Here is a 70,612-nt window from a genome sequence, read left to right as displayed (position 1 = left end):
CTAAAATCCAATACAGGTGCTGCACATTGATCTCTTGTTTTATTGTTAACTAAGCATGACAGAGCAGCATTTGCAGTATCTACAGCCTATATAATAAGTTGATTTCAAGCAGTGCAATGAAGGAATTCAGCAATTCAAACATTTCTGTACTGAAGCAAAACATAAATAGACGATAACTATGTAGCATGGAAACGGAAACACTGAATTAGAAAACGTCAAAACAGAAAACTACGAAATGATATTTTTTACAGGAATATGTATTATGTATACAGTTTTGGAGTTTCAGCAACATTTACGCAACAAAAATTAAATGTTCAAAAGTAGAACTTGAGAAATTTCAGTGCAACAAAGGATGATACATAAGCCAAAATTCCCCTGTATTACCTTAGATGCTCCAATAGATAGGCGCTTTGCATAGTCATTTGTAGTATGTTGTTTGGCAGTTCCAGTAACAGCATCATGATGCTGTGCTGTTCCTAAAGCATCTCCAAGACGATAAGTGTTTGGACCGGCAGATTTTCTTCCAACAAAATACTCAAGTTGCCTTGCAGCCTGTTGTTATAGACATGAACATAATCCTTGTGCTAGAAATATACTCAAGAAAAAATTGTTTCTGCCAGAGCTTTCATGATAACAAGTTTTCTTATCATCTGTTCTAAAGCTTATATGACAACAAGGTATATTAGTTTTGATGTTATACCAAATAATATCCACTTAGTTCTCGAACATATCGCTTTAAGCCTGGGCGACTAGTAAAAAATCCAGTCCAGTAGGCATGCGAGCTATCTGCATACCTGCCATTAAACAAGCGACAAGCATATATATATTAACCAGTTCATTCTAAGACTTTGTTTTACCAAGAGGATCGATGAACAATAAATGCAAGAGAAGAAACGAGCAAGGCTTACGGAAAATAATCATCGGTTTTTAGTGGCCAAGATACACTTGCTGCATTCTTGATGTCAGTGTAGATAGAAGGTGTAGAATACAAGGCATTTACTCGACCGTCCTGGAAGTTGCACAACAATTGTTTGTTTAAAGAAAGTATGTTGAAAATTGATTGAGTACAGATGTATAATGCAGCATGATAACGGAAATGTTGAAACATAAAAAGAAAAATGGAGAGTGATATTTTTTATAAGATAGCTTATAAATATAGGGTTTTGGAGTCTCAAAAATGTTTTTAGGAATAGAAAGGGAACGGCAGAATAGAGACTCGAGAAGTTTTCATGCGACTTAGATACAATGCCTACCTTGTTAACATAATGGATCAATTTGTCCATTTGCTTGAACCAAGACTCGGCATATTGATACTGAAAATCATCACCCATAGTCCACATAATGTGGTTTGTCCTCGTCACATTTGCCTGCCAAAAATGATACTGTGATATTGGAAAATCTTACAAAAAGTTCATCTAAAATCGAAGCAATTCAGAGATCTTACTTGGGTCATAGCAGCATTTACGAAATCATTAACCCGCTGCTCAACATTGTAGTCGAACAAAAGAGGATTATCCTGTAATGTCAATTGCAGTACATCAAGAGAAAGCTCAATGAACAAAATTCATAGAAAATTCAGAAAAGTAACTCTTAGATATATTAGAACCTGAACGGGTACAAAGTCTTCAGACATTTCAAAATGGAAGCCCGGCGGAGGACTATAATGAACAGGAAATGTATTGGCAAAAATCTGAAGTGGGAACCAAAATAAAAATAGAAACTGTAAACATGACTAAACAAACCAAGTATTGACAAAATATGAGTAGGAATTTTTTAAAAACCTGAGAGGAAGAACCAAAAGTTTTGGAACCATGCCATATAACTTCGAGAGATTTATCTGCTTTGCGCTTTGCTCTGTCTTGGTAATCAATCCTTGCAAAATGAACAGAATCGAAACCAAGCTGCAATAAAACCATTCAAAACGTATTAAACTCTAAGCTGGATAAGCCAACAGAATACACTAACAAATCTGTAGAACATTAAAGAGTTAAAATCTTCTTATCGTTATAAAGGCTACTATGTTGCACCGAAACTTGTTGAACTCTACGTTTTCGTTTCCAAAAACACTTCTGACACATATTCTTATAAAAAATGCCATGTTTCAGGATTTCTCATTTCAACGTTTCTGTTTCCGTGCAACATAGGAGGCTACTGATAACAGCATTCAAAATGAAGCGAGTGAACCATCATGTTGGCTGATTGAGCATTCATAAGGTCAAATACCTCAGCTCCAAGCAGGTAAGCTTGCACAGCAGAGTGCCCAAACGGATCAATTTGCCAACCAGCACGAGGAGTCTTGTTAAATTGCGCCTTTATCGCTTGATGACCGAGAGTTGTTTGGTCAATCATATCTATATAATGAGTAGTTGCTTCATCATGCATACACCAGCCTCCATTTCTGCAAATGAAAATTCAAATGCTTATCATACATAGCAAAAAAACTATCCAAGCAAGCCTATATCTTTCGGTTTCTTTAGCACTCTTATATGATTAAGATTTTCGTACGCGAATTCCAATTGGCCAGCATCTACAAGTTTCCTCACTTGATCTTGTATTCCCTCACTTTGTTCTAGCCACCATCTTTGGAAAAAAGCCTATAATTCATTTAATAAGCTTCTTTAGATAGCAATATTTGACCCTTCACATAACTACAATAAATAAATTTCCGACATGCATTACCAAAAAAACTCGCAAACCACAAAATAATCTTGTTTATCAAAATGAGCTCGAGATGTCCAAATAATAGTAAATCATAAGTTGATTAATTATACAATGAAATCTGCAGATTACATTTGAACTAATAAACAAACTGAATTCAATACCAGTCATCATCATATTAATTCTTTTATATTCCAACTGCTACGAAATGTAAAAATCAAACTCTCAAAAATTCAACATTTACTCAACGGAAATTCAAACTAACAGAAAATCTGATTCGCTTACCATTTCAACAAAAATAAACTTCCTATTCGGATCTCTAAGTAGTGATACCACAACTGAATCCAGCACATTCTCAACACAAGCACCCTGCCACAAGAACAAGTCACAAAACTAACACTAACTATACTACACAATCATAACACTATATTGCACGGAAACAGAAATGCTGAAACCCGAAACACTAAAATAAAATACGAAAAAACATCTTTCACATTAAAAATTTAAAGATTCCGAGTTTATAAGCATTTCCGAAAACAAAAACCAAATGAAATGCTCAAAACGTAGAATTCCATAAGTTTCCGTGCAACATAGATCAATTTAACACATGCAAACTCAAGAAAAGAAAAACCTGAATACTGTTATTTGATCCAACATAGTACTGATCAACAGTTTTTAACCAACCAACATCATCATGAGAATGAGCTACCAAATGAACATTAATTTTTCCAGGTACAACTCCACTGCCAGTATTATACTTCACATAACTACCATCAACTGTCACAAACAAATCAAAACCACAAGAAACAACAAAAAAACAGATCAAAATCCATTTCAAATCAGTCCTAAACTTGCCCATATCAGTATCAGATTAGCAGTTTCTAAGCATGAAAAAAGGGTCAATTTGTAAACTTTTTTTCTTTTAACTGATAGAAATACAAAATATATAAAATTGGCATTGGTTAAATAGTGACAAATGGACTTTGATTTCATCTTTGGCGTTTGAAAGCCGGCAAAAAGAATAAAGATTTTGATTTTATGAGTGGAAACTTGAAAAGTATGCAAATTTTTGTTTTTTACAGTCACAAATGACAATCTTTTCATAACATATTGTTTTTGTAATAATTATAGATTGTTTTTCTAATACTCCATAAAGTTGAAAACTTTCTAAAAAACAATGTGCTAAGATCCATTACACTGAAAGAAATCCACTTCAAGATTAAGAAGTGATTTGATTGACTTAGAAAATTCAACGCCACTTTGAAGGGTAACCGAGCCGAGTCGATTCAAATCACTGCTAAGTTCGAGCTCGACTCCGCTCCTATATCTAAAGCTCTAGTCTCGGCTCAACTCGACTCACTTATAAATATAAATTTTAATATTATTATAAATATATATAATTATAAAAGATAAAAATATTAATTAAATCTCGATTAGGCTGACGTACTTATCGAGCTGACTATTCTGAAGCTAGAAATCAATTCAATAATTAATTGGCAAAAGGTCTGAAAAACTACCGACCTTTCAATTTTTTTTCAATAACTCCCTCACCTTATAATTTTTTCAATAGCATCCTATTTCATATTTTTCGATTTCAATAGCACCCTAAATTTAAAAAAAAAAGATGATTTTATTATTATAAGGATTAAACTTTTTAAAATAATTAAATTTAAGGGTGATTTTATACTTTTTTTCTATTTGGACAAATTCAAATAAGTCCATTAACTTAAAAACCTTTCAAATAAATCCAAAAAAAATAAATAAATATATATTAATAATTTAATTTTAAATAAAAAAAATTGAACCCGCTCCGGAGGAAGACGACCAGCTCGTCTTTCTCGGAAGACTGGTCTTCCTCCATGGAAGACCAGCAGATCTGGTCTTCCATGGGGAAGACCAGATCTGCTAGTCTTCCATGTGGGAAGACCAGCAGCTCGCTGGTCTTCCTCAAACGGGTTCGTTTTTTTTTTTAAATTTAAAATTAAATATTTAGTTTTATTTTTTTTTATTTGTGAAGAAGATGACGTTTATGCATAATTTAAAACATTATAGAATATTTAGAACTTATGATATATATGAAGACTTTTTTTGAATATTAACCAAATGAAAAAAGTTCAATTTGATGTTTTAGGTGCTATTGAAACCGAAAAATACGAAATAGGGTGCTATTGAAAAAATTATAAGGTTATGGTGCTATTGAAAAAAAAATAAAAGGTGGATAGTTTTTCAGCCTTTTTATCTAATTAATTTGAGTTTAAGTTTAACTTGATATTAATCGAGTTGATTTTGAATGATTTTTATGTCAATTTCGAATAGCTCAAAGTTGGTTCGGGTTCATTACATCTCTATCAATGGATGCCAACAACTTTGTCTAACATTAATTGCTTAGACAATTATAGATTTATTTTTTCTTGCTGTTTGAATACAATATGTTTAATATTAATAATGACCCATCCTTTTCCGAGTATTCTATTTTTTACCTTATCTTTTTTGGATATTGATATTTCAAGAGCATAATTAATTACTATATTACAGCTTGATTATTCCTTTTTAGAGAAGGGCAGGTTTGAACACCACTCTCTTAGATTTGAATGGTAATATAAAAAAATTCTCATCTACCAAGTATATTATAAATCCAACAAAATTGTGGTATGATATTGTATCATAAATCTTGGCGTGATATTACAGCTTTTGGCGCTTCTTATGAAGTTTATAAATTTTGGCGACTATATTTTTTTTTGTATTATCCAAACATTTTCAAGATGATATTTATTTTGAATATTAATTAAAAAGTGATTGGTTAATAACTTTCGACTGATAGTGTTGAGATTAATGTGTTCGACTTTTATTGATAATTTGAAAATATTTTCCTGACATATTTAATGTTGCTAATATGATAAAAAAAATTGTTGTTGATGCCTTTGTTAATAGAGATAGTGAAACCGTTTGTTGATCTTTTTGTTAACGGACATAATCGATAACAGTAAAAATGAGTTACTAATGTTGATGTTGTTCCAAAAGTCCCTCTACATACACCTGTTGACCAGCGGATTAAGGACTTTTTGAACAAAAATGATATAGTACAAGGGTCTCTTGAGCAGCGGGTTAATGCTAGATGTGGTTTAATGTTGTTTATGTCAAGTATGATAAATTTCATACACCTGGACGAATAATATTGCGTCATGTCTGCTCTAAATGAGTTGTGAGTATATTTATTGAAGATCGAAGATTGATGGATCAAACTGAATAAAGTTTCAAAATTATAATATTGACAAATGAGGTATAATTGTGGATAGATAAATACATTTTGTGTTAATTTATTATTATTTTATATTTATGTTATAAAGAAATATTTTAAATTTTAAATTTCAAATTTTAACATTTTATTTTTGATTTTGAAAATATTTATAAAACCTCAAACTCGGTATTTATAATGTGTTATTGATTGTAAAATAATTTATTTTATCTTTTTTCAGTGTTTCCCATTTCAGCCTTTACATTTTCCTGCTCTAGAGTTTTATGGAGTATATTTTAATTTAAAAGAAGGTATTCCCAAATTTATCAATATATAAATATGAAGATATACCCAAATTTATCAGTATAAATATATTATACATTAATACGAGATATCCCAAATTAATTAGTATGAATATATTATACATATTCATCAAAAGAAGTATATTATACATTAATATGAAGATATTTCCAAATTAATTAGTTTAAGTGAATCATACATTAATATCTCATAAAACTAATCATGTATATAGCATATAAAACAGGTGAGTTGTTAAGACGCGTTCCTGATTAAAATGAGGTCGCGGGTTCGAACTATATTCATGTATGCAGCCGTTTAAAACGTGAAATTAGAGCTTTTCCTCCTGTAAAGGATCTATTCACTTCGAATGGAATTAGTTTGAATTTAAAAAATTTAAAGCTACCTTTTCATAGTTGGAATTCGTTCAAAACATCTCATAAAATTAATAAAAAAAAAGTAAAATGTCACCTTCTATTGTTTCTAAATTTTGATTTCTAGTATACATGATTATTAACAAAACCTCCAAAGATATTTCCATACACATAAGTCATAATGTAGCATTGAAATTAAATCAACAATGTCACCTTCTTCTATTGTACAACTATAGTTGACACTATTTAATGGATATTTTACCTTATCTCTAATTTATTTCCTCCCATCTAACCAAACTAAATTTTACACCTCAGTGGGGAATCTACATATTAAAAGAATAAATAGAAATAAAAAAAATAATTAATAAGAAAACCCATGCTCTGACCCATAACTATTACTATAATTAGTTTAAATATCGTTCACTCTCGACTTTTAGCATAATAAAATCATCTAAAATATTGATATTGCAAATACCAAAAAAAATAATTCTCTGTGAAAAAAATGTCCAGCTATAATAAAAAGATGTGTCATATTTGCACTTTGAAAAATATCAAAGACCAAAATACACTCATGATAAATTATTAGGATCATATTTTTTTTTTTCATTTGCTTATGGTCACATCACTGTCTTAAGGGCCTTCTTAATTAGGCGAATCCCCTTAAAAACCTCTTTAATCCCAATTCGAATGCATCCTCACGTTGTAAAACCACCAATTTTACCTAAATTACGACATTTCGGTTTCAATTACACCCTCAAACTTAAAAATCCACAACTTTTGATTTCAATTACACCCTCAAACATCAAATTGACTTTTTTTTCCAATACTTTAAAATTTAACAAATATTCTAAATAGTTCTCAATTTTATCGTTAAAACAAAGATACTATCTTTTCTAAAAAAATAAATTAATAATAATTTACTTAATATGTATTGATATTATATTGAATTTTTTTTACCTCCACTCTCGTTAAACTTCACTGTCTTTTTTTCTTAAAACTAATTTAAATTTAATTTAAATCAAATTTTCAAAAAAAAAATAATCCCGATTTAGTTCGTCTTTTCGAGACGAATCCAGATTTGTTCGTCTTCTCCATAGAGAAGACGACTTGAAGAAGGTCGTCTTCTCCAGATCTGGAGAAGACGACCTTCGTCTTGTCATCTTCTCCAATGAAAAAATTCGCCTTCTCTGAAACAAACTCATATCTGAGTTCGTCTCGAAGAAGACGAGTGACATTGTTTTTTAGGTTGATGGTCGGAGTACGAAGAGGCGACTGTGGAAATAAAAGTTATGGAATTATTTATTTTGGGGTAAAACCAATTTAATATATTGAAATTTATAATTAATAAAAAAAATTAATATTTTTTAACATAATATTAGTTAAAATTAAATAGAAAATTAGTATTAAGTTTTACAATTTTTGAAAGAAGTATTTTTTATTTTTATTATAACATTAAGCACTACTTATAATACATGTTAAAATATAAAGTTTTAAATTTGAATATTTTTTTCAATAAAAAGAGGCCAGTTTGATGATTGAGGGTGCAATTCTAACCAAAAGGTCGTAATTTGGTTAAAATTGGTAGTTTTGCAATGTGAGTGTACAATCGAATTGGGGCTAAAAGGTGTGAGGTTTTTAAGGGGATAGACCTTTTAATTACATGTAAGCAAATTTTTTTAAGAGTTCTTATGTTCAATTTAAAAACCACAAGAGCTTATTTATGTCCCAAAAAAAATTATGGACTGATCAGTACTTTTGAAGAAATTACAATTTTTTTTTTATATTTTTTGCCAATTTTTTTCTAAAAAGCCCAGTGAAAAACAGTAAAAAATAATAAAACCCGACAAACATGGCCAGAACCCGGTCCACGAAATGTCTATTTGAAAACATTTTTGTTTTTAAATTATCCTATTTTCAATCATCAATGTCCTAAAAATGGAAGGTTTAATCGTTGAAAATAATTTTTTCGTTTATGACAAATTTTTTTAATGTTGGCTCATTTTTTATTTTTCAGTTTCAATTATGCCATTTGTTCAAATTAAAATGAAAAAAAGTTCAAAATATGCCCTTCATATTGCTTCATATCATTCTAATTTATGATTTATTATTAAAAAGTTTAAATATAAAGTAATATAAAGCGTATATTAAATTTTTATCCACTCAAATTTGAATAAATAGTTATAATTGAAACTCAAAAATAAAAAATAGATTAAAATTAAAAATTTTGAAAGTTTTGGTCATAAATGAAAAAATAAAAAAGATGAGATATTTTTGGATGGTTAAGTCAAAATAGATGATCTACTTGGAACAATTTTGTTGACAGACTCTTTTTTTTTTAAACAATCAAATTCAAATTGGTTATTTTTTTGTTCAGCTTCTATTGAGCTAAAGCAGCAAAGTAGGGTTTATAAAGTTTATTGCTTCCCTTGTTTCCAGTAACTTGCTTTGGCTCAAGAATGTATAATTTTCCCGAGAAACAAACACAAGAAAAAGAAAAAGAAGCAGAAGAAGAGGAAATTGTTTGCTTAGATGAATCTTTCTTTATCAATGATGAGTAATTACTCTAACCTAGTATTGTTTTCATTTTCTGATTGTTCTGTAGTTTCATAAAATAAGATTTAAGTGAAGTTTGTTCATATTTTTTGTGATTTGCAGTTACAAGTTGACAACTTTTACATTTGGGTCTCATGTTCTTCAGCTCCTCTGTCTCCAATCTGCCTCTAGTGAGTTTATGTGATTATTTACTTAATTTATTCTCATTTGTTAGATGTTTTGAAGTACACAGAATTGAGTAGATTTGAATTCTTGCATTTGTATTATAGTAGTAACTTCTAAACAAGGGAAAATGTTATGCCAAACCCTTTTTTGTTTACAGTTGTTTTTGTTGGATATACTCAAATTGAGTGAAAATTGCATGTTGTTTTAGCTATTTGATAAACCTGTAAGAAAAATTAAGGTTAAGGTTATGACTTATGGGAGAATATACTCACAATTACTGAGAATGCAGTAAGAATCGCCTTTTTTTTTATCAGTAGTAGGTGGATATGAAAGGCAAGAAAATTTAATAGTGCGAAAGAATTTTTTCTATTACATTTACGAAAAATATATAATGTTTTTCAGCATAGATGCAATAGGATTCGATTTCATTCAATCTTAAATAGACATGCTGAAATTTTGAAAGTTACTATCCCACTTTCTTCGCTTTGCTCATTGTGTATTTTTGAGTTGTAACACAGAATCCGAATGCTAGACAGCTTGAAAAGCTATCATTTCCTTGATGGTACTCGTCATAGTTTTTTTCTATGCATATGTTTTAAATATGTATCAGTAGTAATATTTTTCTAATTAATAAGAAGTGATAGTTCAAATAGTGTACTAACTATTTGTGAGACAGCCGATTTTGATTTGACAGGGCAACTGGTGTGGCCTGGTGCTATGCTTTTGAATGACTATCTCTCAAAAAATGCTGAGATGCTACAAGGATGTTCTGTTATTGAGTTAGGGTCTGGTGTAGGTGAGTAATGGCGTAAGCCTATTCTATTTCTTGTTCTCTGTCTCTATTTTATAACCAAAAGTTGGGCAGGGTTATTTCTTGTCCGAGTAACAATTTTGAAAGACAAATGAACTAAAATGTGCTTCGCTTTCGATGAATTTTTTTCCAGAAACGCTTTTTAAATTCAATATATTTAGCTGATATAGTTAGATAGCATGCCGATGAACTACCTTTTTCTCCCTTTAGTTTCTCATTCTTTTTATATTTCATTTTATGCACATGTTACATGGGGTCGGTTTCAGTTTGACTGACTCTCAAGTTAGCTTGAGACTGTAGGTGTTGGACTGCTGGCAGTCGATTGTCAGTTACTCTTGCACCAGATCCTTGTGAAATCAATGGCTTGACATAACACCTTTTCTTCGGTTGCATGCTCCCATAAAGTAGTTTTTGTTGGGAGGTTGTACTACTGTAAGTGAAATGATCTCTTTCTATATCTGTATAGTTTATTTCTACTTATGGTCATATGTATAGATGATCAAAATATGTATTCTGGTGTCTTACATGGATAATTTAGAAGTGAAAGAGACTTAAAATATAGAGGAGTGTGAAAGTAGTTCATCGAATCAGAGGATGATTTATATTTAGGTGATGCTGTTCCAGACTTACATTTTAAGCCCTATCAATTTCCCTTTTTCTTTTCAAAAGTTTCATCGGTTCTTTTATGAATTTTAAAATTCAATATATGTAGCCTTATGACAATCCTGTGTCTAATTAAATTGGAGGTGTATCCTGAAATGCAGGAGTTACCGGAATACTCTGCGGCAGATTTTGCCGTCAGGTTGTGTTAACTGACCACAATGACGAAGTCCTGAAGGCAAGGTTGCAAAATTGCTTTCGATCTTATATATAAAAAGGTCACGTTTTGTATTTGCATATTCTGATGATTTACACTGTTGATTCTTTTTCAGATCCTGAAGAAAAACATTGAGCTCCATGAACCTGGTGCGAACGCCAACTGTTGCGCTGGTGAGGGAAACAGATACTAAGCATGAATTTATAATTTTATATTCATGCTTAGGTCATAACTTTTTGCTGACATCATACATGCAGAACTAGCAGCTGAGAAGCTTGATTGGGGAAATTCCATTCACATAAACCAAATTTTGGAGAAACACTCGGGAGGATTTGATCTGATACTCGGAGCTGACATTTATATCCTGATTAATTCCTCGTTATCATCTTTTTAACTTTTCTTATGGTTTTCTATAAATATATTCTTATGACTGAGAAAATGAAAATCCCTTGACAGTATGCAAGCTTTCAGCAGTCAAGCGTTCCGTTGCTTTTTGATACCGCAGAACAACTTCTTCGCATTCGAGGAGGAAATTGTAAATTCATACTAGGTTACGTATCCCGAGCAAAGATGTGAGTTCCCCGATTTACATTGCTATCGTCTTTTATGATTTCCTGCCTTTTAGAGCATAGTTTTTTGAGTGCCTTTGTTAAGATAACGGCAAATTTATGCAAGAGAAATCATGCACCAAATGGGGTAAACCAGTTCTTTTTCTTCTTTTTAGCTATTGTATTTCCCTACGAGACACGAATACGGTCTCGGGATACGATACAATTCCCAGTCCTTTCGTACTAGGGAAAGGTCCTCCCAATGCTCGAACGCCCACACGTATTAAAAGAGAAAATCTATGATTGTTTATTTAGAACTGTATTTTTGAAGTAATGTAAGTTCAAAAAAAAGTTAAATAGTTCTGTTAAATTTTAAAATTTATTTGTTCTTGCTATGCAGCATGGATTTATTAGTTATTGAAGAAGCTGCTCGGCATGGAATGAAGATCAATGAAGTAACCGGAACCCGAACTGTGGTTGGAAATCTTGAAGGGGTGATCTTCGAGGTGTCCCTTTGAATAATCAAACATGTTTTCAGCAGAAAACTTCAGCGCTGAAGAAAAAAGTGAGTCTGTAAGCACTCGAAGAACCTCAAGCAAGTCGTCGAAAATCAAAATCGTCACTATTCATCACAAATGTTTTTCAAAAGTTTGTTTAAGAATTGAATATATGGAAAGAAATTTACAGTTTATAGACTGTCAATTTAATTTTACAGAATGATAATTAGATGAAAATGAGCATTCACAAATTGCATAAATGTACAAGTTCCCTGAACTTTGTACTGGATAGATTGTGCTTTTGCAATTTGCTTGTTAATGATCAGTAGGAGTAGACATTCGGTGCAAATTAAATCATTCGAAATTTTAAATTTTGTTTACAACTAAATTAACTTTATAAGAATTTTATACATTTTAAATTGAATTAAGCTTGTAAATTTGGTTTAATTTTTGGTTCGGGTTGATCATGTTGTTCAATTTGCATCAAGAGTAAACTGAAATTTATTTACAATCTCTTTAAAATGGATGTCTTAACATAAATTCTAGTGCAATCAAATGAATCCAATAAATATTGATTCTAGTACTCTTATATAGATTTTTTTGATAAATATGAACTTCTGCGAATAATTCTAACTTAAATTGTAATTTTACTTTCGTATCATGTTGGAGTTAATTGTGCAAAAAGAAAAGGAGATTAAAGATTGATGAAAGCAAAAATGCCTGCCTTATAATCCAAGTTATTCTGTTTACTTTTAAATATTCCCAGGCCATCATAATCTCTTGTTAAATTGCAATACCGAATACCCAACTTCTTTCATTCGGCAAGCATGCTTCCTGAAACAGCAAAATCTGATGGAGCCAAGGGCCAAAATCCATTTGATCGTGAAGTCCGACACATGGTCAACACAATTACATCTCGAGTTGGGGATTTTCACAAGCCTGGGGACGACGAAGCCGGCATAAGAATGGTCACCCTAGCTGGAACAAACATGGGAGCAACAATGCGGACCGAGTTGGATGATCAGATTGGCACTGACAACCAACAACGGGCAGCTTCGGAATCAGAACCGTTGGCTACCTACGTCAATAGCAACTTCCAAGCAGTGAACAACTCTATGATGCTTGGTAGCAGCTACAGCACCCATGACCCTGGTGTTCATTTGGACATCTCTCATCTTCACCATGCCCATCAACCTGCAGATAAGCATGGAAAGGCCAACACCAAGAAAAAACAAAAGGATGCCAACACCAAGAAAACACAAAAGGATGCTTTCCCGCAAACTCAACACTCCGAATAAGAGCCATCAATCGGTCTTTTACTTACTATTACCTTAATTTAGTACTCCATGTTGTCATATCAACATGACTGTTTTATCATGTTGATTGTTTACCACCAAAACTATATTTGGTGATTATATTGTATTGTATGAATTTGATCGTTCTTGATATGTATGTTTGATTTCTTGGCAATGCATCTGTTGGAATAATAATGGGCTGCCTACCAAGTAATCAATCTTCCATATTTATGACAATTCCTCTGGAATTTGTGGCACCTCAGACTTCAACTTCAGGCCTTTGCCATATGCAGCAATTAGTAAAGCCTCGGCTCTTCCTGCAACCATAAAGTGATCAATTGTAGTGAATGCTAAATAAAAATGGATCAAAAAATTCAAAGATTTCCATTGAGCTGGTATAAGTGGTGCTTGCATATAGGGGTGCAAAAAACAAACTCGGTTCAGTTTGGTTTGACATTTAAAAAAATAATCTTTTTATTTGGTTGGTATAATAATTTCAGTTCACTTTTGGTACGAACTGGACCAAACTGAAGTTTGTGGTTGAATTTGGTTTAAAATAGTTCAAAAATCCTTGTAAATTTGGTACAATTTTTGCACATCCGTACGTGTGACTATGAGAGAGAGAAGGAGACTCTAGAAAATTCAGAAAGTAACAAGGTGATGCTAAGAATTGACAGCTGACTGGCAGGATAAAAACAAGAGGGAAGATTCTTCATTCCTAGACAATAAATTGGTCTTTACTATTCATTGGATTGTGAAGAGCATCTCCCCAATCTTATAGAAATGAAGGTATATTAAAGAGGTAAAGAGACAGAAATAACCATGATCCTTTTTCCTTTGCATTGAGGAGCTCAATGATGGAAACAATGTTGATGCAACCCTTCTACTATCGTCCTGTCAAAATATAATGCCAATTGCATAAAGATAAAAAAAATTAGTAAAAAATCCGTTAAGGAAGAATAAATTTTTCCATGCTGTTGTTATAAAAACAGTTGTATGTCCAGAGTCGTTTGATGACAGAAACTAATAAATGAATAAATAAATATGCTAACCTTGGTAGTTTCGCTTCCTGCGAGTTCATATTCATTCTTCCATGCTAGAGATGCTACTGGAATTACAGAAAAACCGGAGGCCACTAACATGCCAATCCATAATCCATAACCAAATCCTCCACTCCACCATCCCTTCGTAAAAGCAATTTAATTATAGTAAGCTTCTGTTTTCATCTTCAGTAAGAACTCAAAACAACTACAGTTAAACTACAAAAAACGTAAAGACATTCAATAGAACAAACTTTGCTAGAGGAAAGAGAAATTTTTCAAGATAATTATTCAACAAAAGGAAGCAACATTTATGATTAGGATTTATTTAAGATTCTATAATTAATGTAGAAAAGATACGTGACTTCATAACACATGTATAATCTAACTACTTCTCGCTACCAAGATTTTGTTTTTCCCAACATTATTAAAAATGTCATTGTTACTAATGAACCACAAAATGCCACCACACTGCCATCAAAAGATGCCAACTAACCTGTTTCCCGTCTTGTGGAAATGGGGTTGATTGCTCAATGTATGCAGTAGTTCCTGAAAGGAGAAAGTACGTTCATGTGAAAAATTAAAGAACACAGAGCAGTTGAAGAAATAAATTGTGTACAGTTGCAGAGTACATGATAAAGACACAAATATATCAACTAACACAATTAATAAACTTATCTGATGAATAAGTAAAGATGGACATATTTCAAAATCACCAAAACTGAAAAATGTGCATAGGCTAATATAAAAACTAAAATCCAGATATGGAAGAAATTCTACTGTAAGATCCTGAATGATCACAGTTTGTCTTAGATATATGATCTTTCAGAACCGTATGTTTTCCAGATTAAATCTTACCATTCGCGGTTATAATCATTGAGTTTCATTCAAAAACCATTGCAATTCTAATTCCACATTTTCCTTACCCCTCCATGAAATTACTTTCATCTAGCACTCACTCAATGTCCATTGATACTCTCTCTAATAATCGAAGATGATGTTTGCTAATGTTTCCTCGCAATGTAGCTAAATAAAAAGAAATACGAAAAAGAAAACAAACTACTTCGCAACTTTGATAGAACAATGCAAGTGATTTGGATACACCACAAACAAGATAAACACAAAATGTAATCATGCAAGGTAATGCACTTGGGATTTAATCAACCTAACTTTTCAAAATAAACCATTTTTACTAAACTATTAAAAAGAAAAAAGAAAAGAAAAATCAGCATACCAACTGGAGCATCAAAACTGCGTAGCAACTGAACAATAGACTTAACATCTAAACGCTTTCGAATTTTGTTGCCAACCATTATTTTCAAGTGAGGCGAATCAAATACCTGCAAGGAAGCTAGTCATAAGAAAAAAAAAACTCAACAACATGAACACAAAACTTCATTAATTCATGCTCTTAATTCTAAACAACCCAAAATTGTTCACACAATTATTCATCTAAATCTCAATTTAAATTACAAGAAACAAAAACAAGGTCAAAACACAGGTAGCACGGACACTTCATTCAATCGACATGCCCCATTTCAGAAGCATTTCAGACACTTAGGTTAAAGAAAACCTTAAAATAAAACCGTTCAACGCGTCCGTGTCCAAGTGTCCCATTTTCCGTGTCCGTGCTACCTAATTTAGAATTACAAACAAGCAAATTAGTAACTAAAATTCAAAAAAATTAAAAATTACCTGAGCAGAACAACCCGAATCATCAAATTTCAATAAAGCAAGAGCACCAGAAAGATCCGGGTCAACACCAATAACCCAATTAGAACCCACATTACTTCCCGGGTCCAAATCCCCATTAAAATTGGAAACTTCAGTTGGATTATTAACAGAATTAAAAGGGCAAGATAGAGAATGAAGCCAATTCTCCTTCAACTGTCTTGCAAATTCAGCTTCACTAACTTTATCTTTAACCTTCAATCCACTGATTCTTGAACTACTAGGTTTACCGCTAATTCTGGTACTGCATACAGTTATTGATTTCAAACCAAGAATTGAACTTACAGAAGCTGAATTTGTGCTAAAGGGTTTCAGATTACAAAATGAATACGAACTGGGTTTGAATCTGCGAAGTAATTTCATTTCTAATTGGGTATTTGAAGTTTGTGGTGAGAATCGTTCCATTTCCATGTAATAAATTTTAATTTTTAAGAGATTTTAAATTTTTATTTCTATTTTTTTTTTGTACTTTTAGTACTAGTGAGTGTAACGGGGAGCTCCTCATGGACTTGTTTTTAAAATTAGAAACCCAAAATTCAAAACTCAATTGTGTTTTATAGTGGGAGTTTGAGTTTGAGTTCGAATTTAATATTTAATATTTATTTAAAAATCTAGATTAATATTAAGTTGATTTAAAAAAATATTAATATAGATAAATATATAATTATAAAAAGATGAATTAAGATAATTTAAAATTGACTAGACTCGTAAGTATGTCGAGAGAAATATTTTGATATTGAGCTCGTCAATTGGCTCGAATAATTCGAAAAAAAATTATCTCTTTTAATATTGAATCGACTTTAAAAAAATTTGTGTCAATTTTGAATAACTCGTACACTGATTCAATATGGTTATATTTTAGGACAAAGTATCTTTTTAAAACTGAATACATTGTTGAGCCGAAAAAGTTGAAGAATTTATCGGTTTATGATTTAAGTGGTTGAATTCAATTCAATTCGTTTCTTTAATTAATTTATTATGCCTAACCTTAAATATTTGGTATTAATTTCATTTTTATTATATTATGAGGTTAGTCTACTGAACAGACCAATCGTAATTAATATAATAAGGAAAAGTTAGTTTATCTCTTAACAAAAATTCTCCCTTTCTCTCTAAAAATATAAAACTAATACGGTAATTTTGAGGAGGTAGTTTTGCCCTTTTATTCGGAAGCCACCTCTTCCAACCCTTTAGTCTTTGTTTTTTTTTCTAGTAATAAATAACTCTTTTTTTGTCCTTTTCAATAAAATTTGGTTTTACCAACGAGCTGTAACTCAAATGATATAAGTGCTGGGCATCAAATGCCAAAGTCGTGTGTTCAAATCCTCCCACAAGCGCTCCCCCCCTTTCCAATTATAAAAAAAAATCGTTTTTTATAGAAGATCCTCCTACTTGGGATAGTTTAAGGAGCTTATATTAAAAGAGACGGTTCTCTTGATTAAAAAAAAACTTCTATATAGTTTTACAAATGGTTTTTCTCCAATTTTTTAGTGAGATTTTTTCTTCTATTAATAGTATTCTTTTTTGCATTTTTCTCCTTTTTTAGTTTTCAACTAGCGGTTTAATTTCTCCAAACTCTATATATGGAGGTGTTCTTTTTATTGAATAGGTTTGAAGATCCATTAGCCCGATCAAGGAAATAGTTGGTCCTTGATCGGATTAGGATCCTCAACCTAAATAGTAGAAGATTTTTGATTGACTTCTTTAATAGGCTTGATGTGTGTTTTCGTTGTATTAATCTAACTTTTTGTATTCATATTGAAGCGAAAGTTCTGGAAGGTAGGAGTTTCAAGTATCGAGCGATTTTACAATTCAATCGGAGAGTTATTAAATTAAAGCTCTGATATTCACTTAATTGAGCGCCATGAAAAAAGGCATTATTTGCGGATTTAAGGCTTGATGCTTCAAGTTTAAAACAGAAATAATTATAATTATTTCACTACAATTCACAAGATTATTAGTATAAAACAGAAATATTTAAAAGATAATTGCAATGCAATCAAATCATAAGCAATTCTATTTTTAATTCTCGGTTTTGATAATTTAAATTTGAATTATTTTTTTATAATCCGAAATATCAAATAATTTTTGATAAAAGAACATTAATTGTGGATGCTGAATAAGTATATTATGATATACACATCAATTTTTATTTTATAAAAAAATTGATAGTTTGTATTCTAAATTACCAAATTACAAAAATTATATTCTAATTATAAAGTACACTAAAGTTTAAAATTTATTTGAAATTAATTCTTTTTATATTTTTATTATCATTATGCTAATGATATTTTGTATTAGATAACTCTTAATTCTCTTACGAGGATATTTTTGTTAAATAAAATTTAAAAAGAAAAAAGAAAATGATAAATTTTAAAAATATAAAAGATAATAATTTTTAACTAAATTAAGAAAAAGATAGTAATATTCAACACTTGAAGATATTAAGGCTTTGAATATACCATAAATGTGGAATATTGATTGGATTCCACTTTTAGTATATGTTGTAACTTTTATCATTAGAAAATCAATCATAATATGCTATGATCCTTTCTTTACTTTCATATGTATATTATTCAATTATGATCTTTTTTTTTTATAATTGGAAAGAGGAAGCGCTTGTGAAAAAAATTGAACCCACGACCTTAACAGTTTACTGTCCAGCGCTTATAACAGTTGAGCTATAAGTCATTGGTAATTATGATCCTTTCTTTAGTGATACTATTCAGAGACAATATCACATGAGAGGTAATTATGCCAAAAACCAAAACAAAAATTCAAATCCAATTTCTTTTAGGGAACATAAATACATTATATATGTTAAAAAAGTTCCTTAGATCTTTTGCATGTGCATTTTCATGATTCACCTAAGATTGAGTGGTGGCTTTTCTTTTTCCTTTTTCTTTCTTTTTTGCTGCATTCATGCCCTCTCAAAATTCCTAATAGTATCATATTATTGCCTATACTTCTTATAGTATTATTTGAGATTAAAATTGTCATATTGTATCATTTTCTTGATAATATTTGAGGTTAATAATTATTTTACCTTTTATTATAATGTTCAGATAATTTATTATCACTTTAAACACAATTTATATATATGATAATTATTGGTATACACACATTATAGCCAAATTCATAAAATGATTATGCAAAAAGTTGGTGCATTATGCACCAAATGCACTGTTTTTGTATTTTTTTTAATAATCAAATCGAAGACTGCTAATTTTCACATGATATGCATTTAGATTTGTGCTAAATGAGACAAAGGGCTAACCCTATTTATGCATTTTTTATATTTTTCTTTGTAATATTAAAAAGGCAAAATATTGGATCACATGGAGAAAGAGAAAGATCATGTGATGAATCTATAAGATAGCTTTGTTTTGGAATAGAATCTTCCTTACTAATTATTCAAATTTAGGAATAGGCCTTTAAAACATAATTATTTTTTACTAACATTTAGGTATTATTAGATAAATAAAACTCTCTTATAGTTAAATAAATTAAAATATTAAGAAAAAATAGAAAAGGATAGCAATTTTGACCTAATTATATATATGTATGCTTTTGTCATTGACAAGGAAAAAGAAAACCCTCCAATTATCTTACAATTAAATTTTTGGAATTCACAATTATTTAGGAATTATAAATTGAAATAAAAAGAAATGATGAGAAGTGAGAGGAGAAGAATAAGAAGAATGAATGAATGGTATACTATTTCCTCACATTGATACATCACCTTCAATCAACACAAAAATAAAAAGGAATAGAAATGAGTGGAATATGAAATATTGGTCTCAAAAATAAATATTCTTTCCTTTTTAATTGGATTATTCAAATTTAAATTCTTAATATGAAATAATCGTAAAAAGTTTATGAAAGAGCTTTGTTATCTTAAAGGATTATATATGGAAATTTGAATTAAGAATGTGTCACGTCATTTTTACAACAAGCCAATAATCATTTGCGATAAGGAATCTTTATTTATTGTTTATTTTTTTATCATTAAATATTTGCACATGCCTAACGCCTCATTGGTTTGTTGCACGAATGACGTGGCGCAACCGTTGCATTATATAATTATTCCTGAATTTATTAGGACAATAAAAAGCTCCGGATATTAAACGGATTTCTATATAAAAAGTAGTATTATCTTTATTCTATTTTAAAAATTTCATTTGATTCTACGCAGAGGTTAAGAAACATTTATACTAATGTTTTTATCTACTTTATTTTTTATTAATGACGGTAAAATTGTTTGTAAAATTTATTTTGAATTTAAAAATGAATTAAAAAAGAAAATTTCAATGAAAGTTATTTTAAAATAGAAATAAAGCTTCTAAGATGGAGCATTTTTTAATGTATTTTTTTTATCTTAAATAGAAAACAATTTATAATAATGAAGCATCTTTATAAATGGTTTTTTTAGCAGAAGATAGCTTCATCTATATATTAAAATTCAACTAAGAGTCTCAAATGTAACTACTAAATCGGACTAAAAAATTGTAGTATATGAGGCTATTTAACAATTTAATGTGTCGGTAAAAACGCAAAAAATCTAACTAAATGGACACAAAATTTATAAATTTATAAATTTATAATAAAAAAAATTCTTAGATCTATAGTAAATGATCGTTTGGAGTAAAAATTCAAACTGTAAAAGTTAAATCTATAAACTTACTTTATATATGAGAGCAAAAAAAAAATTCAATCTCTAACGACACACTTATTCTGATCGACTTTTTAAATGAAGAACCACCACACGGACATCCAAAAATGCCGAATTGTAATTCTTAGGATTTTATAAGAAACTAAAAAAAATAAAAAAATAAACCTTGTTTGAAATATCGAATTGCATAAAATAAGTGATTTAACTTTTTCAGAGTAGTATAGATTATTCATTATTTTCAGCATATATTCACGGGCATGCCTTGGAATTCTCAAACTAATTAATCCATAAAGGTTCACGAATGTTCCTCCTCACTTTCATTTTTATGCATAATCCATGCATTCATGTATCACAATATTACTTGGCTGGCGAATTTCTGAATAAACAAAATTTGACCTAAAATAAGACTCCTTTTAACATTATACATATAAAAAATAGAGAAGATGAAGAAATAGATAGTAGTAATATTTGAGGAAAAATAATCTTGTAGCTGCATAGTTAGGGTTAAGATATTTTACAGTTATCAAATTACAGATTTTTTATGTTTTGGTAATTCATATTTCATTTATTATATTTTAGTAATTTAATTTTTATTTTCATTACAAAAAAGGTTCTACATTCATTTAAGATGAATTTTTGTCTACATGACAAATAAAACTTATAATGGCATAATCTTTCAAGTTATTTTTATTAACATATGATCCTCCGTATATCGTTTTATTTTTCAATGGAATGATTCTCAACATATCATTTGTTTTCTGTATTTTTGCTAATGTGTCGTTCTTATATGAAAATTTTGGATTAGTAAACAAGTTTATTTTGCCATGCAAGCAAAATTTTATGGAAAAAGAATGAATAATTTTCCGTCGTAACAACTTTTATCAAACTGTAACAAATGAAATGTTAATTACTAAAATATAAAAACCTATATCCGCAATAGTTTTTTTTTTTTTTAATAACCATGTATAGTTAAGTAACCCAATGCAGTGAGTCATCACTGTTTGTTTACTGGGAAGACACAGTTACATGAGAGCATAAAATAAAAGTGTGATCTGTTCAACACTGTCATACATAAATAAAAAGAAAGTTTATCAGTGTCTGAATATTTTAATGCATAATTCAACAAGTGTCCAATTGATTGAATACTGTAACTTTTTCCTGGATCATAGCTAGAAAGAAATATTTATGTGTAGCAATCACAAGCTTCCAAACTTCAGTTCTTGAGAAGAATATAATGTCTGTCTTTGGGAGTAGAAAAAAAGTTTGGAATCATCTCTTCATCACATGTTTCTCTGATTACTCTTATATTTTTTAGTCTCAATGCATAATAATATATTTACTTTTTATTTCCTAAAATATAAATTTTTGATTTAATAAGGCGCTTACTATACTATCAAAACCTCTTCCATCAATAGAATTTTCAAGTACATGCATAGCATATATATACGGTGTTCTAGGCGGCGATTATAAGACGACATATTTAAACTTTTCATATTTACGCTAATCTCTATTTGAGCTGTGTATTCTTTTACGAGAAAAAAGCTTTAATTCTAAATTTTAAACGACTACATATACGGTCATATATTGTTTGAACTCGCCATCTCACCTAAATGAAAATAACACTTTATCGTTTTATATGTGTCTTGAAAAGTAGTAGTAACTTTTATACTATTATTAATTATAAATATTAGCAAAAAGTAAAAACATTAATTATAAATACTGACATATGGGTCATATGGTTCTTAAAGCTATAAACAACAGTAAGAAAAGTAAAAAAGAGAGAATAACTTATTATTTTAGTGACATTGTCATATATGTTTCTATTTCAAAAAGCAAGAAAATTATAATCTAGAGAGAGAGAGAGTTAGAGAGAGAATATTGACATAAATATCCAATCTAGGAATTAGCTTAAATATTGGATTAATGGAGAGATGTTCATCAACAATGGTGTTTAGTGTGGAGTCAGAAAAGGGAGTTGCATCACCTTTCTTGAGCAAAACATATGAACTAGTGGATGATTATGAGACTGATAATATTGTGTCATGGGGTGATGATCATACCACTTTTATTGTTTGGAAACCCTCTCAATTTGCTGCTCATCTTCTTCCTAATTACTTCAAGCATAACAACTTTTCAAGCTTTGTTAGGCAGCTTAATACCTATGTAAGCTTCTTCTTTCTCTCTCTAGATATCTCTCTCTCTCTCTAGATTATATATGTATTGCTCTTGGTTTGAATTTTCATTAAGATCTAATGGAGTTTATATTTTAATAATTATATCATTGATCTTAAAACCTTAATTATCTAAAGTATAAGTTGTGATTTTCCAAGTATATAAATTTTGGTCAACAACTAAAGGATTATTCTTATATTAATATGCATGTATTTTTTTTCATGTGGGATATTTATTTCCTTTCTATGAAATTGAGATTACCATTTATTTCATTTTTGGAAATTAAAAAAAAAAATCCAATTTGTAATATAATGTAGTACGGAAATGGAAACGGAAACAAGCAACGTCTTTGTTTCAACTCATAAGTCGATAAATTTTTGATGGCGAAGCTACATTTTGATAAAGATGTGTGATTGCCCGCCTTTGTATTTTATAAACTAATATAATATGTTAGTTAATACTATAAATTATATATTTTTAATACTCTATTGCACACCTTTATGATCAATGTAATAATTTTTGTTTTTTTCAAATATTTTTGGTTTCGCCCCTGATTACAGTCGCGAGTCGCTCTAGACAGTTTGAATTTTAGTCGTGATTTATAGGGGAAAAAACATGCTTCTTGAAAACCCTAATGCTTCATTAAATTTTTGTATTTGATTTGTTTTTTCTTCCTTAAGTAGTTTCAAATAATGTCTCATATTGTATTTGATTTGTATATTTTATTAAATAATTTGCAGGGATTCAAGAAAATAGTCACAGATAGATGGGAATTTGCAAATGAATATTTTAGAAAAGGTGCAAGACATTTATTATCAGAAATCCACAGAAGAAAAACCTCAAATCATCACCAAATATATCACCAACCAGAAGAAACTTTTATTTGGAATATTAATCAAAATATTCCATTTCAATCTCCAAAACCCGCTACTCATGATCATATCTTAAGATCACTTTCAGAAGATAATCAAAAATTAAGACAGAAAAATTACATGTTATTATCAGAACTTTCTCACATGAAAAGCCTATACAATGATATTATCTACTTCATTCAAAACCATGTAAAACCTACTAATTCTATGCCTAATTATAGTAATTATTACAATAATAAGATTATTACAGAATTAATGGGATCTTCATGTGATCAAGATCAACATCAAAGTGAGGAGGATTCGAATAGTGAAGTTAAACTTTTTGGAGTTGCTCTTAGTGGGAAGAAGAGGCTGCATCAAGAAGTTGTAATTGATTGATTATTTGTAGAGTCTTGATTAATTAGCTTAATCTATTGTAATTTTTCTTTAATTTCTAGGACTAATTTGTAACAATAAAAGAGTTCTATATATGTAGATATGTTGATGAACTAGCTAGAGTTGGTGATAATTAAACTACTTCATGATTTTTCGAAAATATATATGGTATCTACATCAGCGTTTTGTAATTAGAAAATTATTATGTGTGTTATAAATTGTAAAAAATTAGTAATGCGTATTTTAAATTAACAAAAGTTGGATTGAAAATTGTGTTAGAATTAAAAACACGCTAAAGTTCATAATTTATTTTGTAATTAATCATCAAGTTTACTATTTGAATTAATGAGAGAATATATAATATTTAATTAATTAAGTAAGAAATGATTGATTGTAATTTGAAATAAAAATAATACTAAACGAATTCTGCATCTTGAACTTTGTGCCGCGCACATTCCTTAGACGAGTTCTAAAAAGTCACATAATATAGGAGCGAATGAAAAAATATAAAAATAATGTGAAATAAAAATCAGATTCTCTTTATGCCCCCTCCCCCGCATAGCGACATAGGGGCAAAAGAAAAAAGAAAGGGATAGAATTTCTTTCTCTTTTGGCATAGCGGGTCCCCGGTAGACCGGAGGCCCGCAAAACGGGCTATTAACTCGGTGGTAAAGCGCCCCCCCCCCCCCCCCCCCGCGATAATTGCAATGTTATAGCGGGGCTATGAGGCCTCTCAGCCGCATTCTGTTTCAAATTGGTTTGTTTATTTGAAAATAATCAATTTTTATTTTGATATTTTTCCAAGTAAATCAAAAAATTTAAAAGATTTTTATATTTAATTTGATAAATTTTCAAACTTTCAAACTTTCAATAAATAAATTATATTTAACTATTCCATAACATATATTTTTTATCTTTTTAATCATAAAATTACACAATATATATATATATATTTTAAAATTTTATAGGAGTTAAATTTTTTCGTTTTTTAGAAAAAGATAAGCTAAATAATATGCCTTTTTTTATTTTTAAACAAATTTTAAAATAACCGACCAAATAAATTTCCCACCCCTTAAATATATTTTCTGGTGTTGCCATTGAATTTTAGGTTTTATTTTTTTAAATTGCCGTATCAAAATGGCGTCGTTTTGGATTAAATCAACACGACGACAATTTGATGCGACGATCTTTCAACTGACTTAATGAAAAAACGACGTCGGTTTGGCAGACGCTCACACCACAAAATTAGTCGTCCTGGCCCTTTCTAAGTTTAATATTACTAACGTTAAAACGACGTTAAACTTGCGCGACCCAACTTCAAATCCTGGCTTTGCCCCTGCTAGTTCCTATAACATATTTTTGCTCGTCCGAATTTTTGTATATATCATTTTTGTTAAAAAGTTCTTTTTAAAGAACTGTTAAACACATATCCTCACATTCCTTGGCGCAAGAACTTACAGGCTTTGTAGCAACCGGATCATTGAAAAATGTAAAATACAAGGGTCAACTAAATATTTTCAATTTCGTATCAATTATAATGAATTTTTATAATTGTATTAATATATGTAATGTATTTTAAAGATACAATATGTTTAAAACAGTCCTCTTTTTTTTTTAGGAATAGGGATGCGTCAAAACGGACCTAGCATGATTTTTTCGAACCAATCTAAATCGAGGATTGAATGAATTATTTGATCGACTAAATTAACTGACTGAACCGTCGGTTTGGTTTGGTTTGTGATAAACTTGAGCTCGGACAACTTGTGATAATTCGGCTTGCATGTTGTAGAGTTTTTCTTCTTCTCAACAATCCATTATGATAATTCAAGCTCCCATATAATAGAACTTATAATAAATTGAAGTCATCTTTATTGAGTAGTTATGAAATATTTTTATTAGGCATAAGTCAAAATGTTCAACAAGTTTGTTTATATTTTATCATAGTTTTGTTAATTATCTGATCATCAGAATTTTATCAATTTTTTACACTTGTAAATGCTATTTGTTGAGATAATATAAACCATGTCCATTACCTTAAAGAAAACGTAAATGTCACATTCTCATAAATTAAATTAAAGGCAGAAGTTATAAAAATTTCTTGAAGTTCTATAAAAGACATATAAACTTTTTTATTACTTTATTTCTTATTATAAAAGCTCTTAACATACCAATGGGAGTTGGTCCAAGTGGTAAGCGGTTTGGTATCGCTTAAGCAAGGTTTCGGGTTCGAGTCCTTGTGAATGCAGAAAATTCCCACTGGCAGACTCACCCACCATGCCAGGTGCGCGACGCGGGTCGGATCCGGATTAGTCAGGGCGAAACCTTGGAAACCGGATGGGCTTACCAAAAAAAAAGCTCTTAACATTTTAAGACAGTGTGCGTCCCTGCCAATGCAGTCACTCCATATTTGACATCGAAAAAATTTTGTTGTGGGAACAGCAAAAAAAAAAACACAAATTCACTGAAATGAAAATTATATTATAAGTAGGGAGGTTAGTTCTGCAGTCTATCGAGTCAGAGGATGAGAGCCAAAAAGGCGGGTTTTTCTCAATTTAGTTTATTTTTAGCGACCTCTCTCTCTCTCTTTCTCAATCCGCCCCTTTCATGTACCTGACATCCAAAAAATTAAATATCACCATTCGTTAATAATTACTCGTTAACATATGTACACGTAAACGATTGGCCATTTTTAAAAATAGGTCTAATGTCTTAAAAAAACCCCGACCTTCTAGCCCCTATTTCAATCATACTCAGACGTTGAAAATTTGTCAATTTTACCCTATTTTGCATTTTTGTGTTTCAATTATACCCTGAAAAATTAAATTAACGTCTTTTTTGTTTGGAAATTTGTTTAAAACATTCTCCATGTTTAGCATATATTAATTGTACGTTTTTAAAATTTATTTAAATTTAGTTAAATTAATTAAGAATTTAAGTTAGTGTTAATATGATTATGGGTTTTAGTTAGTTTTTAAAAATAAAGGACTTATTTGTACTTTTTTGAATAAAAAAGAATTTAATTTCATGTTTAAACTTAGTTAATTGAATGATTTCATCATTTAAGTTAAAAAATTGGGGTACAATTGAAAACGGAAAATTCAAAAGTGGGTAAAATTGACAAATTTTCAACGTCGGGGTGGAATTGAAAATAAAAATAAAGATGAGGGTATTTTGAGTGATTAGACCTTAAAAATATATCAAAGTTAACACAGTCAACCTCGCTAGCAATGGAAACCATTACACCAACTTCACCTCCCAGTTTTATATTTGGATGATTTATATGTGAACAACTTAATTATTTTAAGATTTTTATTAAATATTTTGTCATTTTACGTAAGCGTAAAACAACTAATTTATTCCGTGTTTAATATTGAGGTTTATTTGTATCATTCTGAAAATACTTTTGGACTCCTATGATAAAAGAAACAGAAAAAAGCTTAAGTGCTCTTTTATAAAAACTTTAAGGACTTTTATATACCTTCTCCCTATGTCAAATGAATCTATTGATGGACATACTGAATATCAAGTGTTGGACCAACAGCCCAAATTCATTCGTGGATCATACATTGTAGAGTTTGTATTGAATTGCAAGTTTGTAACTAAACCACAATATTTATTTAGTTTGATCGGTCTTTTTCTTTGAAAAGTTTGATTGGTTATTTTACCTTTATATAATTTACTTTTTTGGTAAGTAATGCTTATATTAGCTCGATTATAAAAAATAAAAATAAATAAATAATTTAATTTTATAAATACTAATAACTAAAAATTACTTTAAAATTGGGATTCATTATTAATCGCATATTGATTTAGAGAACAAATTTATATTTAAATCTTAAAAATAATTATTAAAATATCTTAAAACTTCTTTAAAATTATAAAAATAACATAATATATACATGATTCAGTTAATTTGTTTGGTTTGGTAAGTTAAAATATTATACTTCAAACTAAAATTAGTCAAATTAACTAAATTTTCAAAAAATTGTATTGTAACTTAACCAAATTAAAAAAAATCTAATTAAAATTTTAAAAAATTTATCCGATCAATTATTTATTAATAGCCGAATACTATACACCTTTACCCACATATTAAGAAACAAATTTTGACCATTCAACCATTTCTAAATACATCTGAAGAATATTTCGGACATTTTTAAATGATAAGAGAACTATCATTAATGATATTTTTTTTATCTCCGAAGAATGCAAATGCCGACAATCGCTATTAGAAATATAGTGATAAGGAGTCCACCATGATTCTTTTGAATTTATTTATTAACTTGATTAAATTAATGTATGTATTGTGTATATATAAATGTATTAATATATAGTACAAATATTTAATCGTGCTGATTTTTTTCAAGGCAGTTTTTTAAAATTAAATCTTTTGATGAATCAGTGATCAAACCATGTGGACTATCAGTTAAATTTTGATCACTCCGGCCAAATCAATCGGCTAGTTCAACTAATTTGATAAAAATTATTATATAATTTTTTAAAAAAAAAATCAAATTTTAATAACTTATCGGTGTAAAGTTTGATAGAGTTCGTCAAATCTCGTATGATAAGGATTTTTGATACTTTCCCTCCTTTCAAACTAGATCATTATTTGATAATTGAACGGCTCGAGCCAATCGGTCTGATCTAATTTTCAAAACATGCTTCAAAAAGTGTAAAAAATCATTATTATAAAAGTATCAATGTGAATCAATAAGTTATAACTCAAATGATATAAGTGTTAGACATTAATTCTATTAAATTGTGGGTTTAATTTCTTTCACAAACGCTTACCTTCCTCTAATTATAAAAAGAATATATCAATCTGACTTTATTTATTTTATAGATTTAATCTTCTAAACAAATGAAGTTATATTAAGTTGGCTTATTATTCACATTGATTACATTCATGATGTTAATCATTAAAATTGACAAAATTGGTGGAGGCACCAAATTGAATAGTAACTAGTTGATGGCTTTTGATGGATGAGATGTTTCAACTTTTTGAGACATGGGTTAAAAATAATAAAAGATGCCATAGCTTATGGAAATCTCAAAGTAACAAAATGGGAATATGCTTAAATACTCACTTTATTCTGATCTAAAATGCTTGAATAACACCTTTATTAGTTTTCATATAACTTAAATTTTACCTCACTTGCTATGTCTAATTTATCATGCAATGAAAGTTAATTTTGTTTTTGAACTTATCACAAAAAAATTAAATAAAAAATGTATTAGTGATTTTAGATAAGAATTCCCTTAGAAAAAGTTTATGGGTTCATTCCATCCCATAATTTCAATTTATACATTACGTTATAATGGTCAATATATTTTCATGAGCTCATAAAAATTATAGAAGTATGATGTACAAATTGGAGGATTAAATAAGCAGAAATGGTTACGTTAAAAATGTATTTCTCAAACTATAAATTTAATCTTATTTGATTTTTTTTTGTGTCAAATTGAATCCTAAATGCGTTAATAATATCATTTTACGGCATGTATCTTTATATTTTCACGGTTCTATACTTTTATTATTGAGAAATTTAATTTTTAATACATGAAAAAAATTCTTTTTTATTATATTCAATGTCGAAATATTGAATGGGTCATAAGTTTTAAAAAATATATATTATATTTTATTTGTTAATTAATATAAAAAAAATTAAAGATAACCAATTTAATACTGTCATGACCCAAATTATTGAGTCGAGACCGGCGCTAGGGAATGAGTGATAGCTCCGAAACCCGTATCAAGCCTGTAAAATACTATAAATTTTTTGCAAATAAACAAACGGAAAAAAATATATCAATGTGTATATATATCTTTATACACTCTACGATTTATACGATTCGTATGAACATTTCACTTCCGTAACTTGTACGTACTATCTCATCTATCGATATGTACAAAAGCTGTTAACACAAACACCATTTCATCAAACGATCATATATAACGTAGCCTAACCAAATATGTGCACAACATATCAGACTTTGCTATACTAGGCTACGACTCGTCATTCGAATACTATAATTTCTTATTTTTTCTAATGCCGATATCTAAATTTTCTTATTCAAATCCTTAAACATCAACATCTTACTCGATATTATCCTTTTCTTTAATATTCAAAATCTTATATTTTTACAACTTCGGTCACTTTCTGCAGGATACGTTGCACTAACCGGTACTTAAATTTACGGAGTATTACAAATACTTCTCAATAATTTTTTTTATGAATCACCAATTTAATACTAAGATTTGATAAACACTGTCTGATTAAAAACCTTTTTTTATGCGGATTGAGATTCTCTCAAGTTCAAAATAAACTTGAGGGGGTCACGTTCACGATCTACACCGTTCATTGGAATATGAACGGTGTAGATAAAAAAGGTACAATTTTAATCAAATTAATCTACACCGTTCATATTCCAATGAACGGTGTAGATCGTGAACATGACCCCCTCAAGTTCATTTGAACTTAAGAGAATCCCAATCCTTTTTATGCTCTAAAAATAAGGTAGTATTACATTTTCCAAGAAAGAGTGTACATGATCTCCAAGAAAGAGAGAAGTTAGTGAATAGGCTCAATTAATAACTTGATTTTTCGAGTACAATTTTACTAAAAAAAGAAAAAGAAAAAAACGCACTCTTACCTGATTATTAAAAGGGCTAAATAACTAAAACAAATCAAATTTTTTTATGAAAATTTTACAAAAATTTAATTTTTTTAATTTTATCCAATTTATTTTGAAACGCAGGATTTCGTTTCAATTAAGTTCAACTACATGATTTTATTTATGTGGCGCTGACGTATGTCATACCACATCAGCGCCACGTACACTACTAGAAAATAGTAAATTACCGACGAAAAAATTCTTATTTAGCGATGAATTTTAGTGTTTACCAACAGAGAACTTAGTTTACCAGCGGAATTCAGTCTTTAGTGATGGAAAAATCCGTTGCTAAAATGCTTTTTTCTAATAATGGTAGGCGCCACATCAGCAAAATGTGCAGTTGGACATTACTGAAATGAAAATCTGTATTTCAGGATGATACATATAAAACTAAAAAATTTGAATTTTTGTAAAATTTTTATAAAAAGTTTGGCATTTTTTAGTCATTTTGTCTATTAAAAAAGAAGCAAAATACTGATCCTAATTTAATTGATTCAATATCCATATGATATATAAAAGCATGAATAAAGAAAATAAACATATACATTTATATTGATGCTATTAAAATTTTAATTATTAAGATAGTTCACCTAGAATTCTAGTCCCTACAAATTATTATTTGATTATTTAAAATATTAATTAAAATAAATTATTGTTTCAATTACTATTTGATCATTTAAAATACTAAATAAGATAAATTACTTTTAATAAATTATTAATTTTATTATTATTTAATAATTTTATGTGGTAATTTTATAAATTATTAATTAATTAATAAAATTAGTACTTTAATTATTACTTGATCATCTAAAATACTAAATAAATATTTTTAATATTATTATTATTACACTAAATAATAAATTACTATTTTTATTAATAATTTATAAAATTATTTATTAACTACTCCTTATAAATTACTATTTTTATTATTATTATTGGATATTTTCTATTATAATATTATATATAAGTATAAAATTTATTTATTAATTAAAAAGATTTAAAATAATCATACAAAATACTAATAAGATACACTGCGCTTAATAAACTATTATTTAATTATTATTTTCAGGCTATGTAAGACTGCCATAATTTTTTATTAAAACTCTCATTTATGATGGAGGGAAGTCGTGGTTACACAAGGCAAGAGAGATACAAATAAGCAAAAACAATTCTCTTAAGACATAAACAAACACAAAACTATTGAAAATTATAAGACAAGTCTCACTCAATTAATTCTGTGAAACAGATAACAATGTTTGTCCTGCTAAATAAAAGAAAAAATAAATTTAAATAAATAAAATATGTCAAAGATAATAATAATAGACATGGAGTGACCAATCTTTAAAAACGCATCTGCCATCATATTATACTTCAATATGCGAGTGAAGATCGCTGAATCCATCACGAAAGAAATATGAGGCAAAATCCATCATAATTTATATTTTTTTATTTGGTATTTTGAACATTCATATATTAGAATTAGAATTAGAATTTGTTTACAATGAATCTGCATATTAATACAGAAATTATTTTAATAATACAGAATGAAACAAGTATTTTAAAATACTTTTTATTTTTATACTAAATAATAAATTAATAAAATGTAAATTGACCTATTGCGTTGCGGACCACATGCGAAATATGTAAAACGACACTAACCTCTTTAAATGTTCAGATACTTTTTCTAGGTTAATTTATAAAGGTCTAATGATATTACAAAGTCAATTATTTTTGACTGTTTATAAATATATTCAAAATATTTTTTAGAATTTACATATCTGTTTTAATTTGATAATTTTATTTATTTTATTAATTCATTAAACCGTAATAAGCTTTCACCTCAGTATAATAATTATTTATCTTTTTATTTATTTTATGCTTAAAATTGAGTTTTTTTTGTTTGAACAATTGAAGTATAAAGAATCAAAGCTAAGTTTTACTATTGTTTTTGATTTTTAAAATAAAATTTAATTTTATAATTATGAAAATAAAATTTTCTAATTAACAAAAAATTATGTAGAAATTAAAATAAATGAATAATTAAATTAATTGAAAAAATTTAAATAAAATTATCAAATTGAAATATATTTATAAACATCCGACGTTTGACAATGATATTGAGTTTCGGCTCAGTAGAGTGAGTCCTCGTCACAAAAAAAAATTATAAACTTTAAGAAATCTAAATAAATTATAAAATGTTAAAAAAATTATTTTTTTTGGCACCAATAAATTATTTATGAAATCATTTATCTTTCTTATGTTTCAATGCTTCAGTCAATTGTAGAAAAATAACTGCTTTCTAATTTTTTTTTTGCCAAATTGCTTTCTAAAATTAAAGGTGTCAAGTTTAGTGACTTTATAAGTTAATGTCGGACTAAACTAATCCTACTCCTAATCCTAATCCTAATCCATATGCACCATATGCACTAATACTCCTTCAACAAACTTCTCTTCACCAACCCACTTTTTAGTTTCAACTCATTTATTATAAGAACAAAGGGTCAACCCACCCCCTGAACTTGTGACACGGGGTCATTTAGCCCAATTTATACTTTTTTGAGCAACTAACCCCAAAACTCTTCATTTTTGGGTCAAATAACCCCATAATTTATATTTTTATTTTAAAAAACAGATTTAGGATAATTATATCGCAACAATTAGGGAAGTATCTAATTACTTTTTTGCATCCCTCACCTCCGATTTGTATTTTACGCGTTTTAAAAATACAATTATGGGTTACTTGACCCGAAAATGAAGAGTTTTGGGGTTAATTGCTCAAAAAAGTATAAATTGGGTTAGATGACCCCGTGACACAAGTTTAGGGGGCGCGTTGACCCTTTGTTCTTTATTATAACCACTGTTTGGAATCATAAGAATATCTTAAAAGATTCTTTAAATTAACATTTATTGCAAAATGCTGTTAAACCCACCTTGTATCACCTGACGTGACAATTTTTTATTTGTTTAATTTCTTTTTAAAAATGTATATATAAAATTTCCTCTTTTAATATAACTATTCGTTTGTTGACAGATCATGTGGTATAATAAAGTGGGTTAATTTTGGTGGGTTAAATACTAGTAGTATTACTCATATTTTTTTTTTCAACTTTCAAAAATATTTTTAAAAGAATATTCATTAATAATTAAAAATTAAGAAATAACTTTTTCAGATCTAATGCCAAACACCACCACGTAATCTGTAAAATATTCTTCTTCAAAAGCAAGAATCAAAATTGAACACAAACTCTATACATCCACATTTTTTCCATCTAACACATGTTAATAATTTAGTATTTCATAATCTTTAATATGCTTTCAAGATAATGAAAACGAATTTTTTATATTCAAAGATTAAAGATCATTTCCATGAATGGTAAAAAAGGAAATGAAAAAGAAATAAAGAAAATGAATTTGGAGCATAAAGGAGTTTCCAAGAGTATAAAGTGGTGGCAAAAATTGAATGCAAGGTGTCAATAATGTGCATGTTTTTAAAGGTAGATGGATTTTTCATAAAGCTCTCATAAAAAAAAGTAAATTAAAAAATTAATATATATATATTAGAGCATTTTCAATAGAGTGTATTTTTTATGCTAAATTTAGCATGAAAAAAATGGTAAAATACTATAAATAGCATAACATTCTATTTTTTCTTCCAATACACAAAGTTGAAAATAAGTGTTATAATTATTTATTAAGATAATTATCTCTGAATTTTATTAATTTTTATTAATTTATTATTTTTTAATTATTTGATAATTTTTTAATCAAAAATTAATTTTATTTTATTTTGATATAATAATGAGTTTTTTTAAAAGAAATAATTAAGAGAATCGATGAACTATATAAAAATAAATTATATAATTTTTTTTATTATATTGATATATGGTCTACTATTAAAAAATCAAATCGAAGCCTGAAAATTAAATTGAAGCACAAAATTTAAAATGAAGAAAGTAAAAAAGTAAAAAAATGTTAAAATAATAAATGCAAAAAAACAATCCGTGGTAAAATTGTAATTAATAAAGAAATGCTATTGGTTGTTGTAGTTTAACATATGCTGTAGTCTGTGCTAAATTTAGCAAGTAATATAGCATATGCTAAATTTGCCACAAATTATAGCACTGCATTGGAGTTGCATTTTAAGACTTAATGCTAAATTATAACATTAGCACTCTATTTTACCATTACATTGGAAATGCTCTTACATCGTTGACAAATTTTGATTAATTCTTTCACTAAAAAATAGACTTAACTTTTTTCTTATCTACATTGTTAATTTATATTTTAATATTTATAATTATAATTATTTATTTTAATTTTTTTAACAGAAATAAAACTATTATATGTTAGTTGTTATCTGAGGTCAGAAAGAATTAGTTAATATTATAATTCATTTTTAACCAAGCAAATCACAGTCCGAGAGAGAGTCGGGGATCGATCTCCGACATTACGCACTATAAGGACATGGCCATTAGGGTTAGATAACTATTTTGATTTATTATTATATATGAAATATATATTTTATTAATTTTGATTTGTTTTAGGTATATTTAATTGGTTCTATTTTATGAATTTTTTGATGTATAACTCGAGAGATTCTTAGGTAGACTTAGTCTATCACGTCATCCGTGGACTAGCATATCATATTATGACACGTCATTAAAATAATGGCACTATCGTAATTTTGTTTATTACTTATTTACACTTTGTAGTAATATTATGATAATGACATTATTTTAATGACATGTCATAATGTGATAGGTTTAGTCTATGGATGACGTGGCGGACTGCATTCTTTGTTATCTCGTCTATGATCCTTCCGGTCCCCAGAATCATACTCACATGGCGGCTTATCACAACTTCCACTCGAAGAGCTTTGGTTTATGAGAGCAATCTCTCGCTAGCCATTATTAACCCTATGCAGAATGAAAACATTTATCAACAGGAATAATTGTTCGGTTTATATATTTATCAGCCTAATTATTTAAAAATTTCCTATCTTATAATTTTTTTGCATTTATATTCTAACTTAGAAAAAAAAAATCAATTGTACCTTATTTTTGATTTTTATGTTCTACCTCTACCCAAAATACTAAATTGATCTCTTTTCATGTGAATAGTAGGCTAAAATAGTCCTCCATATTTAACTTATATTCTAATTAGATGTTAATATTATTAATTTTACAAAAACACATTCTTCTTTAAAAAATTCAAATGACAGTAATTATTTATTTATCCAAAAAATAGTAATTATTTAATTTATATTAATTATTAATAATTTCTTTTAAATCAAAAACCGTAAAAATAAATTTTTTTACATAATAGTATAAAATTTATGTATGACTTATTTGAATATTTTTAAAGCTGAAGGTCTTATTTGTATTTTTCTAAATAAAAAAAATATAGAGTAACTCTTCTCTTTAGTTATTAATATTTTTATCCTTAAACTATTTAAATCGTCGATTGTACCCTTATTCGGGGTAGAGGTGAAACATAAAAACCTAAAATAGAGTTCAATTGAATTTTTTTTAGGTCAGAATATAAATATAAAAAAAATATAAAATGAGAGATTTTTAAATAATTATGCCTATATTTATCATATAGTAAGAGCATCTTACATTGAATTTGCATCATAATTTACAGGTTGCTTAATTAGATAATAGTATGAAATAAAAAAAATTATTCCAAGACTTGAGTTGGCCAAAGTTGCTTCCACCTAGAAATTTCTTGATTGCTATTTAGCTTTCTAATTCCTCCATAGAATCCATCGGCCTCGTTACCTTCTTCTCTATGCTCTTTTCTGTTGATCATTGTACATCTCCACCGCGACCCGCGAGTGTACTGATGAAATTCCAATACTACGGTATCTGTCGCCATAAAATTCATATTAAAAATGCACACATTTTATCGAGATTCAAAATGAAAATAGAATTATATAAAACAAATTTGTGAACGGTATTATCAATTTTTTATATGTTTTAATAAAATTATATTTTAAATTGTCAAAATTAAAAATTCGTATTTATTTGAAAAACATGCTAAAATTCGTGTTATGTTTTACAATTAAACTTAAGAAAAGTTATACATATTTGGTCTACTTCAGATCTATTGATACCCCACCAACAATTATAGAATTCAGCTATAAATAAATACAAGATATAGTAAAAAAAACTTGGTAGCAAATAAAAGGTGACCTAGGAAAATTTGATATTTATGGTAAATTTTATCCACTTTCTGGTGAAATAATAGCAACTTGTAGATGGTATGTATTTTATTTATTTTTCTTGTTTCAATATATGTGTGTTTTATGATCTTACATTTTCCTCTTAGTGCTAGGTGACACAATATACCAAATAATTTAAAGTGAGAACCAAAGGATGTGGTTAAATTAAAAGATAAAAGAAATGAAATGACATCATTTTCTAGAATCTGAAAAGTTAACCCACTCATGAATGGACACTTTCTTATAGCTAACCAAAATGGAATATTATTGCAAAAGCTCATACCATAATCATCATTTAGAAGGAATTCTACTAGAAAATCATTTGCGCAAAGGATCATTTTGGTCCTAAAATTTTATACACCAAAATCAATTAACTTACATGTAGTCATTTTAATCGATTTAAGACAATATTCTCTAAGTTTTAGCACAACTAGAAACATAACTATACATAATGAATAAATTCAGAGCGACATGATGACTCAATTTCATCCTTAATTGACATAAAAATAGAGAGTATTGTCCTCAATTGATTAAAATAGATAAGTGTACGTTAATTAATTAAAATAGCTAAACATGCATTAATTGGGTGTTGTGCACAAATTTAAAGACTATGATGACTCTTTGTTCTAAATTTTTCAAGCGCTCTAAAAATATAAAAATAAGTATTTTATAAATCAAATTATGAAATTGAAATTAAGTATGTGGGGGCATAATTAATCAAGTTGACCCCTCTTGGTGATGTAACTTTGGCAAGTGGGTCATCTAGTGGTGTAGGTTGCTTAAAAGACAAATTGAGTTCCATTAGGTAGCAAAGAAGACATAAAAATTTAATGGGAGATTTGAAGGTTACAATAAGAATTGGAGTCCCCACAATGAAAAAAGATTCCAACTTTGCAAACAAATGGAGGACTATGAGAGACATTATGTTCTTTCAATGTGGTTGGCCTTAAATATTCTTCTAAGACAAAGTTTATCACAATGTTGGTGGAACTTATAACATATTGACAAGGATTTGTCTTGGGGACCAATCAAATTAGCATAAATTGCGGTCCACTTATTGAAAAACAAATAAAATTAGGGTGAAAAATTATTTGAAAAAAATCTCACCTTTTACCATTTTATATATTTAAACAACTCTTAAAATTTGGCCCTTCACATCTAACTTATTTATTTTTCAACATTTTGAAGTCCAATATTATTATTATTCGGTATCGTTTTATTCATTAAAATTCGTCAAAAACGACATCTTTTGATGAAAAAAATGCTTTTGAGACACAAATGTTAAAAAAAATTGAGATATTAATTGTTAAATTTTAAACCGTATGCTTAAATCATTAAAGATTTAAAAAGTTTGATTCTATTTTTTGCAAATTCCCTTAAAGAAAAGACTAGCCGAAAAATGACTCTAATATGTGAAAGTAAACTCCATTTAACCTCATTCAAGCGATGGACTATTTTTCATATAATAATTTCTTTATTAATTTTGATTTTGATTTTATTGATGGATCCAATTAAATATATTTTTTTAAAAAAAAGTACTAAATATGTACATTTTTTAAATTTTCAATTGAGTGAATTCAAAGATATAGATCGAGACTAGATAACAAATACTCTTATCACAGAAATATATGCTAAAATATGAGAAAAAGTCGTAAAAAAATCAATTTAAATAAAAAAAATATTTATGTCATATTTTCCTGAATAATTACTTTTACGAGTGATTTTTTTGAACTATTTCTTTGATACATATTAATTAATTTTACAGGGCATCAAAATAATTAACTTGTAAAGTTTTAGGTTATGTTTGCAATTAATTGTGAGATGATTAATTTAATGGCATTTAATCTTGAACAACTTAAAGCATTATTCTAGTATATGCTTATCAAAAGTATGGCTTCTTATGTCACTAAACATGGAACCAAAACAACATTAGATAATCTTAAAATTAAAGTATTTTTCAACACTAATTTTCTTCTTTCTCATGCAAATAAATTAAAATAAATAGCATAAAGTAAAATTTATATTTAAAAATAAAATTAAAATGAAAAAGAATAATAATTAAACTCACCGCTACTATGACACCGGCAATAATTTTCATTACCATCACATGAGTCCAAGTGACCTACAACACCATACCACCAACCTGCATATATACATGCCATAATTAATTAAATATTTTTTTTGATAAATAATTAAATATTATATTAATTCCATATTTATAAAATTTAATTTTACATATCCATACACATGTTAGTGAATTAAATAACAATTTCATAGCATGTGCAGCATCAAATTCAAAAAAAGAATAACTATAATTTATGAATTTCCATAGATTTTAGAGATCACCAATATAAAAATCATTTTTGGTGTCAATCTTGTCATGATTAAGGTTGAATAGATCTTGTATTGTAGTTGAACAATTATTTGTGTATTGACTATATAGAACGAAGAGTGGCGGATTTATAATTTTTTTTTCAGTCCGAACCTGACTTTATCTTAAATTTTAGAATAGTTTCGCCCTGAATATGAAAACGACGATGCTCGGACAAAAACTATCGAAATGAAAAACGGTTGTAATAAAAAGTAAAGTTTTGAAGTAGCGGAAAAAAATTTAAAATGTTAATATAAAACGCTAAAATATAAAAGTCGAGAAATTACCGTAAGGAAATTCTTTATTTCTTCTCCATTGAATTTCAATATGATCACCGGGGAGTAAATCATTCAAGCAAGTAGAGATGTGAAGATCATGTGGAGAAGTATCAATTGGTGGTGATCTAAGTCTTTCCCATGTAACACCATTTTCTATGGCAATTGCTCTCCGACCATGTGGTGGGTACCTGAAAATTCATTAAAATCCAAATTAGCTGAATCATAATGTCTAATTTTTATCAATTCAATTCTACTTTAAAATTCATTTATTTGATTTAAATATGACTAATTTTATAAAAACTAAAAATTAAAAGTTATTGAATATATTTTCATACAATCAAACTTAGGGCAGCCATTATAGCATCTAATTACTCTAGAATTCATTCATTTAAGGCAAAAATACTTAAAAACCCCCCACCTTTAACTTTGTTTTCAATTGCACCACCACGTAGGAGAATTTTCAATTACACCCTATTTAGGGTTTTCAGTTTTCGTCTGTACCCCAATTGACTAAAATGACCTCTTTTTATTTAGAAAAAAGTTTAAATTAATCCTTCATATACTAATTTATTTGTTTTTTTCAAATGGAAAAAATATTGATACAATCCCTCTATTTAGTTGGTTAATAATTTTATTATTAAATTAATTAAATTATCAATTTTTTTTATTTTGGGGTACAGATTAAAACTGAAAACCCTAAATAGGGTGCAATTGAGAATTCTCCTAGGTGGTGGTGGAATTGAAAAAAAGTTCAAAGGTGGGGGAGTTTTCAGTATTTTCGCCTTCATTTAAACATGTTCGTTTCGTACAATGATTCATGAAGGTGTTTATTGAACTAAAATTAGAGAGCGTTATTTCTGATTGATTAAAATAACCAATTATAATTTAATTGATCCCGACTCATAAATTCAAAAACCGTAATGATCATTTGTTCAAAAAAAAAAACACAACTATTAATGTCAATAATAATCAAGAAAATACAACATATCATCTATGAAATTACCTGGCTTGAAATGTATCCGTACGAGGATCATAGCTAAGATCAGCATCATAACAAGATAACATAAACCCAACATGCCCATTCTGCAAAAAATATGCAACTCTAAAATCAAATTCACAAAATTCCACTACAATTTTAATCCAAAATTGACATATTTTTGCATGTAAACATGAGCTAAAAAAATACAATTACTAAATTATACAGGTCTTCTATAGTACTAACTAAACTTTTAATTTTAAACAACTGAAAAATTACAATAGCAATCCATTTAAAAAGTTATTTGTATGCCTATCCAACGCATCCGTTGCCACATACGTAATTTTTGATCTGAATTGCTATAATTAAAGTAAACTTTCATTGGGGTAAAAATAAAAGTTCAGTTATCAAAATATAATAAATGAAACGATCATATAACCATTTTTAAAAAGAAATATATAGTTCAGTAACCGAATAAAGCTTCAACCGAGCAAAACACGAAAACGAACATGAACAAGATTAACGTAATTACGTACCTCGCGGTTATAAACCTGAGCAGGAAACCAGAAGCTACCATTTTCAAGAGCAAGATACCAGGACATAATTGAATCAACAGCAGGCAAATTACTACATCTCTGCTTAATCATCAAATTATTATTACAATCTTCCTTAGATTTAATCCAAGAAATAGGCCAAACTATAGATAAAAGCTTCATAAATCCCTTTTGTCTCCCTTGTTTAAAGCAATCAAAATCATTTCTTGAAACTAAATGAAACTGCCACTCTCTATAGGCAGCAGAGCCAATAATTTTACCCCATTTTTGCTTCATATGTTTTTCCCATAAATAATCACTCATACATTTTTCTCTTAATGACGAACATACCCCTGCCATACTACAAAGCCCTTGGGGTGGTAGCTTCTCAAGAATGCATTCTAATGCCAATTCCGGTAAGTCCAAGACGGACATAACGGTCATTTCATCTTCTTCGTCGAATCGGGTTGCTTGATTTTGTGTGTTTTTAGGGGTTTGATGAGATATTAAGGCCATTTTCTTGAGGGACATAATTGAACAAAAACAAGAGTTGAAAAGGGTATTTATAGAATAACCAAAATATGGAAAAAAGATTAAATCTTTGCAAAACCAAAGTGACAACAATCTAACTTCACTTGCCCATGAAGGAAGTGGTTTTAAAGGTAAAGACTTTAGAAAGAAGAAGGAGAAACAAGTGATCAACAAGTAAAGTAGCATTTAGATTTTAAAAAATTTAAATTTATAAAAAAAAGTTGGGGAATTATTTTTATATATAGGTCAATTTCAAATTTGGTATAAATTATATAGATAAAGTAGAACAAATATCAAATGAAGCAACCAATTTTATAAATTAAGAAACAAGGGTAAAATGGTAAAAAGGGAAAAAGAGGAGAGAAAACAAAACACCCAATTGGCTTCTTTCTTCTTCTACCTCTTCAACAACAAGAACACAACACATCCACCTTATAGAAAAAAGTGGATTTTTTTCAAATGAAATTTTATATTATATTATAAACTTTAAAATAATGGGTTCTTATTGGTCAATTAAATTAGAGAAAGCCCACCAAACCCAAGTGGGCCTTCTCTTTTAAAAAATTTAAATAATATTCAAAACCAAAACTTCCTTTTTTTTCCCGTAAAGGACAAATTCAATCTGCTAACCGATGAATTATAACTCAAATAGCATAAACGCTAAGTTGTATTCTGTTACGTCGTTAGTTTATTTTCCCGTAAACGCTCTCTCTAGTGATAAAATTGGTAAGATGTCACATTAACCCAAAAGAGAAAACAGTAAAAAGATAAAACCTTTATTGATGGGGAATATTAGTGATTTGTTCAGACAGCTTAGCCAGCTGTCAAAAAATGGTTGGAGGCTGAGTTAAATGAACCCACAAAAATAAAATTAAAGATAATTAGTGGGGTATTTTAGCTTGAAGAAATGGGTCTCTGACACCTGGAAATCCCAAGAAATTAAGCAAAATAGATGAAGATAAGTCTAGATACAAAGACCCATATCTTTGAATCCAAAAACAAAATCTGAAATTTGGTTTTAAAGATTAAAAATTTAATCTTCAATTTTTTTTTTAATTTTGCACAGATCTGAGTTAGTTGGTTGGATTTGAAGCACAAAAATTAGGTGCACCCAACAAACTCAAAGATCTGTGTGTAATTGGTGAGGAAAAAACAAAACTATGAAAAAAAATTAATGAAAAATAGAGAGATTTGAAGAAGATGATTCAATGAGGTCCTCTTAAACCAATTGGTCAAAAAATGGCAATTCCGCAAAAAATGGATGGTTAAAAATTTGTGTACGTGAATTAAAAGTGAAAAAGATTTGATTTTTTTAATACCCAGAAATGGAAAACAGTTAATTAACTAACGATTCAACATTAATCAGATGATAAATTTAATTTTTTTTCTTTTTGGGTGGCTATCAATGATTAAGGTGAAATTATAGTTAATACTGTTATTTTCTGTTGCTTATAATGTTGGTAAGTTGGTAATGATTGATCTTTTTATTACAGATTTTAATGCTTATCGAATGGTTGTTAAACACGTGGATATTTTATTACCGTTACATAATACTACATGCAGCCAAATATTAGTGTTTGATTATTTTTTTGAACCAAAAAAGCTTTTTGAATAAATAATTGTATTTTCAATATGTTTCTAGCCAATATCATATTGAGGCAATCAAATAAAATGAAGAACTATAATTTTATTTCACTCTCTTCTTTTATTTCACTTGAATTTTCCTTTAACTTTAGTTCTTCAAAACTTGATTTTAAAGAGCGAAAAAGTGACATCTTCCGGCTTCAAAATCAACCATTTTTTTTCTGTTTATCTCAGTTTATTTTAATAAATTATTCCGTTTTAGACATTTGTATGTTTTCTAATATGGTTTATGGTGTGTTTTGATGATTATAATTTGTATTGTTTGAGTCACTTTTTAATTTGATCAAGAATAGTGTTTGTTCGATTCTTAACTTTAATTATTTTTTGACAAATCAAATTTAAAGTCAACTTATCAAAATATATCTTAAAAAAAATTCAAAAATGGAAGTATTGGTTATAATAAAATTACCTTTTACGATTAAGAATAAATTTAAAAAATTAAATTTACAATTTTACTGTATGAAGTCACTGTGTATGTTGATTAAGCTAATATAATGAAATTGATTGAAATTACTGAATGATAAACCTTTATATTCATTTTTTTTTAAAATTTAATCATGCAAATTAAAACAACAAATTTATTTATAATTTGGAATGTCCAAATAATAACTTTGATAATTTTTATGGGATGGAAGAAGAATTAATTACAACTATTATTTAATATTGCTAATTAATTGAATACTATTTATATTTCTTACATAAATTCATTCCCCTATGATGCCCATGCTTTTTTATCTTTTGAGTAAAATAAAGTTCACTCTTTTTCCATTTGAAACCTAATTTGTCTTGTTGCAATTTCCTAAAGAAATATAAAAAGAAAAAAATATATTATCATATTGTCTTCTAAAGATTGTTTATGAAATAACACCACTAATAGGCTATAGCTGACAATATTGACCAACATTTCGGCTAATAACCATTTGCAGCAGTAAACTTTTTGAACTTTAATTTTGAGATTAGTGAACTCCTCCCGTCTATTTAAAATGTACATCCTTAAATATAGCTGAAGTGGCATTAAAAAAATAATTAAAATAAAATTTATGTAATGAGCTTCACATCACTTGATACATCAAAATTTTTTTTTAAAAAAATTAGAAACCAAATATACTCTTAAAATCTAAAACTAAAAATCTTAAAATTTAGAAACCTTAAAATTCTAAATCCCCCCTCCGCTGCCGCCTACTCCTTCACTAGCCGCCGCCACCCATTCCGGCTGTCTTCAGATTCCTACATATTAATTTTGGGTATGTGATGTGCATAATTTTCCACTTCTTTTGCTTTCTATTACTGATTTTTTTTTTGTAGAATTGATCTTTTTGGTATGATTTAATAAGACCGGCTGTTTGACTTCGAGATAATTTATTTAAAATATTTTCTATATATCTAATTCATTTTCTCATTTTAAATTTGGATTTCTTTCGAAGGTTGTTTGTTTCAGCTTGGTTTAAACTGATGTTACTAGCTAATTTATGATTCGTGTGTTAATTTCTAGTTAGTTGGTTGTATGAATAAAGTATGGACCAAGATTTTATAATAAAATTTCTATTACTTTATGTTTTTATTCACTCATTGTCATTGAATAAATAACAAGTGTTTTCAGCAAATAATAAAATACATATAAAAGTAAAGGAAGTAAAAAAGAAAATCTATTACAAAATAACCCATAAAAGTGAAAGAATAGCTTTGTACAATCTCTACACAGAAGATCATTTACTTAGAGTATTTAGCACCATAACCCATGCACAAAAGAAGATTTGGCCTGTGTCTAACTATGGTCATTTTTGATAATTGTTTCTCCTCATTGCATTGCCCTAATTTCTTAGGCCTAAAGCTTAATTTCCTCAAAATTTTAGGTCTAGAAAATTCTGCATTTTGATCTCTTTTCTTGTCTTCATTTCTTGTTTTTCTCATTGTGGAACTTCTAAGTGCAAAACTTATGATTCTTTGCCACTTATTTTCTGTATTGGAATTTACTCCATTCTCTTCTGCCTCCATCCTGGGCTCTGAAATAGGAGTTATAGTGGGCTTCATGGGCCCTTTATAACCCATTTTCACCATTCGAGCCCGTCTTGCGAATAAAACTCCCTTAGGCTCGGCCAGCCTTAACGGGCTTTTTGGCTCGTTGTTTATCGCTTGTTGATGGGTCATACATGTAGGAAATGGTGATCCATTAAGGCCGATTTGCTTGTTTGGGCTTAGAATGAGAGGGCTCGAATGAAGACAATTGGCGTGGTCGCTGAAGCCTGCCAGTTCGTCAGGCTCCCATTGCGTGCACGCCGGCAACATGGACCATGCTCGTCGATGATTAACTCGTTTCTTTCCTTCCTTGACATTCTCCAAAGCAGCCATAAAAGGATCAAAATCATCATTCCACAAACTCCTCCTAGGATATGGAATTCTAAATATCGTACCTGGCGAGGCAGGGGCAGGGGAAGGCGGTATTGAAATTTGTTGACAAGGCGGAGGGTTTAATGGCATGACCATTCCATCACAAAATAAGTCATCGGCAAATGCCATAGCAGGAAGCGACTCATGACGTTGTCTCCAATTCTTTTTTGTCTCTTCGTGTTGATGATCCATCGTAACATTAGATCCTTGATTAATTTCTAAATCAGATCCATCGCTAACATCAACATTATCAAAGCGCCGACTTGTTGTGAACTCAAAATCTTCCAAATTAAAATTCATATCTTCAAAATTAGAATTCACATATTCATACATATTTGTTGGACTTGTGGTGATGGTGGTCGTGGTCGTGATCGTACTTGCCATCCCACTTCCGATGTCACTCGTCGCATCCAACATTCCTCTAATAGGACTATAGAAATTATTATGAAAAATACTACTAGTATTAATGATATTTTGACGCAATGATCTATTAGGGCTTGAGGGTGCACTTGCATAGAAAGAACTAGTGAATGAAGATGACATGATTAATACAATGGATATTTTTTAGATATCACCAACAAGAAATAAATTTGATTTTTGAAAATGAGAATTTGAGTGTAGAGAAGAAGGAAACCAAACTCTTGCATATATATATGTAATATATGATGAAGAGTTTAGCTTAATTCCAAACTATTCTTCAACAATCATAAGTTTTTTTTTTTCGTTTTTGAAGATATAATTAAAAAGAGGAATTTTCTCTAACTGTTTATTTGCTAATTATAGATTAGAAATTGCCAAGTCAAAAGTCATTTACCACCATATCCATATGAAAGTAAGAATCTTTGTCCATTTGGAACAAAATGATACCCTTTCCCATAATTTTGTAGTTCTAAATTCTAATAATACTCCAATTTGACGTTTTTCATTACAAAAATAAATAAACAAATAAATAAATAATGTCCCCTGAAATTGTGAGTAAGTTTTATTTCTGGTCAACCTTAGCAACTTTCCTGCCTGAATTCTGTTTTTTAAAACTATGTGAATTTCTTGTAGGTGAATAAACTTCACATTAAATAACTAAAGAAAACTAAAGTGATTTATAAGTGTAAATTAATGATACTTAGCACAAGTTACTTAATTTTGTGCAAAATTATTTCAATTAATTGACCTAACATTTAAGAGTTCATGAAATCTATATATGTATCGAAATTTCAGCTAATTTAAGCATTAGAGTCTGAACTTATTTTTAAAACCATAAAATCAGGTTAATAGATAAGACTAATCCATTAATAATTTTGGATGAGAGAAACAAGCCAAGAATAATTGAAGATGAAAGAATTGGCATCTATGTTTAGTAGTCATTGAACCGGTGAAAACAGAGGGCGAAGGGTCAAAAGTTGAACCACGATTGAATCAATTTTAGAGAATTTGTTCTATATTTAATAGTTACATATGCAATTCTATAAGAAACAAGTATATGATGAATTTAGTCTAGGACTCCAAACAGCTTTTCTGAAACAACATATACCTTCTATTAATTGAGTGAATTGATTAGAAAAAATTAAATTTTGTGCCTTTGCATTATGTTGTTCAGTCGCAAAGTTTGAAATGAGCAAATAACTAGGTTTAGAATAAAAAAATTAAGTTAAATCAAATAATGAAAAAAAAAACACCCGCAAACCCCAGTGTATTTGGACTGGGTTGTACGGGTCAATGAGTACCCGGACAGATCAACCGATTTTTAATTGTTTTATAAAAAAGAGGGTTTAAGGACATTATGACCATGCTGGGGCACCGACTCCCGGGTTTTCCAGTTGAAGCGGACGGGCCGGGTTGGGTTTGACAATAGTGTTGGTAAGCGGTAGGTATTTCAGACCAATTACATTTGAAGGATATTGAAGATGTAAATAAATCGCATATCGAATAATTCAGAGAAATTCAAGTTTCTTTATCTTTGTATTTATTACTTAATCCAGAATTATCAAAGTCTATAGAATTTCAACAGTATGGTCCCTCTCATAAATTAGAATTTAAATTGTTTGTTTCCCTGTGTCATGAGGGTATGCCGTTACGTTGAACAAAAAGTATCCAGTATAGTTCCTAAACATTCTACTTTTAAATTCTTATTTTTATTCTTTATTTTATAAATTAGATTTTAATATTATGTAATCTTATTTTCAAAGTTAAATTTTTCATTATTGGAGTTAATAAATAGGGTTATATTAGTCTTTATCTTTGTAATTTAAAGACAAAAAATACACTTTTTTTAATATTAGCAATTTAGCTAAAGACGACAACTAGCTAAAAACGGAAGGGATATTATATTATTTACTATTATAAAATTTAATTTTTTTTTGTCATAGATAAAATTTAATTTATAAGCGTACTTAATTTGAAGGATAATTACAACAACCTTAAAATTAGAAAAAATTACTGCCATACAGTAATTTTTAAAGTGAATGATGTTTTCATCAAAAAAAATGTGGGATGTACAACTAAGTAGCTTGATGCACAAAGAGCTCTTATAACCCAAACAAATATTGAATATTTCCACAAAACATATGACTAAAAAATTTAACTTAAGTAATATTTAAAGTCTAACATCAAGAATTACTTCTATCCAATTTCAAGATTTTTGTCATCTACTACGTTGATAAATGTTTCAATTTCAACAAGTCAATTTTTCTTGGATGAAATCCTTCCACATTACACAATAAACATGTACTACAAATTTAGTTCATATCATAATGTAGTACTATCTAAATTTTCCATGTACTACTACTATAAGAAGAACACTCATCTCCTCCCATGGATACTTAATTAATAGTACAATTTGTACAATTATTATGGACTTGAAAGAAATGTGTATTGGTTCACAAATTTAATAAGCAAGTACATTATGTAGTACAATGTTTTTTCTAAGACTAAACTTGGTTGTGTATAAATGTAAGATAAAATCATTCAATTCATATATTACAATATCTAAAGTTTTCATAAGAGAGAAATAATCATGTGAAGGATTCCTACAGGAGCGACTTGAGAATCACATGTGAACATCTTCGTTCTGAGATGTTGATCTTCATGTGTTCTCAGGTCGCCCCTGCTGGGCTTTCCTCCACTGTCCGACCTTATGATGAATGGCGTAGATCGATGTTGGTCGTGCATTTGCTTACTTAGGGTTGTACTAGATTATAGCCGAACCGGTAAGTCGGTAGAGATGTGCATTCGATTCAACCAAACTGAATCGAAATTTCAAGATTTTAATTGTTTTGATTTGGTTTGCACTATAGCATAACTTAAAATATTTTATGTCTAAAACCGAACGGAACCAGATTTATCCATTCAGTTCATATTCGGGCTTTGTGCACTCCTGTGAATTTTAATATACTCAAAAAATTCGAGCTAAAATTCGGGTTTTGCACATTGTTTTCAGATGATTTTCGTAGTGAATTTAAATGTAGACTTTGTGGGAGCATTGCTCATTGTATCAATGTGTAAAAGTTGAAACTTGAATAAAGAAATTTCACTGATATTGTTTTTCTTCTAATAAATGTTTTTTGATATTTCTTAGAATGAAACAGAGAAATTAAACCATACTGAATGCTTTTGAAAGGGTTGAAATCTGACCATAGGATGTGTTGCTTTACTGAGATATTGACCACAATCTCAAATGGAAATGACTGGCTACTAAAGCTTCCTGCTCCAATGGCCAACAACATTACACCTGCATAAAAAATATTAAATTTAGATATTGATAATTTAATTTTAGTTAAAATAATAAGATTATTTATTTAATCGAAAGTTCAAACAAAATAAAAATTTAAATATAATAAAATTAATCAATATTGCTTGGACAATTTTATTTTTTAAAAAAAATAATAAAACATTACAATATAATTTTTTTAATATGTTAGCCATTACTATTTTTATAATGAATAGAATAAATTCCGAAAAAAACTTAAAATGCTATATTTTTATACAACTAATAAACTAATTTTACAAAACTATCCATGTAAGTTTTAATATATAAAGGGCCAGTATTATATAAATTAACGAACTACACAAATATTTGCAATTTAATCACGTTCTATAAAATTCGATAAATATATAAACCAACTACAGTTTCTTGGGAAATTGATACACCGATAGAAAATCCGATAAAACTTGATAACATAGAAGCCGAAGTTTTAAAACGCATTGTTTTGATGTGTGAATGGCGTGGCCAACTCCAGCTTCCACATGATCATTTTTCACCGGATTTTCAACTAGTGTATTAATTTGACAAGAAACAATAGTTGATATATTTATTTACCAATTTTTACAAAACATGATTAAATTGCAAAAACGTGCATAGTTCATAAATTTAATGACATTAACCCATATATGAATTGTTAAATATTTGAATGATAATCAAATTTATCAAATCAACCCAACCAAAATCTATTGGTTTTACATTTTTATAGTTTTGATTTTGATTTGAAAAACTGTTAAACCAACATACTGATTTGAATTAGTATATTAGTAGTAAACCACTCAAATCAAACCATTAACCAAACTGTTCTGATCTTTATATAATCATTCGTACCTCATTGAAATGATTGGTTTACTGATGCAGGTTGATTTTTGAGAAATGCCATAATAATAGTATTAGATTTCAGTCACTGAACCAAAATCCTCACACCAGACTCAATAGCAATCAGCTCTTCTTTTCCTATTTTCTTCCAGACGCCATTAATCATCAAGCAACCTAACAAATCTGCCGGCAATAGAACATCCGTATCACTTGATTCGTAGCTCTCTAACATCTTTTTCGTCTTTTTAGTAGTCGATCTATCTATTAAACAAATATCAGAACTAGCACCCCTCTTGCTCCGTTCAACACCTGTCTTTTCTGATGGATTCACGGACTCTTTATCGATGTCCTGGCGGTCAAGAACAGAAAGACGACCAGAACAACCAAGATCACTAGGCAACATACCAATTGGACACGGGTTCCACGATTTTGCCAGAGTCCATCTGCCTCCACTTCCTGAATCAACTTCCATTGTTGTAGTAGTCCTGCATTTAGCTAACCTAAGTTTAACCAACTCTAGCTTATTAGCAGCTTCAATGATAGACTCGTCTTGTAGGTTACTGGAATTTATCCCTTCAGCCACATTCAAATCTGATAAATTATGCAAATTAAATTTGATGAATTTCTCTGCTGAAGAGCTATTGCCGGTCAGCTGAGCAAGATCCGCTGCTGAATTTATAAGCTGCTTCTTGCCATATGATGAGATCAAAAGACATTTGCATAGCACTTCTGTCAGAATTGGATTTAACATATTTAGTGATGCTGCAGAGGCTCTTGTTCTAACTTTTTTGGTATCCTTCTGTTGAAAGACTTTCAGTAACTTGAGTTGTCCAACAAGCCATGAAAACAGAGAAGAAAGTTGTTCAATTTTGACATTTCCTGCCCCGGGCTCCATTGATGCGGAATATGTTCCTGAACAAAGAATAAAATTCACAGAAGATCAACAAGAATACAATCAGGTCAGTCATCTATGTGAACTAGGGTAATTTTCACTAACAATCTCTAAACTTTTTTCTATCTCCCATCAGTCTTTTTCCTTTAATTTGCAACAATAAACTCCCTCAAATTTGATTTTATTGCACCAAAAATCTTTGCTGTTAATTTAGATTCATTTCTGTCAATTTTATAAGGTGACGATGAGCCGAACATGTACATAGACAAAAAAAACTACTTTTTTTTTTATCCACATAACGTCATGTCACAGATTAAGATCATGTGACGTCTTATCAATCAACATGACACTGATGTTACATACAATATGGCATTGATGTGGTGCCACATTCCTTAACATGTGACAAGACATTGTATATTAAAAAAAATCATTCATGTAAGCATCCAGCTCATCACCATGTCATCTAAAGTTGACAGAAGTAGAGCCAAATTCACGATAGGATCTTTAAAGCAATAAAATCAAAGTTGAAGAATTTTATTATAACAAGTAATAAAAGAGGACTATGATGAGATCATGAGAGAGAATGAAGTTGAGGGACTGTGGGTGCAATACTTAGAAGACATGGTATTAGCAACTCAATGCTGTTCTACATCAGACACCCTAGCATTACTTGAGAATAAACAAACTCTTGAGCAAAAGAAGGCTGTATTACTTCGTACCTATTTCGTACTTCAAAGTCTCTTCAGTCTCGATCATGTTCAAAATGGCCTTAATAAGTGTTAGGAGTAATTCTGGTTCCTTGTTAGACAATTTTACTATCACAAGCTTCCAGTCATCCAGCAAAGTGCGCACTTCTTGGTCAACTTCGTCAGGAGACTCCAATATATTTGAGGACCCCAAAGCTTTGAGCAAGAACTCCAACAGTATAGACAGTACTTCAGAGGAAAAGGAACCATATAAATGAACAAGAGCTTTCAGGGCCTTTTTAGTTTGCTTCTTCAGTCCTGAATGAATACAAACACTATCAGCATGAGTAATGCAGCTTACACGAAACAGAACTAACTTGATTAAAACACATGTCGCCACATGTTGACATACATGCGATGACTCCATTGGCGGAGAAAATTATAGGGGCTGTTTAGCTGTGGAAAATATTTGCTGTTTTCCATTATCAGTTTTCTTTTCCTTTTCAACGTTTTCAACGTTTTTATTTTATATCTGAATATGAAAATTTGAAAAGCAAATTGCTAAAGTTACTGTCTTATTGAGTACTCGCATCTTTTCAATAATTCATCAAAAATAATTCATATACATTTTTAAACTTATTGAAGTAATTATTTGCATGAAACAATGCAGTACTTATTTTTTTACTTTATACACACACACATGTGAGTGTGTTATCTTAAGAAATGAAAAGGGAAAATTTAAAAAGGAGAAATAAAATTATGTATAAATAAAAAAAAAAGTAAAGGATGAGTCTTCAATCAAGCTGCTCAGCAAAAAACCATCTAATCCACCTTGCAGCATTTGCATTTGTTGATCCGTAAATGAAATTGAAAACTTACTAAAAGAAAAGGAAGGAAGTAATGCAGATTAAATTGAAAACACTATAATCCATTGGTGCACATAAAGCAAAATGTAGAAAACTACTTAAACTAGTTTTCCATGGTAATATACAATTGAATAATAATTTTTAGGAAATTGTTCTCTAGTTTCTAGTTTAGAAAAGTTTTGCTAGACCATCTAATCCACCTTGCAGCATTTGCATTTGTTGATCCGTAAATGAAATTGAAAACTTACTAAAAGAAAAGGAAGGAAGTAATGCAGATTAAATTGAAAACACTATAATCCATTGGTGCACATAAAGCAAGATGTAGAAAACTACTTAAACTAGTTTTCCATGGTAATATACAATTGAATAATAATTTTTAGGAAATTGTTCTCTAGTTTCTAGTTTAGAAAAGTTTTGCTAGACCATCTAATCCACCTTGCAGCATTTGCATTTGTTGATCCGTAAATGAAATTGAAAACTTACTAAAAGAAAAGGAAGGAAGTAATGCAGATTAAATTGAAAACACTATAATCCATTGGTGCACATAAAGCAAAATGTAGAAAACTACTTAAACTAGTTTTCCATGGTAATATACAATTGAATAATAATTTTTAGGAAATTGTTCTCTAGTTTCTAGTTTAGAAAAGTTTTGCTAGATTATAGCTGCCTTGTAAAGAAAACATGAGAACTAAAATTGTGGATTTGCTAGACTATAGCTACAATTGTAGGTGACTAACAATATAGGAATTCTTTACATTCAAAGATGCAAAGAAAACATGTTTTTCACAATCTCTGGTAATTAAGGATATAGCATAATATTATCAGGATTAAGCATAAAATGCCACTGTTCCAAAATTTCCCTCTTTAGTGCAAATATTAACATAATCTGCAAGTTGACATAATATTGTAGGTTAAATTAGGAACATGAGAACTAAAATGTGTTCGCTTTTGGAGATGATAGCATGACACATCAGCAGTTGTACTACATGTAGTTTGATAGTATCCTCTACTAAAAATGCCCAAATGCTCATTTCAGTTAACCAAGCCTAAACCTAAAAATTTTCTAGCTTCTCTTAGGGACAAGAGTGTTTTTCTAGATAAATGATGCAACAGGCACTGTGGTTTGATAGAGTAAAAAGTGATAACTCGATAAACAATGCCTTCCATCAACTACTGTTTGTCATCCGAAGTCACATAAGTTAGAGAAGAACATTGAAATATGGCATAATAATATCAGATGAACTGATAAACAAAATGAAAAGACTATTCTTTACCAACCTTTTCCTTTGGCCGGTGATGCATCAGTGTGGGGACTCTCCCTAACTTTCAAGGATGATACTAATTCCGAGAGCTTTGATTTGATTTCTTCCTTGATTTTAGCAATTCCATCTCTCTGGGTTGGAATTTGTTTTGACTGAGGTTCCCAATAACAAGCTGACATCCAACCAAGTGCCTGAAATTATTAACAACAGATATGACAAATTTACACTTTGCAGACATCCTGTTCCAAATAAAAGTTTTTCGGGAGTCATTTTATTATAAATCATATATCATCCACAAGAAGAAATCGACTATCTGTCGAAGAAAAAATAACTTCTCTCCGGAAAATATTTTTGAGAACATATCTGGCATCATTTTCTGTTGTTTGATAGTAAAATAAATTGGATTTTTTTGAAGCATAAATATATTGAAAGTTATTGTATAATTGGTTAGTTTTTCATATGCCAGATTACAAGGGAAGATTACATGGATAGACACATAGACATACACATAAACATACACACACACGCGGACACACCCATACCACACATAAAATAAAACTATAATTGTACTACAGTTAGTGAGCTATGACAAATAATGATCTGTAAGATTCCTTGCTTAATTTAAGTTTGACAAATTGTTAATAATTAAATTTGGAATTAGTAAATATTCTTAATTAAATCTCAAAAATTTATTTCCTATTTTGGATATTGAATGAGAGCTTGAAAAGGGACAAACCTTCGCAGCAGCACTCCGAAGTAAAGTCAGAGAAGGCATATCACGATGTGAACCCTCTATAATTAGAACAACATGAAGAAACACAGAAGTGAGTTTCCAATTCATACAGAATTTATCTAAAAATGAAAGAAATTGTCCACAATTCAACACTTGTAGAAAAATCATATTACGCTGCATGCAAATGTGCAAACATTAAAAGAACTCCAAATACTTGATACAGTTTTATAGTAGTAAACATAAATATACTATAATTCTGCAGAGGCTATTGAGAAATGGTGGATTCAAGATACTGTGACTAATAAATTTACCACAAATCACAAATGAAGTATGATCTTAACTTAGCAAAAGCAATTACCAGTCTTAACAAATTTCTTTGCATGTCTTGCAATACATAAAGGCTTACCATGGCGAACGTCAATCAATGTACGTGGAATGCCAATTGCACTAGCTGCCTCAGCAATTGAAATTTCATTCTTTTTCCGGGTCTTCTCAACAACACAATTGACAAGCCTTCAAAAAAGTAAAACTTGGTATAAGCTGAAAAAATTTATATATCCTCTCATGGAGTCCCACAAAAACATGTGAAGAAAATTATACGAACCAAATTAAGGGTAACCAACCATGAACAAACAAAAACTATAACCAAAGAAAACCAAACCATAAAATATCACTATCCTAACAATTTTAAATCAATAAAGTTATCTTAAACCATGGAAGTAGCAACGAAATGGTACCTCAAGATAGCCATGCAATATAGCATAGCCAGCATTTGCTCAGAATGTAAAGCATCACTTGGTAGGTCCTTTCTACAATAAAGCATTAAAGATTTAAACTTCTCAAAAAACTGTTGTAGAAGTTTTAAGGCCTAATAGTAAAATAAATTCAAACTTTTGCAGGTCGTTGCAATTTTATCCAAAGCTTTTAATTTTTGTAATAATATCCTAATTTCATTATTCCGTTGCAATAGCCAATTTTTTCCTAATCAATTTAACTGTTCCAATTTTCAGTTGAAATTATAAATTAACTCCGTAATTAGCAAAACCCATTTTTTAGAATTTCAAAATTTAATTTCTAATATTAAAAATAACGTTAAAATCTAATTCTAAATTCTCCAACTTTTCGGTGGTTGAAGCCAAAAAAACCGAATTTGAAGCTAAATATGACTAGAAAAGTCAAATAAAACTAATTCAAATTTGAATTGATGAAACAAATGGCTAAAACTGCAACAAAAAGTTGAAATTTAAACATTATTTACAAAAATTAAAAGCTTTGGATAAAATTGCAACAACCGGCAAAAGTACATTAAATTTTCAGAATTACCTAAAATGAGGATCCTTCTGCTGAATTTCAATAATTGAAGATGTGACATCAATGATAACAGGTAAGCATCCTCTGCTCCGCCAAGTAGATATCTAATAAGTAGCCATTATACAACAAATAAATCAATGGATAACGAGAAATTACGATCAAAACGATGATTAGAAGGGAAAAAAATGGTTTACTCTGTTAATAGCGGCGGAGACTTTATCCGGCGAACCGGAGAAGAGAGAGTCTCTAATGAATTCCCATTCTTCCCAGTTTAACCACGGAACCAATCTGTATCCCTGTGTTGACGATGATTTATCTTTGTTTTGATGATCACCATCCCCAATTTCCATGATTTCATCGTGAAACCCTAATAATGGATCCATTTGAAATGTAATTTCAATTGTAAACCAGTGAATTAGCTGCAATTTCAGCTGTTCTGTAAGTTCATAAACCCTAAACCTAATCTTAAACCCTCTTTCTTGTTTGAACGGCAATTCGTGCAATGTCGTTTTAACTGATAAAATAAATTTCAACAAAAGTTCATTTTGCTTCCTTAATTTATCATAAAATATTAATTAAGGACAAGCTCTTAGCTTAAACCTTCTTTCTCGTTTAAGTCTTCGACATTCATCTCAAACATTTCTTTTTATAACTAAGTGTCTTATACGATATCGTTTTGGTCACTACATTAACCATAAATGTCACTATTTTTATGAAAAATAACACATGGAATGACAATTAAATTACAGAATAAAAAATTTGAAAAAAATTGAAATGTGGCTGCAACTAAAAAACACGAAAAATTTTGATAAAATTGTGTCTTATAAATATTTCGGAAACCGGAAGCTCATAAGAAAATATTTCAAACCATTTCGGTAAATAAAAAAAATTAATCATTTGTAAAAATAATCTAAAAATTTCTCGAACAATTTATTTTTTTAAGCAGTTACCTACAATTTTTATTATTCACATTATCTATAATAAATTATTTTTTTATTTTTATTAGATTTAATTATATTTTGCTTATTTTATTATTGTCATAAGTATATAAATAAAGTTTAATATATGCAGTATTCTATTATTTACTAGTTTCGCATTACGTGCTATGCACGTGGCTCGTAACGTGATTCCTCAATGAACATATTATTAAATTTACTATAATTATATCAATTTTTTTATTTATAATTAATATTAAATTAGTTAAGAATTTTTGTAAAAGTAAATATAATATATTCGGTTATTAAATTTTCTTCTTTTGGTTTTATAATAACCATAATTAAATAGTTAACTTAATTTTATTAATAATATCTTTAAAAATAATAAAATTTAAATTTAAATAATAATATATTAACCAAATACAGTATTTTAATTTTGTAGTTCAATCAAACTAAAAGATAGATATTCCTACTATTTTGGAGACAATTTAGCTATTTTTTACATACTAAAAATTAAATTGGAGATAATTTAGCTACCTATTCTAATTAGGACTTTAATTACAATAGTGATCAATTAAATAACTAATTAGTTAATGACCATAAAACCTTTATTTAGTAGTAAACTGAAAAGGATTATTCAGTAAATTTGCCTGCCCCCCCCCATCCGTACTTTTTGATATAGTATAGATAATATCATAACTATAACTTTATATTTTTATTATTTACAAGTTTTCCTCACATTTTGAGTCTTTCATTTTAAAAAAATGTCATTTTTTCATTTTCGTTTCGTATTGTTTTTTTTTGTTTTCGTTTCCGTGCTACTTACCTTATTTAATAAATAAGGAATCATTTCACCCACTCAACTTGGCCCGAATTAAAAAAGTCCAAGTTCATATAAGTTGATCATTTTTCACCTTAACTTGGCAAAAACGTATCAATTTAGCACTCCATTCCAACTAAATTTGATACAAATTTAAGTCTAGTTTAATACCAAATTAAGCCTAATTTAATACTAAATCTAATTAAACTTAATTTAATATTATTTACTTAAAATTACCCGCCTCCATTCCGACCTCCGCCAAGTATCCTAATTCACCGTCGACCAACTCCCAAAGCCCCTCACTGCCGGCCACCTCCAAACCCCTCGTTGCCAGCCACCTTTGAAGACTTTGCCACTATCGTTCACTATTCTCAGACGAGAACAGTCCCACTCTGTTTTCAGGCGAGAACGGAGAGCTATGTTCTTGTCTGAGAATAGTGGCCGGAGACCCTATGCGGAGGTAGCTGACGATGGTTTAGGATGATAGGCGGTGGGTGAAGTTTTGGTGAGGTAAGAGATAGAAAAAATACACACAAATTCTAGAGGTGGCGAATGGGTGGGTTTGGGTGGGTATGGGTTGGGTTTAAATGGATAGGGTTATAAATGGGTGATAATACCCATTTATGACCCGTTTTAATTTTATATGGGTGTCCATGCCCATGTAACCTTGCATGACCCTAACCCACCCATTAACCCACTTAATATGTATAATGTTAAAAATTGACTTTTTAAAATTTAAATTATATTACATTTTAATTGTACATCTTGTGAGAATTAATAAATTTTAGAGAGAACATATTCTAGGAAAAAATACTTTCCGAAAAAAAATTCTGGAAATCCGGGAAAAAAATTTGGAAAAATTTATTTTTCGACAAAAAAAATATTTTCTGGATAAAAAAAAAATTTTTGGAAAAAAAAATTTCTGGAAAAAAATACCCGACAAAAAAATTTCAGGAAAAAATATATTTTCCGACAAAAAAAAATTTCTGGAGAAAAAAATATTTTCTGGATAAAAATATTTTCTGAAAAAAAAATTATTTTCTGAAAAAAAATATTTTCTGAAAAAAATATTTCTGGAAAAAAAATATTTTCTGAATAAAAATATTTCTGCAAAAATTATTTTTTTTTAAAAAAAAAATTTCGAGAAAAAATATTCTGGTTCTTTAAGATTTTTGAATATTGATTTTAAAATTTAAAATTTATTTGATATTTTAAATAAAAACAATTACTCTTAAATTGACATATGTCATTCAACTAATTTTGCATTTTAAATCATTATGGGTAAAATATGGGTACCCATGTCAAACCCTTTTATTACCCTTATCTTAATGGGTTGGAAGAATTTTACCCATTTACTACCCATTTAACAAATAACTACCCTTTTATAACCCATACCTTTTATGTAATGGGTGGGTATGGGTGTGGGTGGAAATTGCCACCTCTAACAAATTCCTACATATTTTTTAAAACTTTATTGTAATATTTGAATTTTTTAAAATTAAAAATTGTTTTTGTATTTTAAAACTTTCTATGTACTGATTTGGAGAATTATAAGAAAAATAAGAGTGTTTTTCAAACACAGGTGAGAGTGGGCAAAAGTAAAGGAGGGGTGAAACCGATTCGGTTTTGCCAAGTACAAGGAAAAAGTGATCCGGTTTTACGAATTTGAACTTTTGTGACATTTCGTGCCAAGTTGGGGGGTGAAATGATCCTTTGTTCCTTATTTAATATTACATGAAATCTAACTATTATCAGGCGTCACGTTGCATCCATGTGGCTGAGTACTGCTAGATTTAAAAGAAAGGCCGAAGGCGCTAACTAATCTGAGTCAGCAAACAAACAAACAAACAAACAATTTCAAACTCATCAGCTCTTCACTCAGAATTGGACTCTGTAACTCGCTTGCTCAGAGATTCCATTTTCAATGGCTTATCATCTCAATTTCAGTTCACTCATATTATTACTTCTATTTACTTCTCCTTCAATATCATCATCATCATCATCAAATCAGGTGATCTTCATATTACTGCGTTTTCTTCTTCAATTTATATCTGTTTTTGTTTAATTTTGACTTAGAAACTGCGTTGACTTTGTGTTTGTTTCCCGAGAATATTAGGTTTTGTAACACGCGATGTATGTAAAATTGTCTTGGTTCATTTATACGAAGCATATGATCAGTTTCTATTGTATTGGACACACTCTGAATGTTTATGTTTAAATGTTGTGAGCAATAATTAGGTTAATTAAATCTCAACTGAAAGAAATGATAATATTTCAATTATTCAAATCATGTTCAAACGTTGATAAGCTTTTGATTCTTAGTTTTAGTGTAATTTTGTTATTAGAGAGGAGGTATTTGAACTGGAAAACGAGTTATTATTTATTTGTTTATGGTGATTTTTTTTAGTTCTGTGAAGCTGAGAATGGATATGGTGAAACTGGATGTGGGATTCCATCATCATTATCACCGTCATCGAAGATATTGATCATAGGAGGAACTGTTGTGAATGCGCATCATCAAGAGATTGCTGATGTTTATGTGGAGGATGGTATCATTATTGCTGTAAAACCTAACCTCAAGGTTTGTTATTGGTGGAACCTCTGTGTTTTTTGATATCAAGAATTATTATTAGAGTCTGCTGTCGAAATTATAAACTGCATTTAGTAGTCATTGGTGAACTATGCGGTGAGAGATCTCTTGAAATCTATTGTTAATACTCTTTGTGATTTGTGTTTGACTTGTTTTAAGTTCCATTTGCAGGTTGGCGATGATGTTACTGTGCTTGATGCAACTGGAAAGTTTGTAATGCCAGGTTTGTTTTTAAACTAAAGCCACATTACTGATAGTTGCTGCTGCTTTCACCTTTCTGTCGATCAAATGAAAATATTTGAGATATTTTTTTTACTTGGGAAATAATTTAATGATTCAAATCAAGTGCATCTTAGCATGTGGATACCATTTTTACCATCAGCCTGTAATTAGACAAAATCTTCCCAGTATTTGATGCTATCTGTTAACATTGTAGGAGGAATTGATCCCCATACCCACCTAGAGATGGATTTTATGGGTACTCAGACCATTGATGACTTCTTCAGTGGTCAGGCTGCAGCTTTAGCAGGTGGAACAACAATGCATATAGACTTCGTTATACCGGTTGATGGAAGTTTAATGGCTGGTTTTGAAGCTTATGAGAAGAAGGTAAAAAAGGCTTGCATGGATTATGGATTTCATATGGCAGTTACCAAATGGGATGAAGTTGTTTCACAGGAAATGGAAATTATTGTGAAAGAAAAAGGTAATTCACTTGGTTCAATTGCAATTTCACATTATCTAGATCTAGTTGGATCATGATTTAGCTCTTGCTATCTATATAACCTTCAAGAAATTGTATATACATTTGGAATTTGTAGGTATCAACTCTTTCAAGTTTTTCCTGGCATACAAAGGATCTCTGATGATCAGTGATGAGCTCCTATTAGAAGGATTGAAGCGGTGCAAATCTCTCGGGGCCCTCGCTATGGTCCATGCAGAAAACGGAGATGCAGTATTTGAAGGGCAGAAAAGAATGATAGAACTTGGTATTACTGGTCCGGAGGGGCATGCTCTTTCAAGGCCTCCAGTGGTAAACTTAACATGAGCTATTTAGCTTTCTATCCTTTGTAGGTTTAAATTTCTCAGTCGAGCCATTCTTAAAATTCTTAGGTCCTTGTTAGGAGTTCGGACATTATTACTGCTCTAGATGGCTAAGCTCTTTCAAGGCCTACAATGCTAACCTTAAAATTTTTTCTCTTGGTTGCTAGTCTTGTATAATTAATTTTCTCATTCAGCGCTGTTAATAAAACTATTATTGAAGTCTCACCCAACAGCTTGGGCTTTTGGGTATAAATTGGTTATTTGACATACTATAAGAACTTCTATGATCGAAAGGTCTAAAATTTGATTCTCAGCAATGCTTGATTAATTAGATTATTTGAGTATCAGGTGAGGTGGCCATGTGTGTTCGTTTGTTCACGCTTCAAGTGCAATGGCATTTGCGTGCGTGTGTATGTTAAGATAGTAACTATTAATTGTTGGATCCTTACCCAACAGGTTGAGCTTTTGAATAAATAGTTTTTTCCACAGATATAATAGTGGACAGTAAATCTTCTCTTACTAATCTTTGTTGAATTTATGTGAATACTGCTGCAAATTAATCACGAAATTGTCGTTAGCATTTTGATGATTGAATGTTTAATTCTCCTATTTGGTTAAAGTAATTTTTCTCATTAATTTCTGCCTCTCACATTTATGTGTAACAAGTATGACTTCTGTAGCGAGGGTGTTTTAATTTCCAAGCTAATTATTTTTCCTGGAAAAGGGTATGGATTGGAGAGTGTAGGCAACTGCATATAAATATATAATCTGGGTACTTCCTTGTATTAGTTGATCTCTTACACATTATGGCTGCTAAATGGTTTGTTTCTTCAATCTAAGTGCTGATAAGAAGGGTTTTGCATCAGTGCAACTGGTTGTATTAGATGGTTTAGCCTATAAATCTTTATTTATTCTGTAGTTTTTTTCCAGTTGTTTTTTGCATGTTGAGGTTTCATACGTAATTTAGCTTATAGTTTGATGCTGCAGCTGGAAGGTGAAGCAACTGCTCGTGCAATTCGTTTGGCAAGTTTTGTGAACACACCTCTCTATATAGTACATGTAATGAGCATCGATGCAATGGAAGAAATAGCTAAAGCTCGAAAATCAGGTTTGAATTCTTTTGAATTTTTTTTCTTGAGGTTGTTTGATTTAACAATGGCAAACATTCAAACTCGAATAACATAGAACCATGTACTGGAAATTTCCATTTCAAATATCCAGAAGGTAGACAACTGTTATTGGTGCATTGTCTGATGGTGTTTCATATACAAAGAAATATTTAAAAGTCATATAGCAAGATGCTCTATTTATGGTATTCCATTTATCTGATATTTTTCCAAATACAAATTAATATTATCGTATAGCAAGATGCTCTATTATGTCAGTTGATGCTTAAGATGATGTCATTGTTACGGGACAGAAATAGGCATTGTGATTTCTGTCTGATTTTAAAGAGAAACATAGGATGAAGGCGTTATTGAAAGAAAACAAAAGGCACTATGCCTCAGTATTAAAACAAAATTTATTTAACTTTCACGGTTCAAGGCATGAACGCATGATCAGTTTCATCATACTGCAGGACAGAGGGTCATTGGAGAGCCAGTGGTATCCGGTTTGGCTCTTGATGATTCTAAGCTTTGGGATCCTGACTTCACCACTGCATCAAAGTAAGATTCAACACGCCATTCATTATTACTTTTAAGGATTTTTTTTTTTTTCATTTTCAGTATGCATATTATCATTTGTTCTGTAATCTACTTATCTTTTTTTAATTATTTTATATCTGGAATGACTTTCTTTTCAATTTCATTATGTATTTTGACATTCATTCGGTAATATAAGTTTCTCATGATTCAGGTATGTTATGAGTCCCCCTATTAGGGCAAGAGGACATGACAAGGCTCTGCAAGCTGCGCTTTCAAATGGAGTTCTGCAGGTTTCTCTCTTATCTTGTGTTCCCCTCTCCCCCTTGTTGAACCCGGAAGGAGAGCATTAACTTATACTGCTGTCCAAAATTTGGCATAGAATAGACAACTCTTGTGAGATACATGTCTTAGCTTTTGAAATTCTGACTCTTTCGTCCTATGATTATCCAAGACATCTTCGTTAATACCTTTGTACAATGGTTATCTTAGTTTGTTCCTCATGGTAATCTTTATGCCGTGCAGCTTGTAGGAACTGATCATTGCGCATTTAATTCTACACAAAAAGCCTTTGGGATTGATGATTTCCGTAAAATTCCAAATGGAGTTAATGGTAAAAGAAGAATAGCCTTGTTATGACCTAAATGAAATGTATGCCCTTGTCTTTTGTACTCGTTTTAATAATTTTAATATTTTGCTCTATTTTCCAACTGGTAATGCAGGAATTGAGGAACGTATGCATCTGGTTTGGGATACGATGGTGGTAGGCTATTGTGGACCTCTTTTTTATTTCTCTCATGGACTAGATGATTTTTTTAGCTAATAATCAAATTCTCCTTGTGTTTCAGGAATCTGGCCAAATTTCTGTCACTGATTTTGTCCGCGTGACAAGTACTGAATGGTAATGTCTTATCAGTGATTCCTTGAACAACACGGAAACTATCATTGAATTTGCTATTGAATTAAGGAATTGAATGGAATAAAAATGCATGGCTAACATGTCACACAATTTAATATTTGTCAAGCTTCCTGAAGATGTAAAATAATTTTGACCCCTGAGAAATTTTCCAGTGCTAGGATCTTTAACATATATCCAAAAAAAGGAGCAATTCTTGCTGGATCAGATGCTGATATTATCATATTTAACCCAAATTCAAGCTTTGAAATCAGTGCAAGGTCTCACCACTCACGAATTGATACAAATGTGTATGAGGGCAGGAAAGGGAAGGTAATCTTCTATATCAGTTTTCTTTTTGTTAATCATGAAAATAAGATATTGTTAGCAGTTGTTGTAAGAATAAGGCATTGCAGTAGTTTTACTCAGGTGAATCTTGAAAACAAACTGAAGCTCCGATTAGACATAAAAAAAGTTTAGTGCTTAATGCAGGAAAGGTTCCTCCATCAGTAAACTTTCAATTCTCTTTCACGAGTCCTCAATTTCAGCTATTCTCTACTTATACCCTTGGCTCTTATTTGTCTTCATATGCTTCAATCCAATGTTGTTGGAGACTCGGAGTAATTCTGTGTATATGATAGTTTAACTTTGGGCAACTATGCATTGTCTTGTGTTTCAATATTAAACTCATTTTATCTGATGTAGGCTATCAACAAGGAGCCATAAACTCAAAATTGATTTTTGTCAAGCACATCATAATTGGAATAAAAAACATAATCAAAATTGTTCCTTAAGAAAGCCATTATTTCATTAACGTGCCTGAAGGCTGAAGCCATGTAAATTCGTGTACCATTAGATGTATTATAGTTATTCACTGTGGTATATTATCTAGCATATCTTAGTTTGGTGTTCAATATTATTATGATCCCACCACTGTGCATTTTAGCTCTCGTGCACAAGTCATTTTTATGTATGGGTGCACACTGCACATGCATATGTTGCCTTCTTCCAGTTTGTGTGGATGTTTGAATGTGCGTTCATGTTAACAACCTAAACCAAATCATTCTGCGTTTTGTTTGATTTCTTTGACTTTTTGTCCTCAGGGAAAGGTAGAGGTTACAATTGCTGGCGGAAAAATTGTTTGGGAAAATGATGAACTGAAGGTTGTCCCTGGTTCTGGGAAGTACGTTGAAATGTCCCCTTTCAGTTACCTTTTCAGTGGACTTGACAAGGCAGATGCTTCATACCTTTCTTCCCTCAAGGCCCCAGTAAAGCGTTCTAAATCTACCACTTAAGCTGCAGGTACTTATTTCTTCAGCTAATCACTGAAAGCACCTAGTAGACCATGTATGACATTGAAACTTTTCATGAAGAAACTAATGATGCATTTGGTTCAAATTTTGCAAAATTCATTTTAAATGAATATAGCTGTGTTTATTTTACTTAGAAATTCATTCAGTAACTAATATTAATTGGTCATACACTCATACTTATGTCAAATGAATTACTAAATGAGTTTATTTTCAAATGAAATGAACTCTAGAATATAATTGAACCAAACCAAGAGTAAATTAGATTTTCTGTAACGCCCTGTGTTGACTTTATTTTATGTGTAACATTTCTAATTGCTGCCTCTCTCTTCTTGCAAATTGCGCGTACCACTTAGAGAAGTACAATCCTTTATATAATCCTTTTGAAAATGGACACATTTAGCATGCTAAAAGATTATAGTTCCCACATAAATATCTATTAATGAACATGTCTCTTCTGTAAATTTACAGGCTTAATAGTGTTCCAAATATTGTTAAAATTTACAGGAGACAGAAAAAACTTGGCTTGGAATTCGCGGGAAATCAAGGCCTTATACAGCAATTAATGTAAGTCAAGATCTTCTTTTTCTTCTGCATGGAAATAAGTAGTGTAATATTAGGAAGTAGAATGTCACATCGCCTTCTATTTATTTGTTTCTATACATAATGGCATATTGCATATATGGGTCCCTGTACTTACTCTATTTTTGGCATTGGATCCCTACACTTCTATTTGCCAATATTGAGTTCCTACATTTTTTATTTTATAGACAATGGTTCCTTCGTCACAAGTGTTAACGGTGTCAATTCCGATTGAAAAGAACCAGTTTGAGACTTAATGTGACTAAAAATAAAAATGCAGGGACTAAATTTTAACAAAATTAAAGTATGAAGAGGAATAACAAATTTATCTTAGTCGCACTAACAGCACGTGAAGTGCACACACTTCATATCCTTGACGGAGGGACCTGATGTCTATAAAATTAAAAGTATAGGGACTCAAGGTTGACAAATAAAAGTGTAGGGATTCAACGCCAAAAAGTGAACAAGTGCAAGGATGCAAACATGCGTTTTGTCACACAATTTGCTTTCCTCACAGGGTCATTCTCTACCATGTAATGATCCATATGCATTGACCAAGGGGATATGGATCATTACTTGGTGATTATGGTAACAAGTGAGGTATTATTTTATTTAATCAGGCGAAAAAATATTCTCTTCGTTGAAAAGGAAAAAATTATTGGAATCTAATGAAAGCGAAACTATGATAACTAAAACTGTAGCAAACCGGAAACTTACCAGAACTGAATCATCTTGATGAGTAGCAGCAATGAATTCTCTTTCATTTCCAAGGCTGATATGCTTGACTTCTTTTTTCTGTTGCTTCTTATTAGCTCGAGCTTGTGAAAAGACCATGGAATAATCGGTAGCTCCTGGCGCCTTGGAATCCCATCCTCCGAATTCAGGTACAGACCTCCAGCCATTTTTTTTCTGCGAAACACAGAAATACATGAAGATGCTTAGGAACTTAGAAAAGTTGGTTTTGTTTCTTATTTATGTTTAGGCAATAAGGAGAGTCTTCTTATGTTTAAGTAAATCAGTGAATGGAATTTAAATAGTCTTCTTGACCTTTTTTGTTAATATCCCCTTTGGTCATCAATGCATATTAACCAATAAGTTCAAGAATCCCTCGTTTTACAACCAAGCAACTAAATAATCCTGCAATTTAGTTACTTGATTCAATAGGATATCCCATTTGTATCTAAGTAGCACGGACACGGACACGGGGAAACGGGACACTCGGACACGGCGAAACGGTTTTATTTAAGGTTTCCTCTGTAAAAAATGAAGTTTCGTGTTTTAAACGTTTCCGAAACGGGACACGTCAATTGAATGAAGTGGCCGTGCTACCTAGATTTGTACTGTTATTTCAGATCATATGAATTGCTCATATATTGCATTAATAGTAGTTTTGAAGGTGAACATGTGCTTGTACCTAAAATGTAACTACAAAAGGTGCACGCACAAGTCATAAAAGGAGAAAATAGAAACTGAATTGGTAAAATCATCTAGATATATAATGAACAAAGGGTCATTGCGGTCCCCTGAACATGTTCATCAAGGTCAATTAACTCCCACTCAGTCATTTTAATTACTTAAGGATTATATTCTCTATTTTTAGGTCAAATTGAGGACACTACTCTATTTTTAGATCAATTAAGGATAAAATTGGGTCATCCCGGTCCTGAATTTGTACATTTTGTCCACTTTTATTCTTAAATGACCTAAAAATCAGTATTATTCTTAACTGGTTTTGAGTTAATTGACCCTGATGCACAAGTTTAGAGACCGGAATGACCCTCTGCTTGATATATAATGAATACGAATGCAAATGTTAGCATATATAAATACAGTTTTCTATTAAAAAGAGGCAAATTCACATTGAAAATAGCTAAAATGCTTAGCTAATTTTTTTTCTTTGTTGAGCTGAAAATTGAGGAAAAAGAAGAGCATGCCATTTACTTAATATCTACATCCAAGTTTAAACACTATGCAAAAAAGACAAAATTATAATCTAAACAAGATAAATTATATATTTTATGTTACAAATTCTTTACATCTAAATATATAGCTACCAATTTTTTTGTCACATGCCATGATAAGATGTTCTACGGGGTTGGCATGCAGGGATTGACCTTAGATGATCTAAAAATAAAAATTGTTATTAAACTCTACCTTCACCCTTGAGAACATAGAACACAAATCTAGCAAATCAAGTTTTTTTAATTAAATTTATTTGTCTTGGCTAGATAAAAATGTAGTAGCCTATTGAAATTAAAAAGAATTGTTTCTTCAATAACAAATCAAATGTATAGGTTGTTTTTTCCTGTTTTATAATGGTAATGAAGAAAAATCTTTATCTTTAGAGATCATTTAAATTGAAAATAAAAAAAAAATTCTTAGGAAATAAAGAAGGAAGAAATATATTAGAATGGAACTATTTTTTTCTAAAAGTTGTGAATGTATGCTTACCTCCTGTGATTCCATAGAAGGGGAAGGAGAGGTAGGAGAGGAAGGTGACAAAATTATATGATAATGATGATTATTATAATAATAATAATAAAAAGTGTTTTAGTATTTCTCTCAATATTAATAGAATTCACCATTGCTATTCTTCCATAAGTTATATAAATAGAATTGGAGATTAAGAATGATAAATTAGTTGTAATTTGCTGCCAATTGAATGACTCATCACAGGATAACATATAATGAAGATGAATGATTGATATATTTGGCCAAAACTAGTGTTGCTTATGGGAGTGCTTAAATTAGATTTTGGCTGCCAAATTTAGGAAATTTAAATGTTTATAGTGAATTAGGAATGTTATTATTGGTTGGAGTTTTGGATGGTGTTCCTTTTATGATGGCTAAACTATAGCATGTAAATGTAATGTATTAATCTTTTTCTCTCTTTTTTTACCTCAATAGATAATCAAAGATTTAATAATCAAATAAATGGGTTAAGTTGTGCACATTTGAGTTTGCAATCTTATGTTTTTGCAATAACCATATAGTTATTAGGGTTCTTTACAAAAAATACTTTAAAAGTTAAAAAAATTAAGATAAATACGAGTCGGTCAATATTTGTTTTTAGAAAATACATTGTTTGTAAAATATTATAAACATATGGTTGTTATTACAAAATAATTATTAAAAATAAGCTTTTTTTTTAAAAAAAATATGTACAAAAATATACTTCATTTGTCACTTTAAAATAGAAAAAGTTTCACCTTTATAAAAATTAAAAAATTAATCAGTTATAGTTAAATTTATTATAATATTTTTAGGATATTCTTTAATATTTTTAAAGTAAACCATGATGAATTAATGGTCAATAAAAATCAAAGTCACTTTATTCAGTAGGGTTATTTGTATATTAAATTTGAATCTTTCCCGTTTATAGCAATTTAAGCGTGATGTTTAGAATGTTGCATTGCACATCTTATTCTTTCAATTCCTGGCATTGTATGGCACATAGTCGATTTTCACAAAATATAAAGGTACAAAATGTGTACTAAAACGGCGTCAAAAGATGAAAATGTGCTACACAACGCCAACAATTGAAAGGATAATGTGAGATGCAATGTTTTAAATGTTGTGTTTAAATAGCTACAAATGGATTTAATTTGCTAATAGCCTTAAAAATTACACTTATTTATAACTTATTTAATTTTTTTTATGTCAGAGTGAATGCTACACAAATAATTGTCCAATAGAATTTCACATTACATAAATCTCAACATTTTCAAAACTTAAGCCAAATTAATGATATTTTGATAATTTTTTCTTCAACTAATACTAAAAGTAGAAATTTCTGTAATGATATTTTATATCTTTTATGAACAAAGATAATACTATTTATATCTTTTTATATAACTTTTGTGTACATTTTGCGTATAAGCATATTAATTTACTTTTTAAAAAACAATTCAAATAGAAAAATATTTGATTTAGTATTAAACTAATATATTTTATCTCATACTCATTATATTTAATTTTTTAAAAACCAATATTAAAATAATGATGAAATTCTATAAATGGACAATTACTTTTTTTAGAATCAACTTCGACTTCATTAAATATCCAAAGAAGTTATATTTGTGAGGTATTCAGGGAAAGTGACTGTACCACTCCTGATGACCTGACATGAAACGAGCATTTTGCGCTAACACATGCACTGCTTGATTCGCAGATCGTTTCACGAAAATAAAAACAACATTACTAAACTGTTTTGCTAAGTCTAAATAATCGCCAATTAAGAAGTCCACATCCACTAAACTCGGGTTCCTAAACTCCAACACAACATCCATCGCATCCGATTCGACAATTAAATTCAGACACTCCTTAAGCCAGCTTAACGCCTCCCTAATGCCAATGATCTCCGCCCGATCTCGGGCCAAGGTTTTCCATTAAATGAATCTGCTTAGCTCGCACAACACTCCTTGCTAGTCCCTCACAACAATACCAACACCACTGCCATTTGAACCAGAGAAATTCGCTGCATCAATATTTGCTTTTAGGAAGCCTTAAGGAGGAGGCAATCAACTGATCCGACCATCTTCTTTACTCAGACCTGCTGGTCTCAGCTGAACCATCGGAGAACGAGCCACACTCCATGCTGAGAATCGAGAACTAGTTGCTGCCAGAATCGAAGCCGGTGAACTTTGCTTATTATTCCACACCGAGTTGTTCCTGTTCAGACTTGAGATGCCACTGTACATTCATACAAAATATGGGCAGCGTTGTCTAAACCTCCT

The 70,612-nt window shown here is 29.7% G+C and overlaps 9 protein-coding genes across 13 annotated transcripts in view; 4 read left to right on the top strand and 5 right to left on the bottom strand.

Annotated features, from left to right (window-relative positions):
• The window catches only part of LOC126686065 (alpha-mannosidase), a 9,377-nt gene extending 5,577 nt beyond the window's left edge, over positions 1-3,800 (bottom strand). Inside the window, exons 1-12 of one of the 3 annotated variants that reach the window (XM_050380084.2) lie at positions 3,290-3,800; positions 2,944-3,027; positions 2,506-2,594; positions 2,224-2,398; positions 1,782-1,901; positions 1,607-1,690; positions 1,445-1,516; positions 1,254-1,367; positions 909-1,009; positions 701-794; positions 385-552; positions 1-86 (exon numbers count right to left, since the gene is read on the bottom strand). The exon at positions 1-86 is cut by the window's left edge and continues 4 nt beyond it. In XM_050380084.2, coding sequence (XP_050236041.1) covers positions 1-86; positions 385-552; positions 701-794; positions 909-1,009; positions 1,254-1,367; positions 1,445-1,516; positions 1,607-1,690; positions 1,782-1,901; positions 2,224-2,398; positions 2,506-2,594; positions 2,944-3,027; positions 3,290-3,517 — 1,415 coding nt within the window. In that variant the 5' untranslated portion in view covers positions 3,518-3,800. Of the gene's footprint in view, positions 87-384; positions 553-700; positions 795-908; positions 1,010-1,253; positions 1,368-1,444; positions 1,517-1,606; positions 1,691-1,781; positions 1,902-2,223; positions 2,399-2,505; positions 2,595-2,943; positions 3,028-3,289 lie in introns of those variants that run through there. The other 2 variants (XM_056106419.1, XM_050380086.2) reach the window with 2 other exon arrangements.
• A 5,082-nt stretch (positions 3,801-8,882) lies between these two features.
• LOC126686669 (uncharacterized) lies at positions 8,883-12,149 on the top strand. Its single transcript, XM_050380815.2, has 8 exons — positions 8,883-9,118; positions 9,220-9,287; positions 9,959-10,078; positions 10,858-10,931; positions 11,026-11,083; positions 11,168-11,269; positions 11,374-11,482; positions 11,859-12,149. Exons 1-8 carry the CDS (start codon positions 9,021-9,023, stop codon positions 11,974-11,976), a joined length of 747 nt encoding a protein of 248 aa, XP_050236772.1. The 5' UTR covers positions 8,883-9,020; the 3' UTR covers positions 11,977-12,149.
• Positions 12,150-12,624: 475 nt separating this feature from the next.
• On the bottom strand, positions 12,625-16,521 carry LOC126686668 (Holliday junction resolvase MOC1, chloroplastic). The gene is made up of 6 exons (XM_050380814.2): positions 15,986-16,521; positions 15,525-15,630; positions 14,787-14,839; positions 14,303-14,434; positions 14,072-14,144; positions 12,625-13,567 (listed from the first exon to the last, which is right to left on the bottom strand). The coding sequence occupies exons 1-6, from the start codon at positions 16,430-16,432 to the stop codon at positions 13,479-13,481; spliced, it is 900 nt and encodes a 299-aa protein (XP_050236771.1). The 5' UTR covers positions 16,433-16,521; the 3' UTR covers positions 12,625-13,478.
• Positions 12,783-13,425, top strand: LOC126686670 (uncharacterized). Its single transcript, XM_050380816.1, has one exon. The coding sequence runs from the start codon at positions 12,783-12,785 to the stop codon at positions 13,251-13,253; it is 471 nt and encodes a 156-aa protein (XP_050236773.1). The 3' UTR covers positions 13,254-13,425.
• Positions 16,522-22,511: 5,990 nt separating the features above from the next.
• Positions 22,512-24,245, top strand: LOC126688182 (heat stress transcription factor B-4d-like). Its single transcript, XM_050382790.2, has 2 exons — positions 22,512-22,856; positions 23,606-24,245. The coding sequence occupies exons 1-2, from the start codon at positions 22,617-22,619 to the stop codon at positions 24,113-24,115; spliced, it is 750 nt and encodes a 249-aa protein (XP_050238747.1). The 5' UTR covers positions 22,512-22,616; the 3' UTR covers positions 24,116-24,245.
• Positions 24,246-36,360: 12,115 nt separating this feature from the next.
• LOC126686844 (F-box protein At2g32560-like) lies at positions 36,361-42,861 on the bottom strand. The gene is made up of 5 exons (XM_050381109.2): positions 41,175-42,861; positions 40,666-40,745; positions 39,672-39,850; positions 39,082-39,156; positions 36,361-36,657 (listed from the first exon to the last, which is right to left on the bottom strand). Exons 1-5 carry the CDS (start codon positions 41,886-41,888, stop codon positions 36,470-36,472), a joined length of 1,236 nt encoding a protein of 411 aa, XP_050237066.1. The 5' UTR covers positions 41,889-42,861; the 3' UTR covers positions 36,361-36,469.
• Positions 42,862-49,227: 6,366 nt separating this feature from the next.
• LOC126686842 (uncharacterized) lies at positions 49,228-56,569 on the bottom strand. Its single transcript, XM_050381104.2, has 9 exons — positions 56,252-56,569; positions 56,070-56,161; positions 55,484-55,555; positions 55,153-55,259; positions 54,750-54,805; positions 54,030-54,204; positions 51,919-52,203; positions 50,320-51,219; positions 49,228-49,458 (listed from the first exon to the last, which is right to left on the bottom strand). The coding sequence occupies exons 1-8, from the start codon at positions 56,438-56,440 to the stop codon at positions 50,393-50,395; spliced, it is 1,803 nt and encodes a 600-aa protein (XP_050237061.1). The 5' UTR covers positions 56,441-56,569; the 3' UTR covers positions 49,228-49,458; positions 50,320-50,392.
• A 3,010-nt stretch (positions 56,570-59,579) lies between these two features.
• On the top strand, positions 59,580-66,935 carry LOC126686843 (dihydropyrimidinase). Of its 3 annotated transcripts, none has more exons than XM_050381107.2 (15): positions 59,580-59,823; positions 60,220-60,393; positions 60,574-60,625; positions 60,839-61,108; positions 61,224-61,435; positions 62,434-62,554; positions 63,026-63,113; positions 63,304-63,382; positions 63,615-63,702; positions 63,812-63,852; positions 63,938-63,990; positions 64,161-64,317; positions 65,088-65,286; positions 65,766-65,861; positions 66,689-66,935. In XM_050381107.2, exons 1-13 carry the CDS (start codon positions 59,737-59,739, stop codon positions 65,277-65,279), a joined length of 1,614 nt encoding a protein of 537 aa, XP_050237064.1. In that variant the 5' UTR covers positions 59,580-59,736; the 3' UTR covers positions 65,280-65,286; positions 65,766-65,861; positions 66,689-66,935. The 3 variants fall into 3 exon arrangements, with proteins under 3 accessions (XP_050237064.1, XP_050237065.1, XP_050237063.1); XM_050381108.2 differs by having other exon boundaries at positions 65,088-65,331; positions 65,802-65,861; XM_050381106.2 differs by having other exon boundaries at positions 59,581-59,823; positions 65,802-65,861.
• LOC126686850 (uncharacterized) lies at positions 65,556-68,411 on the bottom strand. Its single transcript, XM_050381115.2, has 3 exons — positions 68,328-68,411; positions 66,594-66,785; positions 65,556-65,885 (listed from the first exon to the last, which is right to left on the bottom strand). Exons 1-3 carry the CDS (start codon positions 68,340-68,342, stop codon positions 65,838-65,840), a joined length of 255 nt encoding a protein of 84 aa, XP_050237072.1. The 5' UTR covers positions 68,343-68,411; the 3' UTR covers positions 65,556-65,837.
• Positions 68,412-70,612: the final 2,201 nt, after the last annotated feature.

The sequence above is a fragment of the Mercurialis annua genome, linkage group LG6 (assembly GCF_937616625.2).
Source record: "Mercurialis annua linkage group LG6, ddMerAnnu1.2, whole genome shotgun sequence".
Lineage (NCBI taxonomy): Eukaryota > Viridiplantae > Streptophyta > Magnoliopsida > Malpighiales > Euphorbiaceae > Mercurialis > Mercurialis annua.
This window is presented reverse-complemented; position numbering and strand designations above follow the sequence as displayed.

Bases quoted from the DNA above. Each gene is read 5' to 3' on its own strand.
- LOC126686844 (XM_050381109.2), bottom strand. From the start codon at position 41,888: ATGCTACTTTACTTGTTGATCACTTGTTTCTCCTTCTTCTTTCTAAAG. The intron at 40,746-41,174 runs GTACGTAATTAC...TATTTTTTGCAG, and splicing joins CTCAGGTTTATAACCGCGAG to AATGGGCATGTTGGGTTTAT. The intron at 39,851-40,665 runs GTAATTTCATAG...ATGAATTTTCAG, and splicing joins ACGGATACATTTCAAGCCAG to GTACCCACCACATGGTCGGA.
- LOC126688182 (XM_050382790.2), top strand. From the start codon at position 22,617: ATGGAGAGATGTTCATCAACAATGGTGTTTAGTGTGGAGTCAGAAAAG. The intron at 22,857-23,605 runs GTAAGCTTCTTC...AATAATTTGCAG, and splicing joins TTAGGCAGCTTAATACCTAT to GGATTCAAGAAAATAGTCAC.
- LOC126686842 (XM_050381104.2), bottom strand. From the start codon at position 56,440: ATGGATCCATTATTAGGGTTTCACGATGAAATCATGGAAATTGGGGAT. The intron at 56,162-56,251 runs GTAAACCATTTT...GCTACTTATTAG, and splicing joins TCTCCGCCGCTATTAACAGA to ATATCTACTTGGCGGAGCAG. The intron at 54,205-54,749 runs GTTTGTCCCTTT...TAATAATTTCAG, and splicing joins TTCGGAGTGCTGCTGCGAAG to GCACTTGGTTGGATGTCAGC.
- LOC126686850 (XM_050381115.2), bottom strand. The intron at 65,886-66,593 runs GTAAGTTTCCGG...ATTTCCATGCAG, and splicing joins ATCAAGATGATTCAGTTCTG to AAGAAAAAGAAGATCTTGAC.
- LOC126686670 (XM_050380816.1), top strand. From the start codon at position 12,783: ATGCTTCCTGAAACAGCAAAATCTGATGGAGCCAAGGGCCAAAATCCA.
- LOC126686668 (XM_050380814.2), bottom strand. From the start codon at position 16,432: ATGGAAATGGAACGATTCTCACCACAAACTTCAAATACCCAATTAGAA. The intron at 15,631-15,985 runs GTAATTTTTAAT...GCTTCCTTGCAG, and splicing joins ATTCGGGTTGTTCTGCTCAG to GTATTTGATTCGCCTCACTT. The intron at 14,435-14,786 runs GTTAGTTGGCAT...GCTTTTACGAAG, and splicing joins TTCCACAAGACGGGAAACAG to GGATGGTGGAGTGGAGGATT.
- LOC126686669 (XM_050380815.2), top strand. From the start codon at position 9,021: ATGTATAATTTTCCCGAGAAACAAACACAAGAAAAAGAAAAAGAAGCA. The intron at 9,119-9,219 runs GTAATTACTCTA...TGTGATTTGCAG, and splicing joins TCTTTCTTTATCAATGATGA to TTACAAGTTGACAACTTTTA. The intron at 10,932-11,025 runs GCAAGGTTGCAA...ATTCTTTTTCAG, and splicing joins ACAATGACGAAGTCCTGAAG to ATCCTGAAGAAAAACATTGA.
- LOC126686843 (XM_050381107.2), top strand. From the start codon at position 59,737: ATGGCTTATCATCTCAATTTCAGTTCACTCATATTATTACTTCTATTT. The intron at 60,394-60,573 runs GTTTGTTATTGG...TTCCATTTGCAG, and splicing joins CTGTAAAACCTAACCTCAAG to GTTGGCGATGATGTTACTGT. The intron at 63,853-63,937 runs GTAGGCTATTGT...CTTGTGTTTCAG, and splicing joins TGGTTTGGGATACGATGGTG to GAATCTGGCCAAATTTCTGT.